Source organism: Oncorhynchus mykiss, chromosome 26 (genome assembly GCF_013265735.2).
Source record: "Oncorhynchus mykiss isolate Arlee chromosome 26, USDA_OmykA_1.1, whole genome shotgun sequence".
NCBI lineage: Eukaryota > Metazoa > Chordata > Actinopteri > Salmoniformes > Salmonidae > Oncorhynchus > Oncorhynchus mykiss.
The window spans coordinates 5040798-5100797 of record NC_048590.1 but is presented as its reverse complement, the minus strand read 5'-3'; the positions used below and the strand labels follow the sequence as shown (position 1 = coordinate 5100797).

Sequence of the window (60000 nt, the reverse complement as noted above, 5' to 3'; positions counted from 1 at the left end):
CCATTCAATTCAATTCAATTCAATTTGCTTGGCTTGACGTAACAATGTACATATTACCAAAGCTTACTTTGGATATTTACAATATTAAGATAATAAGAATCAAAATTGTCAACAGTAACAACAGTATCCAAGGGTCTAAATAACCGTACATTTAACTATAACAATAAACATACAGGAGAGGACATGTGCAGGTTGATTGGTTTGTCAGACACTGTCCCTCATCTTATGACAGGCAGCAATGTAGTGCGCTGCCAACCCACAGCTCTCTGCGTCCTCCCCCAACAGGACGAGTAGCCTATCCCTCCCCCAACAGGACGAGTAGCCTATCCCTCCCCCAACAGGACGAGTAGCCTGTCCCTCCCCCAACAGGACGAGTAGCCTGTCCCTCCCCCAACAGGACGAGTAGCCTATCCCTCCCCCAACAGGACAAGTAGCCTATCCCTCCCCCAACAGGAAAAGTAGCCTATCCCTCCCCCAACAGGACGAGTAGCCTATCCCTCCCCCAACAGGACGAGTAGCCTATCCCTCCCCCAACAGGACGAGTAGCCAATCCCTCCCCCAACAGGACGAGTAGCCTATCCCTCCCCCAACAGGACAGGTAGCCTATCCCTCCCCCAACAGGACGAGTAGCCTATCCCTCCCCCAACAGGACAAGTAGCCTATCCCTCCCCCAACAGGACAAGTAGCCTATCCCTCCCCCAACAGGACGAGTAGCCTATCCCTCCCCCAACAGGACGAGTAGCCTATCCCTCCCCCAACAGGACGAGTAGCCTATCCCTCCCCCAACAGGGCGAGTAGCCTATCCCTCCCCCAACAGGACGAGTAGCCTATCCCTCCCCCAACAGGACGAGTAGCCTATCCCTCCCCCAACAGGACGAGTAGCCTATCCCTGCCCCAACAGGACGAGTAGCCTATCCCTCCCCCAACAGGACAAGTAGCCTATCCCTCCCCCAACAGGACGAGTAGCCTATCCCTCCCCCAACAGGACGAGTAGCCTACTCTCATCAGAGAGGTCTTTGAAACCTTGAATAAGAGCCTGTACTTTTGTCAAGGTTTTTCTAAGGTTTTGATCAGTAACCATGGTCAAATATGTAGCCACAGTGTACTGTCGATTTAGGGCCAGATAGCACTGCATTTTGCTTTGTGTTTGTGCTTATGTTTCCCAATAAGCAATTCAGTTTTGTTTTGACTGTGTTGTAATTTGTTTTATTCTGATTGATTGGATGTTCTGGTCCTGAGGATTCAGTGTGTTAGTAGAACAGGTTAGTGAACTCAGGACCAGCTGGATGAGGGGACTGAGGCTTCAGTGTGTTAGTAGAACAGGTTAGGGAACTCAGCCCCAGGACCAGCTGGATGAGGGGACTGAGGCTTCAGTGTGTTAGTAGAACAGGTTTGTGAACTCAGCCCCAGGACCAGCTGGATGAGGGGACTGAGGCTTCAGTGTGTTAGTAGAACAGGTTAGGGAACTCAGCCCCAGGACCAGCTGGATGAGGGGACTGAGGCTTCAGTGTGTTAGTAGAACAGGTTAGTGAACTCAGCCCCAGTACCAGCTGGATGAGGGGACTGAGGCTTCATTCAGTGTGTTAGTAGAACAGGTTAGTGAACTCAGGACCAGCTGGATGAGGGGACTGAGGCTTCAGTGTGTTAGTAGAACAGGTTAGTGAACTGAGCCCCAGGACCAGCTGGATGAGGGGCCTGAGGCTTCAGTGTTTTAGTAGAACAGGTTAGTGAACTCAGCCCCAGGACCAGCTGGATGAGGGGACTGAGGCTTCAGTGTGTTAGTAGAACAGGTTTGTGAACTCAGCCCCAGGACCAGCTGGATGAGGGGACTGGGGCTTCAGTGTGTTAGTAGAACAGGTTAGTGAACTCAGCCCCAGGATCAGCTGGATGAGGGGACTGAGGCTTCAGTGTGTTAGTAGAACAGGTTTGTGAACTCAGCCCCAGGACCAGCTGGATGAGGGGACTGATGCTTCAGTGTGTTAGTAGAACAGGTTAGTGAACTCAGTCCCAGGACCAGCTAGATGAGGGGACTGAGGCTTCAGTGTGTTAGTAGAACAGGTTAGTGAACACAGGACCAGCTGGATGAGGGGACTGATGCTTCAGTGTGTTAGTAGAACAGGTTAGTGAACTCAGCCCCAGGACCAGCTGGATGAGGGGACTGAGGCTTCAGTGTGTTAGTAGAACAGGTTTGTGAACTCAGCCCCAGGACCAGCTGGATGAGGGGACTGAGGCTTCAGTGTGTTAGTAGAACAGGTTAGGGAACTCAGCCCCAGGACCAGCTGGATGAGGGGACTGAGGCTTCAGTGTGTTAGTAGAACAGGTTAGTGAACTCAGCCCCAGTACCAGCTGGATGAGGGGACTGAGGCTTCATTCAGTGTGTTAGTAGAACAGGTTAGTGAACTCAGGACCAGCTGGATGAGGGGACTGAGGCTTCAGTGTGTTAGTAGAACAGGTTAGTGAACTGAGCCCCAGGACCAGCTGGATGAGGGGCCTGAGGCTTCAGTGTTTTAGTAGAACAGGTTAGTGAACTCAGCCCCAGGACCAGCTGGATGAGGGGACTGAGGCTTCAGTGTGTTAGTAGAACAGGTTTGTGAACTCAGCCCCAGGACCAGCTGGATGAGGGGACTGGGGCTTCAGTGTGTTAGTAGAACAGGTTAGTGAACTCAGCCCCAGGATCAGCTGGATGAGGGGACTGAGGCTTCAGTGTGTTAGTAGAACAGGTTTGTGAACTCAGCCCCAGGACCAGCTGGATGAGGGGACTGATGCTTCAGTGTGTTAGTAGAACAGGTTAGTGAACTCAGTCCCAGGACCAGCTAGATGAGGGGACTGAGGCTTCAGTGTGTTAGTAGAACAGGTTAGTGAACTCAGGACCAGCTGGATGAGGGGACTGATGCTTCAGTGTGTTAGTAGAACAGGTTAGTGAACTCAGCCCCAGGACCAGCTGGATGAGGGGCCTGAGGCTTCAGTGTTTTAGTAGAACAGGTTTGTGAACTCAGCCCCAGGACCAGCTGGATGAGGGGACTGGGGCTTCAGTGTGTTAGTAGAACAGGTTAGTGAACTCAGTCCCAGGACCAGCTGGATGAGAGGACTGAGGCTTCAGTGTGTTAGTAGAACAGGTTTGTGAACTCAGCCCCAGGACCAGCTGGATGAGGGGACTGAGGCTTCAGTGTGTTAGTAGAACAGGTTTGTGAACTCAGCCCCAGGACCAGCTGGATGAGGGGACTGAGGCTTCAGTGTGTTAGTAGAACAGGTTAGTGAACTCAGCCCCAGGACCAGCTAGATGAGGGGACTGAGGCTTTAGTGTGTTAGTAGAACAGGTTAGTGAACTCAGCCTCAGGACCAGCTAGATGAGGGGACTGAGGCTTCAGTGTGTTAGTAGAACAGGTTAGTGAACTCAGCCCCAGGACCAGCTGGATGAGGGGACTGAGGCTTCAGTGTGTTAGTAGAACAGGTTAGTGAACTCAGCCCCAGGACCAGCTGGATGAGGGGACTGAGGCTTCAGTGTGTTAGTAGAACAGGTTAGTGAACTCAGCCCCAGGACCAGCTGGATGAGGGGACTGAGGCTTCAGTGTGTTAGTAGAACAGGTTTGTGAACTCAGCCCCAGGACCAGCTGGATGAGGGGACTGAGGCTTCAGTGTGTTAGTAGAACAGGTTAGTGAACTAAGCCCCAGGACCAGCTGGATGAGGGGACTGAGGCTTCAGTGTGTTAGTAGAACAGGTTTGTGAACTCAGCCCCAGGACCAGCTAGATGAGGGGACTGAGGCTTCAGTGTGTTAGTAGAACAGGTTTGTGAACTCAGCCCCAGGACCAGCTGGATGAGGGGACTATTTTCTTTGCTCAGCTCTTGGCATTGCTGGGCTTGGTAATGATATGAGAGGGGGTCACTGTATTTTAGATGTTTCCAAAACTGAATTGCTCTTTTTTGAGTTTTTATTATTCGTGGATATTGGCCTAATTCTGCCCTGCATCCATTGTTTGTAGTTTTCCTCTGTAGGATAATCTTACAGAACTCTGCATGCAGGGTTTCAATGGGGTGTTTGTCCCATTGGCTGAAATCTTGTTTTGCAAGTAGATCCCACACCTCGCTGCCATGAAGTGCAATTGTTTCAATGACATATTCAATTAGTTTTAGCCAAATTTTAATAGGTATTTCAATTTGAATGAGTTTTTTAATGGCGTAGAATGCCCTGTGTGCTTTCTCTCTCAGTTCATTCACTGCCTCATTAAGGTGTCCAATTGAGCTTATTTTTAAACCTCAGTAATTGTAGTGTGTGCAGTACTCTATATATTTTGTACCAATTGAGAACTTTGGTCTAATTCCCTGAGATCTGGATATTCTCTGGAAAATCATTATTTTAGTATTTTGGGGGTTTACTGCCAGGGCCCAGGTCTGGCAGTACTGCTCTAGCAGGTCCAGGCTCTGCTGTCGGCCAGGTGCTGTGGGGGTTTTACTGCCAGGGCCCAGGTCTGGCAGTACTGCTTTAGCAGGTCCAGGCTCTGCTGTCGGCCATGTGCTGTGGGTGACAGCAGGCATAGGTCGTAGGTCAGTCCTGTATGCCAAATAGAATCAAATGCTTTTTGGAAGTCGATAAAGCAAGCATATATTTGGGTATTATTTTGGTGGACATGTTTATCTATCAGTGTGTGTAGGGTGTAAATATGATCAGTCGTGTGATGTTTTGGTATAAATCCAATTTGGCTTTTACTCAAGACATTGTGCTTATTAATAAAGAAGTTTATAACTCTTACATCTATAATACTACAGAAAACCTTCCCCAGGTTACTGTTCACACAAATGCCTCTGGAATTGTTAGGGTCAAATTTGTGTCCGTTTTTAAAGATTGGGGTTATGAGTCCTTGATTCCAGATGTCAGGGAAATAACCTACACTCAGAATCAAATTAAACAGTTTTTATACAGCCAAATGACATTTTGCACTAGTGAGTTTGAGCATCTCATTTAGGATGCCATCAGGTCCGCATGCTTTTTTAAATTTGACAGCCTGAAGTTTCTTCTAGAGCTCCTGGTCAGTAATAGTTTAGTTTCTTATAGAGCTCCTGGTCATTAATAGTTTAGTTTCTTATAGAGCTCCTGGTCAGTAATAGTTTAGTTTCTTATAGAGCTCCTGGTCAGTAATAGTTTAGTTTCTTATAGAGCTCCTGGTCAGTAATAGTTTAGTTTCTTATAGAGCTCCTGGTCAGTAATAGTTTAGTTTCTGATAGAGCTCCTGGTCAGTAATAGTTTAGTTTCTTATAGAGCTCCTGGTCAGTAATAGTTTAGTGTCTTATAGAGCTCCTGGTCAGTAATAGTTTAGTTTCTTATAGAGCTCCTGGTCAGTAATAGTTTAGTTTCTTATAGAGCTCCTGGTCAGTAATAGTTTAGTTTCTTATAGACCTCCTGGTCAGTAATAGTTTAGTTTCTTATAGAGCTCCTGGTCAGTAATAGTTTAGTGTCTTATAGAGCTCCTGGTCAGTAATAGTTTAGTTTCTTATAGAGCTCCTGGTTAGTAATAGTTTAGTTTCTTATGGAGCTCCTGGTCAGTATTGAGAACCACTCTAGGCAACCATAGACTTACCTAGAGTACTACTCTAACCACAATCCCATAACTACAAACAACCCCAGACAAAACAAACCACATAAATCCCCATGTCACACCCTGGCCTCACCAAAATAATAACGAAAACACAGAATACTAAGGCCAGGGCGTGACAGAACCCCCCCCCCCCTCCCCAAAGGAGCGGACCCCCGGCCGCCACCTAAATCCATAGGGGAGGGTCTGGGTGGACGCCTGTCCACGGTGGCGGCTCTGGTGCTGGACGTGGACCCATTCCAACACAGTCTCTGTCCACCTCCTTCGCGTCCCTTGATTGGTGACCCTCGCCGCCGACCCAGGCCTACTAACCCCAACAAAGGGCCCACCTGGACTGAGGGGTGCCTCACGACTGAGGAAGTTCAGGACCGAGGGGGAGCTCGGGACTGAGAGGAAGCTCAGGCAGGTTGATGGATCTGGCAGATCCTGGCTGGCTGGTGGTTCCGGCAGATCCTGGCTGACTGGTGGTTCTGACAGATCCTGGCTGACTGGCAGATCCTGGCTGATTGGCGGATCCTGGATGACTGACGGCTCTGGCAGATCCTGGCTGACTGGCAGTTCTGGCAGATCCTGGCTGACTGGCAGTTCTGGCAGATCCTGGCTGACTGGCGGATCCTGGCTGAATGGCGGATCCTGGCTGACTGGCGGCGCTGGCGGCTCCTGGCAGACTGGCGGCGCTGGCGGCTCTTGGCAGACTGGCGGCGCTGGCGGCTCCTGGCAGACTGGCGGCTCAGGCGGCTCCGGGCAGACTGTTGGCTCAGGCGGCTCCGGGCAGACTGGCGGCTCAGGCAGCTCCGGGCAGACTGGCGGCTCAGGCGGCGCTGGGCAGACTGGCGGCACTGGCGGCGCTGGGCAGACTGGCGGCTCAGGCGGCGCTGGGCAGACGGGTGGCTCAGGCGGCGCTGGGCAGCCTGGCGACTCTGATGGCGCTTGGCAGATGGGAAGCTCCGGCAACGCTGGAGAGGAAGGCTCTGGCAGCGCTGGACTGAGGAGCTCTGGCGCCTCTGGACTGAGGGGCTCTGGCGCCTCTGGACTGAGGAGCTCTGGCGCCTCTGGACTGAGGAGCTCTGGCGCCTCTGGACTGAGGAGCTCTGGCGCCTCTGGACTGAGGAGCTCTGGCGCCTCTGGACTGAGGAGCTCTGGCGCCTCTGGACTGAGGAGCTCTGGCGCCTCTGGACTGAGGAGCTCTGGCGCCTCTGGACTGAGGAGCTCTGGCGCCTCTGGACTGAGGAGCTCTGGCGCCTCTGGACTGAGGGGCTCTGGCGCCTCTGGACTGAGGGGCTCTGGCGCCTCTGGACTGAGGGGCTCTGGCGCCTCTGGACTGAGGGGCGGAAACTCTGGTAGCGGGAGCACCTGTGTTGATGGGACGGAGAGACAGCCTGGTGCGGGGTGCCGGCACTGGTGGTACCGGGCTGGGGACACGCACCTCAGGGCGAATGCCTTGCATACTACGCCAAATCAACTGCTCTCTTTCTTCACACTCCCCCAATTCTATTAACACCTCCTCGAGTGTCTCCTCATCTCCCATCCGTTCACTCTCCTCCATTCTGTCCAATAACTCCCCGACCCTTTCAGACTCAGCCCTCAGCTTCGCCGATAGCTCCGATAACATCCATTGCTCCTTACGGTAAACAGGGGGAGTTGGCTCAGGTCTGGCTCCTGACTCTGCCACACTCTCCCTGTGCCTCCCCCCCAATAAATTTTTGGGGCTGCCTCTCGGGCTTCCAGCCACTCTGCCGTGCTAGCTCCTCATAATGCCGCCTCTCTGCTTTCGCTGCCTCCAGCTCGGCTTTGGGGCGGCAATATTCCCCTGGCTCTGCCCAGGGTCCTTTCCCGTCAAGGATCTCCTCCCAAGTCCATTTCTCCAAATAATGCAGCCTCTCCCACTGCTGCTGCTGCCTCTGTTGCGTCTCCTGTTGCTGCTTTTGCTGCTGCTGCTGTTGCTCCTGCTGCACCTGTCGCTTCTCCTGCTGCCTCTGTTTACCACGCCGCTTGGTCCTTGGTTGGTGGGTGATTCTGTAACAGTTTTCTTGTGTCGAAGGAGGAGCGGACCAAAATGCTTTTTATTCATGTTTCTTTAATAAAGACTCTACACATGAACAAACTAACAAAACAAGAACCGTGAAAACCCAAAACAGCCCTATCTGGTGCAAACACAGAGACAGGAACAATCACCCACAAGAGACCTAAATAATATGGCTGCCTAAATATGGTTCCCAATCAGAGACAACGATAAACACCTGCCTCTGATTGAGAACCACTCTAGGCAACCATAGACTTACCTAGAGTACTACTCTAACCACAATCCCATAACTACAAACAACCCCAGACAAAACAAGACACATAAATCCCCATGTCACACCCTGGCCTAACCAAAATAATAACGAAAACACAGAATACTAAGGCCAGGGCGTGACAGGTATCCAGAAAGTTATCTAAGAGTGTTTGGATATGTTGGTTCCAGGTTGCTTTCTGGTATTCTTCTGTGCTGTTTTGGGCCCATCTGTATGAATGTATGATGTTGTACAGCTCACTGGGCTGTGAATGTCTGGTTGTTTCCATGTCTGTTCTTTTGAGGAACAACGTAACTTGGCTGTGATCAGACAGAGGTGTTTGTGGCTTGACAGTGATTGAGCTGAGAGAGAAAGGGTCAATGTCTGTAATCATGTAGTCTACTGTGCTGTGGCCAAGAGGTGAGTAATAGGTGAATCTCCCCAAAGAGCCCCCCCCCCCCCCTCCCCCGTAACCTACCATTGACAAAGTACAGACCCAGGCCTCTACAGAGATGCAACAGATCCCTTCTGTTGTTGTTGACGGTGCTGTCACTGTTGTTTCTATGGGGGAGATGAAGACAGTGACACTATGACCTGTAATAAAGCTGTCCCCTCGTGTGGTCGTTAGATCAGGTAGTGTTCGTGTGTGCGCATTTGTGTCCCCACAAATGAGCACAAGACCCTGGGCCTGGAAATGGCACGTCTCTTCCTCAAGGGTGTGGGAGATCTCCTCTGGGTAATATGGGGATACTGAGGGGGGGGGGGGGGGGGGAGATCTCCTCTGAGTAATATGGGGATTCTGAGGGGGGGGGGGGAGATCTCCTCTGAGTAATATGGGGATTCTGAGGGGGGGGGGGGGGGGGGGGAGATCTCCTCTGAGTAATATGGGGATTCTGAGGGGGGGGATCTCCTCTGAGTAATATGGGGATTCTGAGGGGGGAGATCTCCTCTGAGTTATAATGGGGATTCTGGCGGGGGGGTGGGAGATCTCCTCTGAGTAATATGGGGATTCTGGGGGGGGGATCTCCTCTGAGTAATATGGGGATTCTGAGGGGGGGGGGAGATCTCCTCTGAGTAATATGGGGATTCTGAGGGGGGGGGAGATCTCCTCTGAGTAATATGGGGATTCTGAGGGGGGGGGGAGATCTCATCTGAGTAATATGGGGATTCTGAGGGGGAGATCTCCTCTGAGTAATATGGGGATTCTGTTGGGGGGGAGATCTCCTCTGAGTAATATGGGGATTCTGGGGGGGGGGAGATCTCCTCTGAGTAATATGGGGATTCTGAGGGGGGGGGGGGGGGGGGGATCTCCTCTGAGTAATATGGGGATTCTGAGGGGGGGGGGGGAGATCTCCTCTGAGTAATATGGGGATTCTGAGGTGGGGGGAGATCTCCTCTGAGTAATATGGGGATTCTGGGGGGGGGGGGGGGGGGGGGGGGGAGAGATCTCCTCTGAGTATTATGGGGATTCTGGGGGGGGGGGGGGGGAGATCTCCTCTGAGTAATATGTGGATTCTGAGGGGGGGGGGAGATCTCATCTGAGTAATATGGGGATTCTGAGGGGGAGATCTCCTCTGAGTAATATGGGGATTCTGTTGGGGGGGAGATCTCCTCTGAGTAATATGGGGATTCTGGGGGGGGGGAGATCTCCTCTGAGTAATATGGGGATTCTGAGGGGGGGGGGGGGGGGGATCTCCTCTGAGTAATATGGGGATTCTGAGGGGGGGGGGGGAGATCTCCTCTGAGTAATATGGGGATTCTGAGGTGGGGGGAGATCTCCTCTGAGTAATATGGGGATTCTGGGGGGGGGGGGGGGGGGGGGGGGAGAGATCTCCTCTGAGTATTATGGGGATTCTGAGGGGGGGGGGGGGAAGATCTCCTCTGAGTAATATGGGGATTCTGAGGGGGGGGAGATCTCCTCTGAGTAATACGGGGATTCTGAGGTGGGGGGAGATCTCCTCTGAGTAATATGGGGATTCTGGGGGGGGGGGGGGGGGGGGGGGGGAGAGATCTCCTCTGAGTATTATGGGGATTCTGGGGGGGGGGGGGAGATCTCCTCTGAGTAATATGTGGATTCTGAGGGGGGGGGGGGGGAAGATCTCCTCTGAGTAATATGGGGATTCTGAGGGGGGGGGGATCTCCTCTGAGTAATATGGGGATTCTGAGGTGGGGGGAGATCTCCTCTGAGTAATATGGGGATTCTGGGGGGGGGGGGGGGGGGGAGAGATCTCCTCTGAGTATTATGGGGATTCTGGGGGGGGGAGATCTCCTCTGAGTAATATGTGGATTCTGAGGGGGGGGGGGAGATCTCATCTGAGTAATATGGGGATTCTGAGGGGGGAGATCTCCTCTGAGTAATATGGGGATTCTGTTGGGGGGGAGATCTCCTCTGAGTAATATGGGGATTCTGGGGGGGGGAGGGGGGAGATCTCCTCTGAGTAATATGGGGATTCTCAGGGGGGGGGGGGGGGGGATCTCCTCTGAGTAATATGGGGATTCTGAGGGGGGGGGGAGATCTCCTCTGAGTAATATGGGGATTCTGAGGTGGGGGGAGATCTCCTCTGAGTAATATGGGGATTCTGGGGGGGGGGGGGGAGATCTCCTCTGAGTATTATGGGGATTCTGGGGGGGGGGAGATCTCCTCTGAGTAATATGTGGATTCTGAGGGGGGGGGGGGGGAGATCTCCTCTGAGTAATATGGGGATTCTGAGTACAAGTTATTTTTTTCAGTTTTAACCAAATGTGATATTTGCCAATTTTGAGGGGATCAATTAGATGTTGTAGTTGGGATTTGTACCAAATGATCAATCCTCCAGAGTCTCTTCCTCTGTTGACAGAGCTGTGTTTCTGTGACTGCACAGTGACCTCTCTGTAGCCTGTGGGACAGTGACCTCTCTGTAGCCTGTGGGACAATTACCTCTCTGTAGCCTGTGGGACAGTGACCTCTCTGTGGCCTGTGGGACAGTGACCTTTCTGTAGCCTGTGGTACAATTACCTCTCTGTAGCCTGTGGCACAGTGACCTCTCTGTAGCCTGTGGCACAGTGACCTCTCTGTAGCCTGTGGCACAGTGACCTCTCTGTAGCCTGTGGGACAGTGACCTCTCTGTAGCCTGTGGGACAGTGACCTCTCTGTAGCCTGTGGCACAGTGACCTCTATGTAGCCTGTGGCACAGTGACCTCTATGTAGCCTGTGGCACAGTGACCTCTATGTAGCCTGTGGCACAGTGACCTCTATGTAGCCTGTGGCACAGTGACCTCTATGTAGCCTGTGGGACAGTGACCTCTCTGTAGCCTGTGGCACAGTGACCTCTCTGTAGCCTGTGCGACAGTGACCTCTCTGTAGCCTGTGGGACAGTGACCTCTTTGTAGCCTGTGGGACAGTGACCTCTCTGTAGCCTGTGGGACAGTGACCTCTCTGTAGCCTGTGGCACAATTACCTCTCTGTAGCCTGTGGGACAGTGACCTCTCTGTAGCCTGTGGGACAGAAACCTTTCTGTAGCCTGTGGTACAATTACCTCTCTGTAGCCTGTGGGACAGTGAACTCTCTGTAGCCTGTGGGACATTGACCTCTCTGTAGCCTGTGGCACAGTGACCTCTCTGTAGCCTGTGGGACAGTGACCTCTCTGTAGCCTGTGGGACAGTGACCTCTTTGTAGCCTGTGGGACAGTGACCTCTTTGTAGCCTGTGGGACAGTGACCTCTCTGTAGCCTGTGGCACAATTACCTCTCTGTAGCAGTGGGACAGTGACCTCTCTGTAGCCTGTGGGACAGTGACCTCTCTGTAGCCTGTGGGACAGTGATCTCTCTGTAGCCTGTGGGACAGTGACCTCTCTGTAGCCTGTGGGACAGTGACCTCTCTGTAGCCTGTGGGACAGTGACCTCTCTGTAGCCTGTAGCACAGTGACCTCTCTGTAGCCTGTGGGACAGTGACCTCTCTGTAGCCTGTGGGACAGTGACCTCTCTGTAGCCTGTGGGACAGTGACCTCTCTGTAGCCTGTGGGACAGTGAGTGACAACGTCAGCCTTACACCATGTCTCCTGCAGAATTATGACGTCAACATCTTTAAGATGTGTGTTGAACTCCAATGTTAAACTCTTCAGTCTAGAGGTTGATGAGTTTAGGCCCTGAATGTTCCACATGCTGACTGATAGGTTGATGAGTTTAGGCCCTGAATGTTCCACATGCTGACTGATAGGTTGATGAGTTTAGGCCCTGAATGTTCCACATGCTGACTGATAGGTTGATGAGTTTAGGCCCTGAATGTTCCACATGCTGACTGATAGGTTGATGAGTTTAGGCCCTGAATGTTCCACATGCTGACTGATAGGTTGATGAGTTTAGGCCCTGAATGTTCCACATGCTGACTGACAGGTTGATGAGTTTAGGCCCTGAATGTTCCACATGCTGACTGATAGGTTGATGAGTTTAGGCCCTGAATGTTCCACATGCTGACTGATAGGTTGATGAGTTTAGGCCCTGAATGTTCCACATGCTGACTGATAGGTTGATGAGTTTAGGCCCTGAATGTTCCACATGCTGACTGATAGGTTGATGAGTTTAGGCCCTGAATGTTCCACATGCTGACTGATAGGTTGATGAGTTTAGGCCCTGAATGTTCCACATGCTGACTGATAGGTTGATGAGTTTAGGCCCTGAATGTTCCACATGCTGACTGATAGGTTGATGAGTTTAGAACCTGAATGTTCCACATGCTGACTGATAGGTTGATGAGTTTAGGCCCTGAATGTTCCACATGCTGACTGATAGGTTGATGAGTTTAGGCCCTGAATGTTCCACATGCTAACTGATAGGTTGATGAGTTTAGGCCCTGAATGTTCCACATGCTGACTGATAGGTTGATGAGTTTAGGCCCTGAATGTTCCACATGCTGACTGATAGGTTGATGAGTTTAGGCCCTGTACTAACTGATAGTGATTTAATGTTGCAGAAAGAGAGATTAGCAGTCAGAAATGCAGTAACTATAAACTATTACATTGTCTATATATATAAATATTCCTATTCACTGAACAAGTAAACTGTTAGTACAATAGGTCTCTCTCTCTCTCTCTCTCTCTCTCTCTCTCTCTGTCTCTGTGTGTGTGTGTGTGTATGTGTGTGTGTGTGTGTGTGTGTGTGTCACTATCTCTCTCTCTCTGTGTATCTGTCTGTCTCTATCTCTCATCTGTGTGTCTGTCTCTCTCTCTCAATTAAATTCAAGGGGCTTTATTGGCATGGGAAACATATGTTAACTTTGCCAAAGCAAGTGTGGTAGATAATTTGTTTCAACTTTAAGGAAGAGATTAATTATTGATTGATCCCCTAATTGAATCCTGCTGTGTAACGATATGCGCTGAGAGTCAGGAAGCAAGTTCAGGAAGTGAGTGTTTTAATTTACCTTTATTTAACCAGGTAGGCCAGTTGAGAACAAGTTCTCATTTACAACTGCCTCCTGGCCAAGATAAAGCAAAGCAGTGCGACACAAACAACAACACAGAGTTTCACATGAAATAAACAAACGTACAGTCAATAACACAATAGAAAAGTCTATATACAGTGAGTGCAAATGAGGTAAGATTAGGGAGGCAAGGCAATAAATAGGCCGTAGTAGCAAAGTAATTACAATTTAGCATTTAAACACTGATAATACAAAATAAGAACCAGGAACAGAAACAATAACGCCTGGGGAAGGAACCAAAGGGAGAGACATATATAGGGCAGGCAATCGGGGAGGTTATGGAGTCCAGGTGAGTGTCGTAATGCACTGACACGCGTAACGATGGTGACAGGTGTGCTCCATAACGAGCAGCCTGGTGATCTAGAGAGACCGGAGAGGGAGCACACGTGACATGCAGGGGTTCATATAGAAGACCAAAACTATCCTAGAGGCAGTGATTTGTTTTTAGGTTCGGATATCCAACCAAGTGATACTTTCGTCTTGCCACGTAGTATTTTATCCAAGGATTTCTCTCTGTCAAATATTCAAGATTCGAGTTAGAACAAATATTAATAACACTTTACACTCACTCTGGTGTAAATAGTTTGTTTTCTTTCCAGTCGTCACACCTCACAGTGTTTCACTCAAACCCTTTCAGCTCCATGGTATAATGATCTCCAGACGTACTCCACAGTAGACGTTGTCAACCTGTAGGTAACCTGTTTACAATAGCAATAAGGCACCTTCACGGGTTTATGGTATATGGCCAAGGGCTGTGTTCAGGCACCCCGCGTTGCGTAGTGCTTATGGACAGTCCATAGCCGTGGTATATTGGCCATATACCACACCCACTCGTTTCTTATTGCTTAATTATAACATTAAGGTTTTAGTACGTTTTTTTTTTACAGCAGAAGGAACCAGCGCTGAAGGGTCTCCGTGTTCATGTTACTATAAGGAGCTCCGAGAGGTTTTGGACAACACATGGGTTCATTTTACCGCTTCATGACCGCCTGGGTTCGCCGATACTGTATCTGTCATAGCCAGGCTATGGTTAGTGTGTACCGTCGAAGACGCGCATCGGGAGACCAAGTCTCCTTTCACTTGTTGTAAAGGCGGCTTTTCTCACAAGTGGATAAACGCATAACCATTTCCTCCAAACGATGCGTAAAAGTAGCCTAAACCCGACACATCTGGAACTTGACACAGCAGTGTTACTGGACTGAGTGTGATACACAGACCAGATTGTATACCATGCGAGGCACTGGACAAAATCACCACTTTCTCCGGAGATAGCAACGCTGTTATTTCTTAAACTCCTGGAACGTCTGGACGAGGACGTCGCGGCCGTGTGAGAGAGAGAACCATGCTGCTGCCGGGCAACGAAACGGGCTACGTCTGGACCGAGTTATTAAACACCGGCAACCTGACGGCGTGTGCCGGTGAAGAAGACCACGGTGGCCCGGAGGCGGTGATTGTTCCGGTCATTTTTGGATGTATATTTTTCCTGGGTGTCGTCGGGAACTCTCTAGTGATGATTGTAATAGGGAAAATCAAGGCCCGGCGCAACAGAAGTACGACAAACATTTTCATCCTCAATTTAAGTATAGCGGATCTATTGTTTTTGGTATTTTGTGTCCCGTTCCAGGCTACTATATACTCCCTACCTGAGTGGATATTTGGAGCCTTTTTATGTAAATGTGTTCACTATTTAGTGATGGTGTGTATGCTGGTGAGCATCTTCACGCTGGTTGCCATGTCAGTGGACAGGTACATAGCTGTTGTACACTCCAAAAAGTACCCCTGCATTCGCAACAGGAGGAATGCCCTCATAGGGGTCTGTGTGATTTGGGCACTATCGTTCATATTCTCTATACCAGTGGCGCAACACCAGATACTTACTGACCACCCGGAAGCGCCGAACAGTTCGTTCTGCTGGGAAGCGTGGTACGCAAGCGCTTCCAAACACACCTACAAAGTCACTATTTTAGTCATTGGCTATCTGTTGCCGTTGGGGTTGATCATATGCTGCTATGCGAAGGTAAGACAACTTTTCGTCTGTAGTAGAGAAACTGTCAAACGCTTACCTTTTTACGCACAGGTTTGGGTGTACATTAGTGAGGTTGGAAAATGACACAATGATGACATTTATTGGGCTATAATGCTAATGTTTTTCAGCCAAGCGCGGCAATAAATGCTGTGAGCGAGAACAAAGTGCGAACGTGCGGCACCACTGCGCTCCGGAAAACCTGCGCGTGTGTCAGTGCTCTTTGTACCCGGCTGCGTGACCGTTTTTTTTTACCCCGTGCGGTGTTGGGTTCAGAGGCCTAGAGTTTCTGACAGTCCTGTATAGTCCTTCAAATGGTTTACTACAGACTGGGTTACCTTGAGCAATTACCTATATAGTCCTTCTTATGGTTTACTACAGACTAGGTTACCTCGAGAAATTACCTATATAGTCCTTCTTATGAACTACTTCGACAAAACTACTTTGGTTGATATTTGTTACCATACACATACTGTCACTTAACCCAGAACTAAAATACTGTTGTTTAACCCAGAACTAAAATACTGTTGTTTTTAACCCAGAACTAAAATACTGTTGTTTAACCCAGAACTAAAATACTGTTGTTTAACCCAGAACTAAAATACTGTTGTTTATCCCAGAACTAAAATACTGTTTAACCGTGCTTCTTCACCTGCATTGCTTGCTGTTTGGGGTTTTAGGCTGGGTTTCTGTACAGCACTTTGAGATATCAGCTGATGTACGAAGGGCTATATAAAATAAATTTGATTTGATTTTGATTTTGATTTGAACTAAAATACTGTTGTTTAACCCAGAACTAAAATACTGTTGTTTAACCCAGAACTAAAATACTGTTGTTTAACCCAGAACTAAAATACTGTTGTTTAACCCAGAACTAAAATACTGTTGTTTAACCCAGAACTAAAATACTGTTTAACCCAGAACTAAAATCCTGTTTAACCCAGAACTAAAATACTGTTGTTTATCCCAGAACTAATATACTGTTGTTAAACCCAGAACTAAAATACTGTTGTTTATCCCAGAACTAAAATACTGTTGTTAAACCCAGAACTAAAATACTGTTGTTAAACCCAGAACTAAAATACTGTTGTTTATCCCAGAACTAATATACTGTTGTTAAACCCAGAACTAAAATACTGTTGTTTATCCCAGAACTAAAATACTGTTGTTTATCCCAGAACTAATATACTGTTGTTAAACCCAGAACTAAAATACTGTTGTTTATCCCAGAACTAAAATACTGTTGTTAAACCCAGAACTAAAATACTGTTGTTAAACCCAGAACTAAAATACTGTTGTTTATCCCAGAACTAATATACTGTTGTTAAACCCAGAACTAAAATACTGTTGTTTATCCCAGAACTAATATACTGTTGTTAAACCCAGAACTAAAATACTGTTGTTTATCCCAGAACTAAAATACTGTTGTTAAACCCAGAACTAAAATACTGTTGTTTATCCCAGAACTAAAATACTGTTGTTTAACCCAGAACTAAAATCCTGTTTAACCCAGAACTAAAATCCTGTTTAACCCAGAACTAAAATACTGTTGTTTTTAACCCAGAACTAAAATACTGTTGTTTTTAACCCAGAACTAAAATACTGTTGTTTTTAACCCAGAACTAAAATACTGTTTTTTTTAACCCAGAACTAAAATACTGTTGTTTAACCCAGAACTAAAATACTGTTGTTTTAACCCAGAACTAAAATACTGTAGTTTATCCCAGAACTAAAATACTGTTGTTTATCCCAGAACTAACATACTGTTGTTTTTAACCCAGAACTAACATACTGTTGTTTAACCCAGAACTAAAATACTGTTGTTTAACCCAGAACTAAAATACTGTTGTTTATCCCAGAACTAAAATACTGTTGTTTTTAACCCAGAACTAAAATACTGCATAATTTGGTCAGATTCTATGTCATCATTGTCCAGATAGATTACCATAGAAATGACAGCCATAGCTCCTTTATTAATAACATAAATAATTATAATAGTAGGCAGAATGACAGCAGCATACGGTACGTGGTGTGTGTGTGTGTGTGTGTGTGGGGGTGGGTGTGATGGTGGTGAGTGAGTCAGTGAGCGAGTGAGTGAGTGTTGGTGTGTGGGAGTTAGTAGGTGATTGAGTGTGTGTGTGTGAGTGAGTGTTGGTGTGTGGGAGTTAGTAGGTGTGTGTGTGTGTGTGTGTGTGTCTGTGTCTCTCTGTGTGTGTGTGTGTGTGTGGGTGTGTGGGAGTTAGTAGGTGTGTGTGTGTGTGTGTGTGTGTCTGTGTCTGTGTCTCTCTGTGTGTGTGTGTGTGTGTGTGTGTGTGTGTGTGTGTGTGTGGGTGAGTGAGAGAGTGTTGGTGTGTGGGAGTTAGTAGGTGTGTGTGGGTGGGTGAGTGAGAGCGTGTTGGTGTGTGGGAGTTAGTAGGTGTGTGTGTGTGTGTGTGTGTGTGTGTGTGTGTAGGCGTGATAGGAAGGCACACATATCCATAAAACACACGTTTTTCCAGCAGCAGACTGTGATCCATAATGTCAAAAGACGCACTGAAGTCCAACAAAAACAGCCCCCTTTTCCTCATCAATTTAACTCAGCCAATCGTCAGCCCCCTTTTCATCATCAATTTAACTCAGCCAATCGTCAGCCCCCTTTTCCTCATCAATTTAACTCAGCCAATCGTCAGCCCCCTTTTCATCATCAATTTAACTCAGCCAATCGTCAGCCCCCTTTTCATCTTCAATTTAACTCAGCCAATCGTCAGCCCCCTTTTCATCTTCAATTTAACTCAGCCAATCGTCAGCCCCCTTTTCATCATCAATTTAACTCAGCCAATCGTCAGCCCCCTTTTCCTCATCAATTTAATTCAGCCAATCGTCAGCCCCCTTTTCATCATCAATTTAACTCAGCCAATTGTCAGCCCCCTTTTCATCATCAATTTAACTCAGCCAATCGTCAGCCCGCTTTTCATCATCAATTTAACTCAGCCAATCGTCAGCCCCCTTTTCATCATCAATTTAACTCAGCCAATCGTCAGCCCCCTTTTCATCATCAATTTAACTCAGCCAATCGTCAGCCCCCTTTTCATCAATTTGACTCAGCCAATCGTCAGCCCCCTTTTCATCATCAATTTAACTCAGCCAATCGTCAGTCAAACAGGGCTGAAAAGTGACTGGTAGCAAGAATGTATAAACACTGATTACTCATGGTAATATATACATGTCAACAGGGCTGAAAAGTGACCGTAAGTAGGAATACATAAATACGGATGGTAATAAACTAATGGAAATATATACATGTAAACAGTGCTGAAAAGTGACTGTTAGCAGGAATATACGCCTGGCACCTACTACCATACTTGATTTATTTATTATGGATCCCCATCCATAAAAATAATTATAATTATTATAATTATTATTAATAATAATAATCTGGCAAAATTAAGGCAGTTATACAATTGTAAAAATATTACAATACGTTCATTACAGAATTCACAACACACTGAGTGTGTGCCCTCAGAGCCCATACTCCACGACCACATATGTACAACGCAATATCCATTTGTACGTCTGTGTGTGTGTGTTATCACGTGTTTGTAGGCATGTGTCTGTGCCTATGTGTTTAATTTAATTTGTTTTTTTATTTAATCTTTATTTAACCAGGTAGACCAGATCACCTTTATTTAACCAGGTAGACCAGATCACGTTTATTTAACCAGGTAGACCAGATCACATTTATTTAACCAGGTAGACCAGATCACCTTTATTTAACCAGGTAGGCCAGATCACCTTTATTTAACCAGGTAGACCAGATCACCTTTATTTAACCAGGTAGACCAGATCACCTTTATTTAACCAGGTAGACCAGATCACATTTATTTAACCAGGTAGACCAGATCACCTTTATTTAACCAGGTAGACCAGATCACCTTTATTTAACCAGGTAGGCCAGTTGAGAACAAGTTCTCATTTACAACTGTGACCTGGCCAAGATAAAGCAAAGCAGTTTGGCACAAACAACAACACAGAGTTACACATGGAATAAACAAACATACAGTAAATTACACAAACACACAATAGTGTGTGCAAATGAGGTAAGATTAAGGAGGTAAGGCAATAAATACGCCATAGTGGTGAAACAATTACAATTTAGCAATTAAACATTGGAGTGATAGATGTGCAGAAGATGAATGTGCAAGTAGAGATAACAACATGGGGATGAGGGAGCTGGGTGGGCTATTTACAGATGGGCTGTGTACAGGTGCAGTGATCGGTAAGCTGCTCTGACAGCTGATTCTTAAAGTTCATGAGGGAGATATAAGAGTCCAGCTTCAGTGACTTTTGCAATTCCAGAGAACTGGAAGGAAAGGCGGCCAAATGAGGAGTTGGCTTTGGGGGTGACCAGTGAAATATATCTGCTGGAGCGCATGCTACGGGTGGGTGCTGCTATGGTGACCAGTGAGCTGAGATAAGGTGGGGCTTTACTAGCAAAGACTAATAGATGACCTGGAGCCAGTGGGTTTGGCGACGAATATGAAGCGAGGGCCAGCCAACGAGAGCATACAGGTCGCAGTGGTGGGTAGTATATGGGGCTTTGGTGACAAAACGGATGGCACTGTGATATACTACATCCAATATGCTGAGTAGAGTGTTGGAGGCTATTTTGTAAACGACATCGCCGAAGTCAAGGATCGTTGGTTGGTCAGTTTAACGAGGGTATGTTTGGCAGCATGAGTGAAGGATGCTTCGTTGAGAAATAGGAAGCCGATTCTAAATTTAATTATGGATTGGAGATGCTTAATGTGAGTCTGGAAGGAGAGTTTACAGTCTAACCAGACACCCAGGTATTTGTGAGGCAGTGATCAATGAGGCAGTGATCGCTGAAATCCTGGTTGAATACAGCAGAGGTGTATTTAGAGGGCAGGTTGGTCAGGATGATATCTGTAATGGTGCCCATGTTAACTGATTTAGGGTTGTACCTGGTAGGTTCCTTGATAATTTGTGTGAGATTGAGGGCATCTACCTTAGATTGTAGGACGGCCGGGGTGTTAAGCATATCCCAGTTTAGGTCACCTAACAGTACAAACTCTGAAGATAAATGGGGGGCAATTAATTCACATATGGTGTCCAGGGCACAGCTGGGGGCTGAGGGGGGTCTGTAACAAGCGGCAACAGTGAGAGACTTGTCTCTGGGAAGGTGGATTTTTAAAAGTAGAAGCTCAAACTGTTTGGGTACAGAACAGGATAGCATGTCAGAACTCTGCAGACTATCTCTGCAGTAGATTGCAACTCCTCCCCCTCTGGCAGTTCTATAAGGTTACGGCTAAAGGCTATAAGAACTGGTCGTCTAGTGCGTTGGGGACAGAGAATAAAAAGAGCATATTTCTGGGCGTGGTAGAATAGATTCAGGGCATAATGTACAGACAAGGGTATGGTAGGATGTGAGTACAGTGGAGGTAACCCTAGGCGTTGAGTGGCGATGAGAGAGGTTTAGTCTCTGGAGGCACCAGTTTAGCCAGTTGATGACCTGAGTTCGAGACTGGGGCCAACAGGTAAACAAAATGAGGTACCGTGTTATTGAAACAGTCCAGGGGGCGTCAGCTGTGTAGCCAAGTGATCATAGGGTCAAAAGAGCAGCAATAGGTGAGTCAAGGTACCGTTTGGTAGTCACTAGCAGGGGAGCAGGGGACACAGCGTTCAGAAAAGCTAGCGGGCCGGGGCTAGTAGAGGGTTCTTCGGCGACATCGTAGCAGAATAGCCTGTTGAGACCACATTGGTCAGTCACGTCGGCAGTCCAGTCGTGATGGATCGGCGGGGCTCCGTGTCGACAATAAAAGAGTCCAGGCTAATTGGCAAAGGAGGTATTGTAGCCCTAGAATTTGCTGGTATATGGGCCTAGCTCAAGGCTAGCTGGTGCTTGCTGCGGGACAGAGGCGTTAGCTAACAGTAGCCTCTCGTTTGCAGCTAGCTAGCTGCGATTACCCGGTGTAATGATCCAGAGCGGCAGGAATCCGGTGATGTGGTAGAGAGAAGCAGGGTTGATATTGCGCTGTGCAGACTGGCAGGTATTGCCCGAGCTAAGGCTGCCTGGTGACCGAGAAAAAGGTGAAGACCTCTAGCCGTGGCTAACAAAGACTAGTAGCTGGCTAGCTGCTGATGGAAGTTCCCGTTATAAGGAATAAAAATAGCAGATCCGTACCACATTGGGTGAGGCGGATTGCAGGACAGTATATTTAGTTCGTAGATAGAAAGTGAGATTAAGATATATACGAAGAAGACTAGTCTATTTACACGGGATAAGACACTGGATAAGACAAAGACAACACACACGTCCTACTGCTATGCCATCTTGGATTTTTTTTTAAATGTTTGTGTTACTTCACAGTCCCCACTGTTCCATAAGGTGTATTTTTACCTGCTTTTTAAATATGATTCTACTGCTTACATCAGTTTCCTGATGTGGAATAGAGTTCCATGTAGTCATGGCTCTATGTAATACTGTGCGCCTCCCATAGTCTGTTCTGGACTTGGCATGTCTTGTGGGGTATTCATGGTTGTCCGAGCTGTGCGCCAGTATTTTAAACAGACAGCTCGGTACATTCATTTTCACCTCTTACAAAAACAAGTAATGAGGAAGTCAATCTCTCTTCCACTTTAAGCCATGAGAGATTGACATGCATGTCATTAATGTTAGCTCTCTGTGTACTTTTAAGGGCCAGCCGTGCTGCCCTGTTCTGAGCCAACTGCAATTTTCCCAATTCCCTCTTTGTGGCACCTGACCACACAACTGAGCAGGGTCTAGGTGAGACAAAACCAGGGCCTGTAGGACCTGCCTTGTTGATAGTGTTGTTAAGAAGGCAGAGCAGTGCTTTATTATGGACAGACTTCTCCCCATCTTAGCTACTGTTGTATCAATATGTTTTGACCATGACAGTTTATAATCCAGGGTTACTCCAAGCAGTTTAGTCACCTCAACTTGCTCAATTTCCACATTATTCATTACGATATGTTGTTGAGGTTTAGGGTTTAGTGAGTGTTTTGTTCCAAATACAATGCTTTTAGTTTTAGAAATATTTAGGGCTAACTTATTCCTTGCCACCCACTCTGAAACTAACTGCAGCTCTTTGTTTAGTGTTGCAGTCATTTCAGTCGCTGTAGTAGCTGACGTGTATAGTGTTGAGTCATCCACATACATACAAATACATAGAAACTCTGGCTTTACTCAAAGTCAGTGGCATCGTGTCGTTAGTAAAAATGGAAAATAATCAAGGGGCCTAAACAGCTATCCTGGGGAATTCCTGATTCTAACTTAATTATATTTGATGGGCTTCCATTAAAGAACAACCTCTGTGTTCTGTTAGACAAGTACATTTTCATCCACATTATAGCAGGGGGTGTAAAGCCATAACACATATGTTTTTCCAGCAGCAGACTATGATAGATCATGTCAAAATCTGCCCTGAAGTCTAACAAGACAGCCCCCCACAATCATTTTATCATTAATTTCTCTCAGCCAATCATCAGTCATTTGTGTAAGTGCCGTGCAATTTGTTTACTGTTTAATAGCATTGTATCTGGTCAAACACAATTTTTTTCCAGAAGTTTACTAAGGGTTGGTAACAGACTGATTGGTCGGCTATTTGAGCCAGTAAAGGGGGCTTTACTGTTCTTGGGTAGCGGAATGACTTTAGCTTCCCTCCAGGCCTGAGGGCTTAAATTATGCCTAGTAGGCTTAAATTGAAGATGTGGCAAATAGGAGTGGCAATACCATCCTCCATTATTCCTCAGTAATTTTCCATCCAGATTGTAAGACTCCGGTGGCTTGTCATTGTTGATAAACAACAATCTTTTTTTTCACACTGACTTTACGGAATTTCTTCCACACTGACTTTGCGGAATTCGAAAGTACAATGCTCATCTTTTACAATTTGGTCAGATATACTTGGATGTGTAGTGTCAGAGTTTGTTGCTGGCATGTCATCCCTAAGTTTGTTGATCTTGCCAATGAAAAAATGATTAATTGTGTTGGCAATATCAGTGGGTTTTGTGATAAATGAGCCATCTGACTCAATGAATGATGGAGCCAAGATGGCTTTTTCTCCCCAAAATGTTCATTTAAGGTGCTTTTTATTATCATTCTTAATATAATTTATCTTTGATGCATAGTATAGTTTATTTTGATTCAATTTAGTCACATGATTTCTTAATTTGCAGTACGTTTACCAATCGGTTGTGCTGCCAGACTCATTTGCCATACTTTTTGCCTCATCCATCTCAACCATACAATTTTTCACTTCCTCATCAATCCAAGGGGATTTAACCGTTTTTCACTTCCTCATCAATCCAAGGGGATTTAACCGTTTTTCACTTCCTCATCAATCCAAGGGGATTTAACCGTTTTTCCAGTAATTTTCTTAACGGATGCTTATCAGTAACTGGAATAAGCAATTTCATAAATGTGTCAAGTGTAGCGTCTGGTTGCTCCTCATTACACACCACAGACCAGCAGCGTCTGGTTGCTCCTCGTTACACACCACAGACCAGCAGCGTCTGGTTGCTCCTCGTTACACACCACAGACCAGCAGCGTCTGCTTGCTCCTCATTACACACCACAGACCAGGAGCATCTGGTTGCTCCTCATTACACACCACAGACCAGGAGCATCTGGTTGCTCCTCATTACACACCACAGACCAGCAGCGTCTGGTTGCTCCTCATTACACACCACAGACCAGCAGCGTCTGGTTGCTCCTCATTACACACCACAGACCAGAAACTATTCTTTACATCATCAACATAGGAATCACTACAGAACGTATTGTATGACCACTTATACACTATATTAGGCCCAGCCTGACCTCTTATACACTAAATTAGTCCCAGCCTTTGGAACTTTGGTTTTCCTAGACATGGCTACTATATTGTGATCACAACATCGGATGGATCTGGATACTGCTTTTAAAGCCAATTTCTGCAGCATTAGTAAAGATGTGATCAATACATGTTGATGATTTCATTCCTGTGCTGTTTGTAACTACCCTGGTAGGTTGACTGATGACCTGAACCAGGCTGTTTGTAACTACCCTGGTAGGTTGACTGATAACCTGAACCAGGTTGTGTGTAACTACCCTGGTAGGTTGACTGATAACCTGAACCAGGCTGTTTGTAACTACCCTGGTAGGTTGACTGATAACCTGAACCAGGTTGTGTGTAACTACCCTGGTAGGTTGACTGATAAGCTGAACCAGGTTGTGTGTAACTACCCTGGTAGGTTGACTGATAACCTGAACCAGGTTGCAGGCATTGGTTACAGTTTGAAGGTTTTTTCTTGAGTGGGCAGCTTGATTAGAGCCAGTCAGCAGCATATGAATGTCATCTGTTTACAAGCAAGTTCATGAATTCATGGACCTTGTTTCTCAGTGTGTTAATATTGGCTATTTTAGCACTTTTCTGTCTTGCTTGATTGTTTTTACTGCTTTACTGGGAAGCTTATCAGAAGTAGACTTGATAGTGCAGGGTGAGCTGCACAAAGTGGTCTTCCTACTAGGACACACCACCTCAGTGGTCTTCCTACTAGGACACACCACCTCAGTGTTAACAGTGGTCTTCCTACCAGGACACACCACCTCAGTGTTAACAGTGGTCTTCCTACTAGGACACACCACCTCAGTGGTCTTCCTACTAGGACACACCACCTCAGTGTTAACAGTGGTCTTCCTACTAGGACACACCACCTCAGTGGTCTTCCTACCAGGACACACCACCTCAGTGTTAACAGTGGTCTTCCTACTGGGACACACCACCTCAGTGTTAGCAGTGGTCTTCCTACCAGGACACACCACCTCAGTGTTAACAGTGGTCTTCCTACTGGGACACACCACCTCAGTGTTAGCAGTGGTCTTCCTACTAGGACACACCACCTCAGTGTTAACAGTGGTCTTCCTACCAGGACACACCACCTCAGTGTTAACAGTGGTCTTCCTACTAGGACACACCTCCTCAGTGTTAACAGTGGTCTTCCTACTAGGACACACCACCTCAGTGTTAACAGTGGTCTTCCTACTAGGACACACCACCTCAGTGTTAACAGTGGTCTTCCTACTAGGACACACCACCTCAGTGTTAACAGTGGTCTTCCTACTAGGACACACCACCTCAGTGTTAACAGTGGTCTTCCTACTAGGACACACCACCTCAGTGTTAACAGTGGTCTTCCTACTAGGACACACCACCTCAGTGTTAACAGTGGTCTTCCTACTAGGACACACCGCCTCAGTGTTAACAGTGGTCTTCCTACTAGGACACACCTCCTCAGTGTTAACAGTGGTCTTCCTACTAGGACACACCACCTCAGTGTTAACAGTGGTCTTCCTACTAGGACACACCACCTCAGTGTTAACAGTGGTCTTCCTACTAGGACACACCACCTCAGTGTTAACAGTGGTCTTCCTACTGGGACACACCCCCCCAGTGGTCTTCCTACTAGGACACACCACCTCAGTGTTAACAGTGGTCTTCCTACTGGGACACACCACCTCAGTGTTAACAGTGGTCTTCCTACTAGGACACACCTCCTCAGTGTTAACAGTGGTCTTCCTACTGGGACACACCTCCTCAGTGTTAACAGTGGTCTTCCTACTAGGACACACCACCTCAGTGTTAACAGTGGTCTTCCTACTAGGATACACCACCTCAGTGTTAACAGTGGTCTTCCTACTGGGACACACCACCTCAGTGTTAACAGTGGTCTTCCTACTAGGATACACCACCTCAGTGTTAACAGTGGTCTTCCTACCAGGACACACCTCCTCAGTGTTAACAGTGGTCTTCCTACTGGGACACACCTCCTCAGTGTTAACAGTGGTCTTCCTACTGGGACACACCACCTCAGTGTTAACAGTGGTCTTCCTACTAGGACACACCACCTCAGTGTTAGCAGTGGTCTTCCTACTGGGACACACCTCCTCAGTGTTAACAGTGGTCTTCCTACTAGGACACACCTCCTCAGTGTTAACAGTGGTCTTCCTACTAGGACACACCACCTCAGTGTTAGCAGTGGTCTTCCTACTAGGACACACCACCTCAGTGTTAACAGTGGTCTTCCTACTAGGACACACCTCCTCAGTGTTAACAGTGGTCTTCCTACTGGGACACACCTCCTCAGTGTTAACAGTGGTCTTCCTACTAGGACACACCACCTCAGTGTTAACAGTGGTCTTCCTACTAGGACACACCACCTCAGTGGTCTTCCTACTAGGACACACCACCTCAGTGTTAACAGTGGTCTTCCTACTAGGACACCACCTCAGTGTTAACTGTGGTCTTCCTACTAGGACACACCACCTCAGTGTTAACAGTGGTCTTCCTACTGGGACACACCACCTCAGTGTTAACAGTGGTCTTCCTACTAGGACACCACCTCAGTGTTAACTGTGGGTCTTCCTACTGGGACACACAACCTCAGTGTTAACAGTGGTCTTCCTACTGGGACACACCTCCTCAGTGTTAAAAGTGGTCTTCCTACTAGGACACCACCTCAGTGTTAACTGTGGTCTTCCTACTGGGACACACAACCTCAGTGTTAACAGTGGTCTTCCTACTGGGACACACCTCCTCAGTGTTAACAGTGGTCTTCCTACTGGGACACACCACCTCAGTGTTAACAGTGGTCTTCCTACTAGGACACACCACCTCAGTGTTAGCAGTGGTCTTCCTACTGGGACACACCTCCTCAGTGTTAACAGTGGTCTTCCTACTAGGACACACCTCCTCAGTGTTAACAGTGGTCTTCCTACTAGGACACACCACCTCAGTGTTAGCAGTGGTCTTCCTACTAGGACACACCACCTCAGTGTTAACAGTGGTCTTCCTACTAGGACACACCTCCTCAGTGTTAACAGTGGTCTTCCTACTGGGACACACCTCCTCAGTGTTAACAGTGGTCTTCCTACTAGGACACACCACCTCAGTGTTAACAGTGGTCTTCCTACTAGGACACACCACCTCAGTGGTCTTCCTACTAGGACACACCACCTCAGTGTTAACAGTGGTCTTCCTACTAGGACACACCACCTCAGTGTTAACAGTGGTCTTCCTACTAGGACACACCACCTCAGTGTTAACAGTGGTCTTCCTATAGGACACACCACCTCAGTGTTAACAGTGGTCTTCCTACTGGGACACACCACCTCAGTGTTAACAGCCAACGCTCTTAGTATAGCAATGTACATTAATGCAGCATTATGACGACTCATTGTCACAATGGTAGGGATTAGCTGAGCTGGTCTTGGGTCATTGATAAGTCATTGTTTCAACGTAGCCTTGAAATGCTTGGACAGGAGATAGAGGCTAGGAGATAGAGGTTCTCCAAGTCCTCTATTCTCCAAGACCTCTATACTCCAAGTCCTCTATTCTCCAAGACCTCTATCCTCCAAGACCTCTATTCTCCAAGACCTCTATTCTCCAAGTCCTCTATTCTCCAAGTCCTCTATTCTCCAAGTCCTCTATTCTCCAAGTCCTCTATTCTCCAAGTCCTCTATTCTCCAAGTCCTCTATTCTCCAAGTCCTCTATTCTCCAAGTCCTCTATTCTCCAAGTCCTCTATTCTCCAAGTCCTCTATTCTCCAAGTCCTCTATTCTCCAAGTCCTCTATTCTCCAAGTCCTCTATTCTCCAAGTCCTCTATTCTCCAAGTCCTCTATTCTCCAAGTCCTCTATTCTCCAAGTCCTCTATTCTCCAAGTCCTCTATTCTCCAAGTCCTCTATTCTCCAAGTCCTCTATTCTCCAAGTCCTCTATTCTCCAAGTCCTCTATACTCCAAGTCCTCTATACTCCAAGTCCTCTATTCTCCAAGACATCTTTACCAGTGGAATAGTTTGAGCCTGAATTTTTAAAATGTTTAAATGGAACATATTTATAGCTCAGGGGACTGTGGTCAAATATCAGTACAAGATGTTCTCTACTGACATGTCCTCATTAGTGTTGCTAAAGGTCCTCTTTCTGGTTTGTATCTGAAGTATTTTGATGGATTATTCCACTGTGTATATGTCACTTCCTGACCTTAGTTCCTTTTGTATGTCTCTATTTTAGGTTGGTCAGGGCGTAAGTTGGGGTGGGCATTCTATGTTTTGTTCTTGTGTTTATATTTCTATGTGTTTGGCCTGGTATGGTTCCCAATCAGAGGGGTGGGTAGTCTATGTTGTATTTCTATGTGTTTGGCCTGGTATGGTTCCCAATCAGAGGCAGCTGTCAATCGTTGTCTCTGATTGAGAACCATACTTAGGCAGCCTGTTTTCCCACTGTTAGTTGTGGGTAGTTGTTGTCTCTGATTGAGAACCATACTTAGGCAGCCTTTTCCCACTGTTAGTTGTGGGTAGTTGTTGTCTCTGATGGAGAACCATACTTAGGCAGCCTGTTTTCCCACTGTTAGTTGTGGGTAGTTGTTGTCTCTGATTGAGAACCATACTTAGGCAGCCTGTTTCCCCACTGTTAGTTGTGGGTAGTTGTTGTCTCTGATTGAGAACCATACTTAGGCAGCCTGTTTCCCCACTGTTAGTTGTGGGTGGTTATTGTCCGTTTCAGTGTTTTCACCATACGGGACTGTTTCAGGTTTCCTTTATTCACTTGTTCGTTTGTTTTCTGTGTTCAGTGGAATAAATATGACGAACACTTACCACGCTGCATAGTGGTCTGATATTTCCTCCTCCTCCTCAGAAGAGGAAGATGACAACCGTTACAGTATATATTCCACTGTGTATATATTCCACTGTGTATATATTCCACTGTGTATATATTCCACTGTGTATTCATTCCACTGTGTATTCATTCCACTGTGTATTTATTCCACTGTGTATTCATTCCACTGTGTATTCATTCCACTGTGTATTCATTCCACTGTGTATTCATTCCACTGTGTATTCATTCCACTGTGTATTCATTCCACTGTGTATTTATTCCACTGTGTATTTATTCCACTGTGTATTTATTCCACTGTGTATTCATTCCACTGTGTATTCATTCCACTGTGTATTCATTCCACTGTGTATTCATTCCACTGTGTATTCATTCCACTGTGTATTCATTCCACTGTGTATTCATTCCACTGTGTATTCATTCCACTGTGTATTCATTCCACTGTGTATTCATTCCACTGTGTATTCATTCCACTGTGTATTCATTCCACTGTGTATTCATTCCACTGTGTATTCATTCCACTGTGTATTCATTCCACTGTGTATTCATTCCACTGTGTATTCATTCCACTGTGTATTCATTCCACTGTGTATTCATTCCACTGTGTATTCATTCCACTGTGTATTCATTCCACTGTGTATTCATTCCACTGTGTATTCATTCCACTGTGTATTCATTCCACTGTGTATTCATTCCACTGTGTATTCATTCCACTGTGTATTCATTCCACTGTGTATTCATTCCACTGTGTATTCAATTCCACTGTGTATTCAATTCCACTGTGTATTCCATTCCACTGTGTATTCCATTCCACTGTGTATTCCATTCCACTGTGTATTCCATTCCACTGTGTATTTAATTCCACTGTGTATTCATTCCACTGTGTATATATATTCCACTGTGTATTTATTCCTCATGTTCCTGTTTCCATTTCTTTTTTCATCTTTAGCTCTGCGTTGTTGGAAAAGGACACGCCAGTCAGCATTTCACTGTTATTCTACACGTGTTGTTTACCAAGCAAGTGGCGAATAAAATCAGATTGGATTTGTCCTCTGTATATCCTCTCTCTACGGTCCCAAATGACACACTATTCCCTTTTATAGTGCACTACTATGAGAAAGGCCTTTTGGGCTCTGGTCAACAGTAGTGCACTATATAGGGAATAGAGTTCCATAGGGCTCTGGTCTAAAGTAGTGCACTATATAGGGAATAGAGTTCCATAGGGCTCTGGTCTAAAAGTAGTGCACTATATAGGGAATAGGGTGCCATTTGGAATGCAGTATTGGGTAAAACACTTAAAGTGCAGTCGGCGCACAAATTTATCCCAAGAGGTGTTCGATGGGGTTGAGGTCAGGGCTCTTTGCAGACCAGTCAACTTCTTCCACGCCAATTTTGACAAACTGTTTTTGTATGGATCTCGGCTTTGTGCACGGTGACATTGTCATGCCGAAAACAGAAAGGGGCCTTCCCCAAACTGTTGCCACAAAGTTAGAAGCACAGAATCGTCTAGAATGTCATTGTACGCTGTAGCGTTAAGATTTCCCTTCAATGGAACTAAGGGGCCCGAACCATGAAAAACAGCCCCAACACACTTCACAGTTGGTATGCATTGGTGCAGGTAGCATCTGCCAAACCCAGATTCGTTAGTCAGACTGGCAGATGGTGAAGCGTGATTCATCACTCCAGAGAACATTAGTCTCCCACTCTACAGTCTTAAGCATTATGCTTTCCTCCTCCAACCTAGAATACCTGTTTGATAAGATGTCATTTCAGACAAATCCACTCTGTATTTCATTTCTGACCCATTTCATGTTCCTCTGAGACGGGCTTTTACCCCCTATCGCCTGGTCCCAGATTGTGCTGTCTTGCCAAATGAAGAGGCTTCCTGGAGTGGTACTAAGCTGGCTGGTGCTTGTGTGTCAATACCCCATGTACACACAGAGTACTGATGGGACACAGAGTACTGATGGGACACAGAGTACTGATGGGACACAGAGTACTGATGGGACACAGAGTACTGATGGGACACAGAACACTGATGGGACACAGAGCACTGATAGGACACAGAGTACTGATGGGACACAGAGTACTGATGGAACACAGAACACTGATGGGACACAGAACACTGATGGGACACAGAACACTGATGGGACACAGAGTACTGATGGGACACAGAGTACTGATGGGACACAGAGCACTGATGGGACACAGAGTACTGATGGAACACAGAACACTGATGGGACACAGAGTACTGATGGAACACAGAACACTGATGGGACACAGAGTACTGATGGAACACAGAACACTGATGGGACACAGAGTACTGATGGAACACAGAACACTGATGGGACACAGAGTACTGATGGAACACAGAACACTGATGGGACACAGAACACTGATGGGACACAGAGCACTGATGGGACATGTGTACATGAGGAATGTTGACGATGTCAACCCGAGACCGTGTATGTCACGGTAGTTACTGTCTTCCATCCAGAGGAGAGGGATAAGGGCTTCCTTTCTCCCACAGATTAGACAGGGATGTATGTGCTGTTATTGTCCATGAGGAAGGACCTCTATCACATCTTCGCAATGTATCTGTTATGATGCTAAATGGCTAAATTGTCATTATTTTGCCACTATGGCCTATTTATTGCCTTTACCTCCCTTATCTAACACGGTACCTCATTTTGGGTCCCAACCGTGTTGAGCGTTGTTTACTCCATGTGAAACTCTGTGTTGTTGTTTATTCCATGTGAAACTCTGTGTTGTTGTTTATTCCATGTGTAACTCTGTGTTGTTGTTTATTCCATGTGTAACTCTGTGTTGTTGTTTATTCCATGTGAAACTCTGTGTTGTTGTTTATTCCATGTGTAACTCTGTGTTGTTGTTTATTCCATGTGTAACTCTGTGTTGTTGTTTATTCCATGTGAAACTCTGTGTTGTTTATTCCATGTGAAACTCTGTGTTGTTGTTTATTCCATGTGTAACTCTGTGTTGTTGTTTATTCCATGTGTAACTCTGTGTTGTTGTTTATTCCATGTGAAACTCTGTGTTGTTTATTCCATGTGAAACTCTGTGTTGTTGTTTATTCCATGTGAAACTCTGTGTTGTTGTTTATTCCATGTGAAACTCTGTGTTGTTGTTTATTCCATGTGAAACTCTGTGTTGTTGTTTATTCCATGTGTAACTCTGTGTTGTTGTTTATTCCATGTGTAACTCTGTGTTGTTGTTTATTCCATGTGAAACTCTGTGTTGTTTATTCCATGTGAAACTCTGTGTTGTTGTTTATTCCATGTGTAACTCTGTGTTGTTGTTTATTCCATGTGAAACTCTGTGTTGTTGTTTATTCCATGTGAAACTCTGTGTTGTTTATTCCATGTGTAACTCTGTGTTGTTTATTCCATGTGAAACTCTGTGTTGTTGTTTATTCCATGTGTAACTCTGTGTTGTTTACTCCATGTGTAACTCTGTGTTGTTGTTTACTCCATGTGTAACTCTGTGTTGTTGTTTATTCCATGTGTAACTCTGTGTTGTTGTTTATTCCATGTGAAACTCTGTGTTGTTTATTCCATGTGAAACTCTGTGTTGTTGTTTATTCCATGTGTAACTCTGTGTTGTTGTTTATTCCATGTGAAACTCTGTGTTGTTGTTTATTCCATGTGTAACTCTGTGTTGTTTATTCCATGTGAAACTCTGTGTTGTTGTTTATTCCATGTGAAACTCTGTGTTGTTTATTCCATGTGAAACTCTGTGTTGTTGTTTATTCCATGTGTAACTCTGTGTTGTTGTTTATTCCATGTGTAACTCTGTGTTGTTTATTCCATGTGAAACTCTGTGTTGTTGTTTATTCCATGTGTAACTCTGTGTTGTTGTTTATTCCATGTGTAACTCTGTGTTGTTGTTTATTCCATGTGTAACTCTGTGTTGTTGTTTATTCCATGTGTAACTCTGTGTTGTTGTTTATTCCATGTGTAACTCTGTGTTGTTGTTTGTGTCGCACTCCTTTGCTTTCTCTTGGCCAGGTCGCAGTTATAAATGTCTACGTGGTTAAATAAAAGTGAAATAAATAGATAAATAAATACAAATGAAACGTTTATGCATTCAACCGCTAACCGCTAACTGCTAACCGCTATCCGCTAACCGCTAACTGCTAACCGCTAACTGTTTATCACGATTGAATTCCAAGTATAGAGATAACTGAATGTGTTCAGACTGTTGTGTTGATGATGCGTTTCCTTTTCCTCTTCAGGTGTTATTCCATCTCCACAAGAAGATGAAGAATATGTCCAAGAAATCAGAACGCTCAAAAAGAAAGGTACACCTGTTTCTCTGTTGATACACCTGTTTCTCTGTTGATACACCTGTTTCTCTGTTGATACACCTGTTTCTCTGTTGATACACCTGTGACTCCAACATAACACCTGTTTCTCTGTTGATACACCTGTTTCTCTGTTGATATACCTGTTTCTCTGTTGATACACCTGTGACTCCAACATAACACCTGTTTCTCTGTTGATACACCTGTGACTCCAAAATAACACCTATTTCTCTGTTGATACACCTGTGACTCCAACGTAACACATACACACATCTTTGGACAAGGTCATGCTTTACCTCCAACCAACTGTTGGTAATACTGACTACTGACTGTTGGTAATACTGACTGTTGGTAATAGTGACTACTGACTGTTGGTAATACTGACTGTTGGTACACCTGTTTATCTGTTGATAACACCTGTTTCTCTGTTGATACACCTGTTTCTCTGTTGATACACCTGTTTCTCTGTCAATACACCTGTTTCTCTGTTAAATACACCTGTTTCTCTGTTGTTACACCTGTTTCTCTGTTGTTACACCTGTTTCTCTGTTGATACACCTGTTTCTCTGTTGATACACCTGTTTCTCTGTTGATACACCTGTTTCTCTGTTGATACACCTGTTTCTCTGTTGATACACCTGTGATCCAACATAACACCTGTTTTTCTGTTAATACACCTGTGACTCCAACATAACACCTGTTTCTCTGTTAATACACCTGTGACTCCAACATAACACCTGTTTCTCTGTTAATACACCTGTGACTCCAACATAACACCTGTTTCTCTGTTGATACACCTGTTTCTCTGTTGTTACACCTGTTTCTCTATTGATACACCTGTGACTCCAAAATAACACCTATTTCTCTGTTGATACACCTGTGACTCCAACGTAACACATACACACATCTTTGGACAAGGTCATGCTTTACCTCCAACCAACTGTTGGTAATACTGACTACTGACTGTTGGTAATACTGACTGTTGGTAATAGTGACTACTGACTGTTGGTAATACTGACTGTTGGTAATACTGACTGTTGGTAATAGTGACTACTGACTGTTGGTAATAGTGACTACTGACTGTTGGTAATACTGACTGTTGGTAATAGTGACTACTGACTGTTGGTAATACTGACTGTTGGTAATACTGACTACTGACTGTTGGTAATAGTGACTACTGACTGTTGGTAATACTGACTACTGACTGTTGGTAATACTGACTACTGACTGTTGGTAATACTGACTGTTGGTAATAGTGACTACTGACTGTTGATAATACTGACTGTTGGTAATACTGACTGTTGGTAATACTGACTACTGACTGTTGGTAATACTGACTACTGACTGTTGGTAATAGTGACTACTGACTGTTGATAATACTGACTGTTGGTAATACTGACTACTGACTGTTGGTAATACTGACTACTGACTGTTGGTAATACTGACTACTGACTGTTGGTAATACTGACTACTGACTGTTGGTAATAGTGACTACTGACTGTTGATAATACTGACTGTTGGTAATACTGACTACTGACTGTTGGTAATACTGACTACTGACTGTTGGTAATACTGACTACTGACTGTTGGTAATACTGACTACTGACTGTTGGTAATAGTGACTACTGACTGTTGATAATACTGACTGTTGGTAATACTGACTACTGACTGTTGGTAATACTGACTACTGACTGTTGGTAATACTGACTACTGACTGTTGGTAATACTGACTACTGACTGTTGGTAATACTGACTACTGACTGTTGGTAATAGTGACTACTGACTGTTGGTAATAGTGACTACTGACTGTTGGTAATACTGACTACTGACTGTTGGTAATAGTGACTACTGACTGTTGGTAATAGTGACTACTGACTGTTGGTAATAGTGACTACTGACTGTTGGTAATAGTGACTACTGACTGTTGGTAATACTGACTACTGACTGTTGGTAATACTGACTTCTGACTGTTGGTAATACTGACTGTTGGTAATAGTGACTACTGACTGTTTGTAATACTGACTGTTGGTAATAGTGACTACTGACTGTTGGTAATACTGACTACTGACTGTTGGTAATACTGACTGTCGGTAATAGTGACTACTGACTGTTGGTAATACTGACTACTGACTGTTGGTAATACTGACTACTGACTGTTGGTAATAGTGACTACTGACTGTTGGTAATAGTGACTACTGACTGTTGGTAATACTGACTACTGACTGTTGGTAATACTGACTTCTGACTGTTGGTAATACTGACTGTTGGTAATAGTGACTACTGACTGTTTGTAATACTGACTGTTGGTAATAGTGACTACTGACTGTTGGTAATACTGACTTCTGACTGTTGGTAATACTGACTGTCGGTAATAGTGACTACTGACTGTTGGTAATACTGACTACTGACTGTTGGTAATACTGACTACTGACTGTTGGTAATACTGACTTCTGACTGTTGGTAATACTGACTGTTGGTAATACTGACTACTGACTGTTGGTAATACTGACTGTTGGTAATAGTGACTACTGACTGTTGGTAATAGTGACTACTGACTGTTGGTAATACTGACTGTTGGTAATAGTGACTACTGACTGTTGGTAATAGTCACTACTGACTGTTGGTAATAGTGACTACTGACTGTTGGTAATACTGACTGTTGGTAATAGTGACTACTGACTGTTGATAATACTGACTGTTGGTAATAGTGACCGTTGGTAATACTGACTGTTGGTAATAGTGACTACTGACTGTTGGTAATACTGACTACTGACTGTTGGTAATACTGACTGTTGGTAATACTGACTGTTGGTAATAGTGACTACTGACTGTTGGTAATAGTGACTACTGACTCTTGGTAACACTGACTGTTGGTAATAGTGACTACTGACTGTTGGTAATAGTGACTACTGACTGTTGGTAATACTGACTGTTGGTAATAGTGACTACTGACTGTTTGCAATACTGACTATTGGTAATACTGACTGTTGGTAATACTGACTACTGACTGTTTGCAATACTGACTGTTGGTAATAGTGACTACTGACTGTTGGTAATACTGACTGTTGGTATTACTGACTGTTGGTAATACTGACTGTTGGTAATAGTGGCTACTGACTGTTGGTAATAGTGACTGTTAGTAATACTGACTACTGACTGTTGGTAATACTGACTACTGACTGTTGGTAATACTGACTGTTGGTAATACTGACTGTTGGTAATACTGACTGTTGGTAATACTGACTACTGACTGTTGGTAATAGTGACTAGAATAGTTCATGTTTTACCTCCAACCAACTGTTGGTAATAGTGTCTTCTTGCTCCCATCCATCTATCTATCTATCTGTTCCCCTGACACCACAGCTCTCCACTCCCATCCACCTATCTCTGTTCCCCTGACACCACAGCTCTCCACTCCCATCAATCTATCTATCTGTTCCCCTGACACCACAGCTCTCTGCTCCCATCCATCTATCTATCTATCTGTTCCCCTGACACCACAGCACTCAGCTCCCATCTATCTATCTGTTCCCCTGACACCACAGCTCTCTGCTCCCATCCATCCATCTATCTATCTGTTCCCCTGACACCACAGCACTCAGCTCCCATCTATCTATCTGTTCCCCTGACACCACAGCACTCAGCTCCCATCCATCCATCTATCTATCTGTTCCCCTGACACCACAGCTCTCCGCTCCCATCCATCCATCCATCTATCTATCTGTTCCCCTGACACCACAGCACTCAGCTCCCATCTATCTATCTATCTGTTCCCCTGACACCACAGCACTCAGCTCCCATCCATCTATCTATCTGTTCCCCTGACACCACAGCTCTCCGCTCCCATCCATCCATCTATCTATCTGTTCCCCTGACACCACAGCTCTCCACTCCCATCCATCTATCTATCTGTTCCCCTGACACCACAGCACTCAGCTCCCATCCATCTATCTATCTGTTCCCCTGACACCACAGCTCTCCGCTCCCATCCATCCATCTATCTATCTGTTCCCCTGACACCACAGCACTCAGCTCCCATCTATCTATCTATCTGTTCCCCTGACACCACAGCACTCAGCTCCCATCCATCTATCTATCTGTTCCCCTGACACCACAGCTCTCCGCTCCCATCCATCCATCTATCTATCTGTTCCCCTGACACCACAGCTCTCCCCTCCCATCCATCTATCTATCTATCTATCTATCTGTTCCCCTGACACCACAGCTCTCTGCTCCCCGTCCCACCACAGCTCTCTCCCCCCTCCCACCACAGCACTCAGCTCCTATCCATCTATCTATCTGTTCCCCTGACACCACAGCACTCAGCTCCCATCTATCTATCTGCTCCCCCTCCCACCACAGCTCTCCCCCCTCCCACCACAGCACTCAGCTCCCATCCATCTTTCTATCTGTTCCCCTGACACCACAGGACTCAGCTCCCATCTATCTATCTGTTCCCCTGACACCACAGCTCTCCGCTCCCATCCATCTATCTATCTATCTATCTGTTCCCCTGACACCACAGCTCTCTGCTCCCATCCATCTATCTATCTATCTGTTCCACAGACACCACAGCTCTCCTCTCCCATCCATCTATCTATCTATCTGTTCCACAGACACCACAGCTCTCTACTCCCATCCAGCCTAATGCGCCCTAATAGAGAGACAGCACCTTTACCAGTGGTTACAGAGTTACCTTGTTAACTGTTGAGGAGAAAAATAACAGACTGAAAAAAATAATGATGCTTATGATGTGAGAGAGTGGAACTCAGCTGCTCAGTACAGTAACCTGTTAGAAAGAGCCTGATATCCACCCCTCTCTCCCCTCCCCTCCCATCCCTCCCTCCCTCCCCCCCTTCTCCCTCCCTCCTGATATCAGAGTTAGTGAGGACAGTGATGTGAGAGAGTGGAACACCGCTGCTCAGTAGAGTAACCTGTTAGAAAGAGCCTGATATCCTCCCCTCCCCTCCCTCCCTCCCTCCCTCCCTCCCTCCCTCCCTCCCCACCTCCCTCCCTCCCTCCCCACCTCCCCTCCCTCCCTCCCCTCCCCCCCTTCCTCCCCTCCTCCCTCCCTCCCTCCCTCCCTCCCTCCCTCCCTCCCTCCCTCCCTCCCTCCTGGTATCAGAGTTAGTGAGGACAGTGATGTGAGAGAGTGGAACACAGCTACTCAGTAGAGTAACCTGTTAGAAAGAGCCTGATTCCCCCCTCCCCTCTCTCCTTATATCCCCCCCCCCCTCTCCCCCCCCTCCCTCCCTCCTGATATCCCCCCTCCCTCTCCCCTCCCTCCCTCCCTCCCTCCCTCCCTCCATCCTCCCTCGTCTCTCCTCTACACGTGGTGTAACGACAACCAGAGATAGACAGTAACTATAGCAACTCACGTACCTTCAACCTTGGGACTCTGCGTCTCAAACGGCCCCTATTCTCTAGGGTGCACTAACTTTTCACCACTGCCCTGTGCAACAGTAGTGCACTATGTAGGGGAATCGGGTGTCAATAGGGATGCAGGCTTTATCTTCAATCTAGCTACCTCTCAATTGCTCAGTAGCGAATCTGGAAGACGTCTATGAGAAGAGCTGCAGAGATCATTCAGGGTTGAACATCACAGATTCCAGGAAAAAGGGTGCAGAAATAAACCATATTGCTTAAGGGACAGTGGAGGGCTGTCAAACTGATTTAACAGGACAGGACAGGGGAGGGTTGTCAAACTGATTTAACAGAGGGGGGAGGGTTGTCAAACTGATTTAACAGGGGAGGGGAGGGGAGGGTTGTCAAACTGATTTAACAGAGGGGGGAGGGTTGTCAAACTGATTTAAAAGGGGAGGGGAGGGGAGGGTTGTCAAACTGATTTAACAGGGGAGGGGAGGGTTGTCCAACTGATTTAACAGGGGAGGGGAGGGTTGTCAAACTGATTTAACAGAGGGGGGAGGGTTGTCAAACTGATTTAACAGGGGAGGGGAGGGGAGGGTTGTCAAACTGATTTAACAGGACAGGGGAGGGTTGTCAAACTGATTTAACAGGACAGGGGAGGGTTGTCAAACTGATTTAACAGGGGAGGGGAGGGTTGTCAAACTGATTTAACAGGGGAGGGGAGGGTTGTCAAACTGATTTAACAGGACAGGGGAGGGTTGTCAAACTGATTTAACAGGACAGGGGAGGGGAGGGTTGTCAAACTGATTTAACAGGGGAGGGGAGGTTTGTCAAACTGATATAACAGGGGAGGGGAGGGTTGTCAAACTGATTTAACAGGACAGTGGAGGGTTGTCAAACTGATTTAACAGGGGAGGGGAGGGTTGTCAAACTGATTTAACAGGACAGGGGAGGGGAGGGTTGTCAAACTGATTTAACAGGGGAGGGGAGGGTTGTCAAACTGATTTAACAGGGGAGGGGGGGTTGTCAAACTGATTTAACAGGACAGGACAGGGTTGTCAAACTGATTTAACAAGGGAGGCGAGGGTTGTCAAACTGATTTAACAGGACAGGGGAGGGGAGGGTTGTCAAACTGATTTAACAGGGGAGGGGAGGGTTGTCAAACTGATTTAACAGGGGAGGGGGGGTTGTCAAACTGATTTAACAGGACAGGACAGGGTTGTCAAACTGATTTAACAGGGGAGGGGAGGGTTGTCAAACTGATTTAACAGGGGAGGGGAGGGTTGTCAAACTGATTTAACAGGACAGGGGAGGGTTGTCAAACTGATTTAACAGGACAGGGGAGGGTTGTCAAACTGATTTAACAGGGGAGGGGAGGGTTGTCAAACTGATTTAACAGGGGAGGGGAGGGTTGTCAAACTGATTTAACAGGGGAGGGTTGTCAAACTGATTTAACAGGACAGGGGAGGGTTGTCAAACTGATTTAACAGGGGAGGGGAGGGTTGTCAAACTGATTTAACAGGGGAGGGGAGGGTTGTCAAACTGATTTAACAGGACAGGACAGGGTTGTCAAACTGATTTAACAGGGGAGGGGAGGGTTGTCAAACTGATTTAACAGGACAGGGGAGGGTTGTCAAACTGATTTAACAGGACAGGACAGGGTTGTCAAACTGATTTAACAGGGGAGGGGAGGGTTGTCAAACTGATTTAACAGGACAGGGGAGGGTTGTCAAACTGATTTAACAGGACAGGACAGGGGAGGGTTGTCAAACTGATTTAACAGGACAGGGGAGGGTTGTCAAACTGATTTAACAGGGGAGGGGAGGGTTGTCAAACTGATTTAACAGGACAGTGGAGGGTTGTCAAACTGATTTAACAGGGGAGGGGAGGGTTGTCAAACTGATTTAACAGGGGAGGGGAGGGTTGTCAAACTGATTTAACAGGGGAGGCGAGGGTTGTCAAACTGATTTAACAGGACAGGGGAGGGGAGGGTTGTCAAACTGATTTAACAGGGGAGGGGAGGGTTGTCAAACTGATTTAACAGGGGAGGGTTGTCAAACTGATTTAACAGGGGAGGGTTGTCAAACTGATTTAACAGGGGAGGGGAGGGTTGTCAAACTGATTTAACAGGGGAGGGGAGGGTTGTCAAACTGATTTAACAGGACAGGGGAGGGTTGTCAAACTGATTTAACAGGGGAGGGGAGGGTTGTCAAACTGATTTAACAGGGGAGGGGAGGGTTGTCAAACTGATTTAACAGGGGAGGGGAGGGTTGTCAAACTGATTTAACAGGGGAGGGGAGGGTTGTCAAACTGATTTAACAGGGGAGGGTTGTCAAACTGATTTAACAGGGGAGGGGAGGGTTGTCAAACTGATTTAACAGGGGAGGGGAGGGTTGTCAAACTGATTTAACAGGACAGGACAGGGTTGTCAAACTGATTTAACAGGGGAGGGTTGTCAAACTGATTTAACAGGGGAGGGTTGTCAAACTGATTTAACAGGGGAGGGGAGGGTTGTCCAACTGATTTAACAGGGGAGGGGAGGGTTGTCAAACTGATTTAACAGGGGAGGGGAGGGTTGTCAAACTGATTTAACAGGGAAGGGGAGGGTTGTCAAACTGATTTAACAGGGGATGGGAGGGTTGTCAAACTGATTTAACAGGGGAGGGGAGGGTTGTCAAACTGATTTTGTTGCCTTGGGAGGGTAGTGTGTTTTGGGGGGGACAGGGGAGGGTTCGGTGTGTTTTGGGGGGGACAGGGGAGGGTTCGGTGTGTTTTGGGGGGGACAGGGGCGGGTAGTGTGTTTTGGGGGGGACAGGGGAAGGTAGTGTGTTTTGGGGGGGACAGGGGAAGGTAGTGTGTTTTGGGGGGGACAGGGGAGGGTAGTGTGTTTTGGAGGGGACAGGGGATGCTAGTGTGTTTTGGGGGGGACAGGGGAGGGTAGTGTGTTTTGGGGGGGACAGGGGAGTGTAGTTTGTTTTGGGGGGGACAGGGGAGGGTAGTGTGTTTTGGGGGGGACAGGGGAGGGTAGTGTGTTTTGGGGGGGACAGGGGAGGGTAGTGTGTTTTGGGGGGGACAGGGGGGGTAGTGTGTTTTGGGGGGGACAGGGGAGGGTAGTGTGTTTTGGGGGGGACAGGGGAGGGTAGTGTGTTTTGGGGGGGACAGGGGAGGGTAGTGTGTTTTGGGGGGGACAGGGGAGGGTAGTGTGTTTTGGGGGGGACAGGGGAGGGTAGTGTGTTTTGGGGGGACAGGGAAGGTAGTGTGTTTTGGGGGGGACAGGGGAGGGTAGTGTGTTTTGGGGGGGACAGGGGAGGGTAGTGTGTTTTGGGGGGGACAGGGGAGGGTAGTGTGTTTTGGAGGGGACAGGGGAGGGTAGTGTGTTTTGGGGGGGACAGGGGAGGGTAGTGTGTTTTGGGGGGACAGGGAAGGTAGTGTGTTTTGGGGGGGACAGGGGAGGGTAGTGTGTTTTGGGGGGGACAGGGGAGGGTAGTGTGTTTTGGGGGGGACAGGGGAGGGTAGTGTGTTTTGGGGGGGGACAGGGGAGGGTAGTGTGTTTTGGGGGGACAGGGAAGGTAGTGTGTTTTGGGGGGGACAGGGGAGGGTAGTGTGTTTTGGGGGGGACAGGGGAGGGTAGTGTGTTTTGGGGGGGACAGGGGAGGGTAGTGTGTTTTGGGGGGGACAGGGGAGGGTAGTGTGTTTTGGGGGGGACAGGGGAGGGTAGTGTGTTTTGGGGGGACAGGGAAGGTAGTGTGTTTTGGGGGGGACAGGGGAGGGTAGTGTGTTTTGGGGGGGACAGGGGAGGGTAGTGTGTTTTGGGGGGGACAGGGGAGGGTAGTGTGTTTTGTCTATATAAGGTCCCACAGTTGACAGTGCATGTCTGAGCAAAATCCAAGCCATGAGGACGAAGGAATTGTCTGTAGAGCTACGAGACAGTATTGTGTCGAGGCACAGATCTGGGAAAGGTAACCAAAACAAGGTCCCCAAGAACACAGTGGCCTCCATCATTCTTAAATGTTAGAAGTTTGGAACCACCAAGACTCTACCTAGAGCTGGCCGCCCGGACAAACTGAGCAATCAGGGAAGAAGGGCCTTGGTCCGGGAGGTGAACAAGAACCCGATGGTCACTCTGACTGAGCTCAAGTGTTCCACTGTGGAGATGGAATAACCTTCCAGAAGGACAACAATCTCTGCAGCACTCCACCAATCAGGCCTTTATGGTAGAGTGGGCAGACGGAATCTATTTCTCAGTAAAAGGCACATGGCAGCCCACTTGGAGTTTGTAAAAAGGCACTTAAAGACACTCAGACCATGAGAAACAAAATGATCTGGTCTGATGAAACCAAGATTGAACTCTTTGGCCTGAATAACAAGCCTCACGTCTGGCACCATCCCTACGGTGAAGCATGGTGGTGGCAGCATCATACTGTGGGGATGTTTTTCAGCTGCAGGGACTGGGAGACTAGTCAGGATCGAGGTAAAGATGAACGGAGCAAAGTACAGAGAGATCCTTGATGAAAACCTGCTCCAGATGGCTCAGGACAGACTGGGGCGAAGGTTCATCTTCCAACAGGACAACGACCCTAAGCACACAGCCAAGACAACGCAGTAGTGGCTTCGAGACAAGTCTCTGAATGTCCTTGAGTAGCCCAGTCAGAGCCCAGACTTGAACCCAATCGAACATCTTTGGAGAGACCTGAAAATCGCTGTGCAACAATGCTCCCCCATCCAACCTGACAGAGCTTGAGAGGATCTGCAGAGAACAATGGGAGAAACTCCCCAAATACAGGTGTGCCAAGCTCATACTCAAGAAGAGTCAAGGCTGTAATCGCTGCCAAAGGTGCTTCAAAGTACTGAGTAAAGGGTCTGAATACTTATGTACATTTGATATTTAAGTCTTTTATTTTACTTTTATAAATTAGCAAAAATGCCTAAAAAGTAGTTTTCCTTTGTCATTATGAGGTATGGTGATGTCATTATGGGGTATGGTGATGTCATTATGGGGTATGGTGATGTCATTATGGGGTATGGTGATGTCATTATGAGGTATGGTGATGTCATTATGGGGTATGGTGATGTCATTATGGGGTATGAAGATGTCATTATGGGGTATGGTGATGTCATTATGGGGTATGGTGATGTCATTATGGGGTATGGTGATGTCATTATGGGGTATGGTGATTTATGGTCTGGTATGGTGATGTCATTATGGGGTATGGTGATGTCATTATGGGGTATGGTGATGTCATTATGGGGTATGAAGATGTCATTATGGGGTTTGATGATGTCATTATGGGGTTTGGTGATGTCATTATGGGGTATTGTGATGTCATTATGGGGTATGATGATGTCATTATGGGGTTTGATGATGTCATTATGGGGTTTGGTGATGTCATTATGGGGTATGGTGATGTCATTATGGGGTATGGTGATGTCATTATGGGGTATGGTGATGTCATTGTGGGGTATGGTGATGTCATTGTGGGGTATGGTGATGTCATTGTGGGGTATGGTGATGTCATTGTGGGGTATGGTGATGTCATTTTGGGGTATGGTGATGTCATTTTGGGGTATGGTGATGTCATTATGGGGTATGGTGATTTATGGTCTGGTATGGTGATTTATGGTCTGGTATGGTGATGTCATTATGGGGTATGGTGATTTATGGTCTGGTATGGTGATGTCATTATGGGGTATGGTGATGTCATTATGGGGTATGAAGATGTCATTATGGGGTATGGTGATGTCATTATGGGGTATGGTGATGTCATTATGGGGTATGAAGATGTCATTATGGGGTATGGTGATGTCATTATGGGGTATGGTGATGTCATTATGGGGTATGGTGATGTCATTATGAGGTATGGTGATTTATGGTCTGGTATGGTGATGTCATTATGGGGTATGGTGATGTCATTATGGGGTATGGTGATGTCATTATGGGGTATGAAGATGTCATTATGGGGTATGGTGGTGTCATTATGGGGTATGATGATGTCATTACGGGGTATGGTGATGTCATTGTGGGGTATGGTGATGTCATTATGGGGTATGAAGATGTCATTATGGGGTATGGTGATGTCATTATGGGGTATGGTGATGTCATTGTGGGGTATGGTGATGTCATTATGGGGTATAGTGATGTCATTATGGGGTATGGTGATTTATGGTCTGGTATGGTGATGTCATTATGGGGTATGGTGATGTCATTATGGGGTATGGTGGTGTCATTATGGGGTATGGTGATGTCATTATGGGGTATGGTGATGTCATTATGGGGTATGGTGATTTATGGTCTGGTATGGTCTGCGTTGTCGTGACCTCTATTTCCGGTGGATTCCTGGGCATAACGCATCAAACTAACGGAGGTATTTGGATATAAAAAAAATATCTTTATGGAACAAAAGGAACATTTGCTGTCTAACTGGGAGTCTCGTGAGTGAAAACATCCGAAGATCATCAAAGGTAAATGATTAATTCGATTGCTTTTCTGATTTTCGTGACCAAGTTGCCTGCCGCTAGGTGTACATAATGTTTTGTTAGTATATCGATAAACTTACACAAACGCTTGTATTGTTTTCGCTGTAAAGCATAATTTCTAAATCTGAGACCACCGGGTGATTAACAAAAGGCTAAGCTGTGTTTCGCTATATTTCACTTGTGATTTCATGAATATAAATATTTTCTAGTAAGATTATTTGACCGTTGATGACAATTATCCCGGATCCGGGATGGGTGGTTCCAATTAACTGCCTTGTTCAGATGGCAGAACGACAGATTTTTACCTTGACAGCTACGGGGATTTGATACAGCAACCTTTTGGTTACTGGCCCAACACTCTAACCACTAGGCTACCTGCTGGTTACTAGTCCAACACTCTAACCACTAGGCTACCTGCTGGTTACTAGTCCAATGCTCTAACCACTAGGCTACCTGCTGGTTACTAGTCCAACACTCTAACCACTAGGCTACCTGCTGGTTACTGACCCAACACTCTAACCACTAGGCTACCTGCTGGTTACTAGTCCAACACTCTAACCACTAGGCTACCTGCTGGTTACTAGTCCAACACTCTAACCACTAGGCTACCTGCTGGTTACTAGTCCAACACTCTAACCACTAGGCTACCTGCTGGTTACTAGTCCAACACTCTAACCACTAGTCTACCTGCTGGTTACTGACCCAACGCTCTAACCACTAGGCTACCTGCTGGTTACTGACCCAACACTCTAACCACTAGTCTACCTGCTGGTTACTAGTCCAACACTCTAACCACTAGTCTACCTGCTGGTTACTAATCCAACACTCTAACCACTAGTCTACCTGCTGGTTACTAGTCCAACACTCTAACCACTAGGCTACCCTGCTGGTTACTAGTCCAACACTCTAACCACTAGACTACCTGCTGGTTACTAGTCCAACACTCTAACCACTAGATTAACTGCTGGTTACTAGTCCAACACTCTAACCACTAGGTTACCTGCTGGTTACTAGTCCAACACTCTAACCACTAGTCTACCTGCTGGTTACTAGTCCAATGCTCTAACCACTAGGCTACCTGCTGGTTACTAGTCCAACACTCTAACCACTAGACTACCTGCTGGTTACTAGTCCAACACTCTAACCACTAGTCTACCTGCTGGTTACTAGTCCAACACTCTAACCACTAGGCTACCTGCTGGTTACTAGTCCAACACTCTAACCATTAGGCTACCTGCTGGTTACTAGTCCAACACTCTAACCACTAGGCTACCTGCTGGTTACTGACCCAACGCTCTAACCACTAGGCTACCTGCTGGTTACTAGTCCAACACTCTAACCACTAGACTACCTGCTGGTTACTAGTCCAACACTCTAACCACTAGGCTACCTGCTGGTTACTGACCCAACGCTCTAACCACTAGGCTACCTGCTGGTTACTGACCCAACACTCTAACCACTAGTCTACCTGCTGGTTACTAGTCCAACACTCTAACCACTAGTCTACCTGCTGGTTACTAGTCCAACACTCTAACCACTAGTCTACCTGCTGGTTACTAATCCAACACTCTAACCACTAGACTACCTGCTGGTTACTAGTCCAACACTCTAACCACTAGATTAACTGCTGGTTACTAGTCCAACACTCTAACCACTAGTCTACCTGCTGGTTACTAGTCCAATGCTCTAACCACTAGTCTACCTGCTGGTTACTAGTCCAACACTCTAACCACTAGGCTACCTGCTGGTTACTAGTCCAACACTCTAACCACTAGGCTACCTGCTGGTTACTAGTCCAACACTCTAACCACTAGGCTACCTGCTGGTTACTGACCCAACACTCTAACCACTAGGCTACCTGCTGGTTACTAGTCCAACACTCTAACCACTAGGCTACCTGCTGGTTACTGACCCAACACTCTAACCACTAGGCTACCTGCTGGTTAGTAGTCCAACACTCTAACCACTAGGCTACCTGCTGGTTACTGACCCAACGCTCTAACCACTAGGCTACCTGCTGGTTACTGACCCAACACTCTAACCACTAGTCTACCTGCTGGTTACTAGTCCAACACTCTAACCACTAGTCTACCTGCTGGTTACTAGTCCAACACTCTAACCACTAGTCTACCTGCTGGTTACTAATCCAACACTCTAACCACTAGACTACCTGCTGGTTACTAGTCCAACACTCTAACCACTAGATTAACTGCTGGTTACTAGTCCAACACTCTAACCACTAGGTTACCTGCTGGTTACTAGTCCAACACTCTAACCACTAGTCTACCTGCTGGTTACTAGTCCAATGCTCTAACCACTAGTCTACCTGCTGGTTACTAGTCCAACACTCTAACCACTAGGCTACCTGCTGGTTACTAGTCCAACACTCTAACCACTAGGCTACCTGCTGGTTACTAGTCCAACACTCTAACCACTAGGCTACCTGCTGGTTACTGACCCAACACTCTAACCACTAGGCTACCTGCTGGTTACTAGTCCAACACTCTAACCACTAGGCTACCTGCTGGTTACTGACCCAACACTCTAACCACTAGGCTACGTGCTGGTTAGTAGTCCAACACTCTAACCACTAGGCTACCTGCTGGTTACTGACCCAACACTCTAACCACTAGGCTACCTGCTGGTTACTAGTCCAACACTCTAACCACTAAGCTACCTGCTGGTTACCGACCCAACACTCTAACCACTAGTCTACCTGCTGGTTACTGGCCCAACGCTCTAACCACTAGTCTACCTGCTGGTTACTAGTCCAACACTCTAACCACTAGGCTACCTGCCGCCCCTCCACTCTAACCACTAGGCTACCTGCCGCCCCTCCACTCTAACCACTAGTCTACCTGCCGCCCCTCCACTCTAACCACTAGTCTACCTGCCGCCCCTCCACTCTAACCACTAGGCTACCTGCCGCCCCTCCACTCTAACCACTAGTCTACCTGCCGCCCCTCCACTCTAACCACTAGTCTACCTGCCAGCCCCTCCACTCTAACCACTAGTCTACCTGCCGCCCCTCCACTCTAACCACTAGTCTACCTGCCGCCCCTCCACTCTAACCACTAGGCTACCTGCCGCCCCTCCACTCTAACCACTAGTCTACCTGCCGCCCCTCCACTCTAACCACTAGGCTACCTGCCGCCCCTCCACTCTAACCACTAGGCTACCAGCCACCCCTCCACTCTAACCACTAGACTACCAGCCACCCCTCCACTCTAACCACTAGTCTACCTGCCAGCCCTGTGCAGCAGCCAATCGATGACTGGAAAGAGACATGTTTTACTAAACTTTTTTTTTTTTTATGACATTCAGAGATTGTCAAGCCAAGCCTTCTATACTGGGTAAACCTATAAGGTGTTTTCTGTTTGTCGAGTTATTGTCGTCTTGAAAACTTAAAACATGATATTGAAGAGCCCGAAGTCAGTATGCTTTGTTTATTGGTTGTGTGGTGCATTGGCACAGAAACCTGTTGATTGGGAAATTGGTTTCATATATTTTATATCATTATAAATATGTCATCAAAATGTTGAAAATCTGATTTCCTTCTAGCTGATGATTGTCTGCAGCCGGCTCTGATCGTAGTGTAACGAAACAGGCAGGTAGAGCTCCTCTGTGGTCGTCAGTGAACCCTCAACCTTCTGGTCGGCTCTGATCGTAGTGTAATGAGACAGGCAGGTAGAGCTCCTCTGTGGTCGTCAGTGAACCCTCAACCTTCTGGCCGGCTCTGACCGTAGTGTAACGAAACAGGCAGGTAGAGCTCCTCTGTGGTCGTCAGTGAACCCTCAACCTTCTGGCCGGCTCTGATCGTAGTGTAACGAAACAGGCAGGTAGAGCTCCTCTGTGGTCGTCAGTGAACCCTCAACCTTCTCGTCGGCTCTGATTGTAGTGTAACGAAACAGGCAGGTAGAGCTCCTCTGTGGTCGTCAGTGAACCCTCAACCTTCTGGCCGGCTCTGATCGAAGTGTAACGAAACAGGCAGGTAGAGCTCCTCTGTGGTCGTCAGTGAACCCTCAACCTTCTAAACCCATAGCCCTGTGTGGGATCGATTGTGCCTCAAAAGCAAAGTCGATATCTACCTTTATAAACACAGGGTCGCTACAGTTATTGTTATTTGTGGTCGTAATCATTATTTTGAGGTCATTCTATGACAGGGTGTTCAATTGATTTAACAGGACAGGACAGGGTTGTCAAACTGATTTAACAGGACAGGACAGGGTTGTCAAACTGATTTATTGTTATTGTTACTTGTGGTCGTAATCATTATTTTGAGTTCATTCTATGACGGGGTGTTCAATTGATTTTACAGTAGACGTTTCCATCTGTCCCTTACAAATATTATTTCAATCATATTGCTTCTTACAGGCAGGCAGGCAGGCAGACAGACAGGCAGACAGGCAGGCAGGCAGGCAGGCAGACAGACAGACAGGCAGGCAGGCAAACAGACAGGCAGGCAGACAGACAGGCAGACAGACAGACAGGCAGGCAGGCAGACAGACAGACAGACAGACAGACAGACAGACAGGCAGGCAGGCAAACAGACAGGCAGGCAAACAGACAGGCAGACAGACAGACAGGCAGGCAGACAGACAGACAGACAGGCAGGCAGGCAAACAGACAGGCAGGCAAACAGACAGGCAGACAGACAGACAGGCAGGCAAACAGACAGGCAGGCAAACAGGCAGGCAAACAGACAGGCAGGCAAACAGACAGGCAGACAGACAGGCAGGCAGACAGGCAGACAGACAGACAGACAGACAGACAGGCACATTGCCTACAGGTCCGATATAGTAACAGGTCTGATATCTGACAAAGTAAACATCATATATTAAACAATGTAAACTTTGTCATGTTGTATAGAGATTCAGTTTAGCATTAACAGGACAGTGTCACATCAACTCAGTCAGTTATATGATGTGATCTGCAGAGTGAAAGATTTAGAGAAACTGTTTGGAGTGTCATTTGATCAACTCAGTCAGTTATATGATGTGATCAATAGGACAGTATCACATCAACTCAGTCAGTTATATGATGTGATCTGCAGAGTGAAAGATTTAGAGAAACTGTTTGGAGTGTCATTTGATCAACTCAGTCAGTTATATGATGTGATCAATAGGACAGTAACACATCAACTCAGTCAGTTATATGATGTGATCAATAGGACAGTAACACATCAACTCAGTCAGTTATATGATGTGATCAATATGACAGTATCACATCAACTCAGTCAGTTATATGATGTGATCAATATGACAGTATCACATCAACTCAGTCAGTTATATGATGTGATCAATATGACAGTAACACATCAACTCAGTCAGTTATATGATGTGATCAATATGACAGTATCACATCAACTCAGTCAGTTATATGATGTGATCAATATGACAGTAACACATCAACTCAGTCAGTTATATGATTTGATCAATAGGACAGTAACACATCAACTCAGTCAGTTATATGATGTGATCAATAGGACAGTAACACATCAACTCAGTCAGTTATATGATTTGATCTTCAGAGTAAAAGATTAAGAGAAACTGTTTGAAGTGTCGTGGTCTGTAGTCAGTGTTGTTTGAAGTGTCGTGATCTGTAGTCAGTGTTGGTCTGTAGTCAGTGTTGGTCTGTAGTCAGTGTTGGTCTGTAGTCAGTGTTGTTTGAAGTGCCGTGGTCTGTAGTCAGTGTTGTTTGAAGTGTTGTGGTCTGTAGTCAGTGTTGTTTGAAGTGTCGTGGTTTGTAGTCAGTGTTGGTCTGTAGTCAGTGTTGTTTGAAGTGTCGTGGTCTGTAGTCAGTGTTGGTCTGTAGTGTCGTGGTTTGTAGTCAGTGTTGTTTGCAGTGCCGTGGTCGGTAGTCAGTGTTGTTTGAAGTGTCGTGGTCTGTAGTCAGTGTTGTTTGCAGTGCCGTGGTCTGTAGTCAGTGTTGTTTGCAGTGCCGTGGTCTGTAGTCAGTGTTGGTCTGTAGTCAGTGTTGTTTGAAGTGTCGTGGTCTGTAGTCAGTGTTGTTTGCAGTGCCGTGGTCTGTAGTCAGTGTTGTTTGCAGTGCCGTGGTCTGTAGTCAGTGTTGTTTGAAGTGTCGTGGTCTGTAGTCAGTGGTTTGAAGTGCCGTGGTCTGTAGTCAGTGGTTTGCAGTGCCGTGGTCTGTAGTCAGTGTTGTTTGAAGTGCCGTGGTCTGTAGTCATTGTTGTTTGAAGTGTCGTGGTCTGTAGTCAGTGTTGTTTGCAGTGCCGTGGTCTGTACTCAGTGTTGTTTGCAGTGCCGTGGTCTGCACTCAGTGTTGTTTGCAGTGTTGTGGTCTGTAGTCAGTGTTGTTTGCAGTGCCGTGGTCTGTACTCAGTGTTGTTTGAAGTGCCTTGGTCTGTACTCAGTGTTTGTCTGTATTCAGTGTTGTTTGCAGTGTCGTGGTCTGTAGTCAGTGTTGTGTACAGTGTCGTGATCTGTAGTCAGTGTTGGTCTGTAGTCAGTGTTGGTCTGTAGTCAGTGTTGGTCTGTAGTCAGTGTTGTTTGAAGTGCCGTGGTCTGTAGTCAGTGTTGTTTGAAGTGTCGTGGTCTGTAGTCAGTGTTGTTTGAAGTGTCGTGATCTGTAGTCAGTGTTGGTCTGTATTCAGTGTTGGTCTGTAGTCAGTGTTGGTCTGTAGTCAGTGTTGTTTGAAGTGCCGTGGTCTGTAGTCAGTGTTGTTTGAAGTGTCGTGGTCTGTAGTCAGTGTTGTTTGAAGTGTCGTGGTTTGTAGTCAGTGTTGGTCTGTAGTCAGTGTTGTTTGAAGTGTCGTGGTCTGTAGTCAGTGTTGGTCTGTAGTGTCGTGGTTTGTAGTCAGTGTTGTTTGCAGCGCCGTGGTCTGTAGTCAGTGTTGGTCTGTAGTCAGTGTTGTTTGAAGTGTCGTGGTCTGTAGTCAGTGTTGTTTGAAGTGTCGTGGTCTGTAGTCAGTGTTGTTTGCAGTGCCGTGGTCTGTAGTCAGTGTTGTTTGCAGTGCCGTGGTCTGTAGTCAGTGTTGTTTGAAGTGTCGTGGTCTGTAGTCAGTGGTTTGAAGTGCCGTGGTCTGTAGTCAGTGGTTTGCAGTGTCGTGGTCTGTAGTCAGTGTTGTTTGAAGTGTCGTGGTCTGTAGTCAGTGTTGTTTGAAGTGCCGTGGTCTGTAGTCAGTGTTGTTTGAAGTGCCGTGGTCTGTAGTCATTGTTGTTTGAAGTGTCGTGGTCTGTAGTCAGTGTTGTTTGCAGTGCCGTGGTCTGTACTCAGTGTTGTTTGCAGTGCCGTGGTCTGCACTCAGTGTTGTTTTCAGTGTTGTGGTCTGTAGTCAGTGTTGTTTGCAGTGCCGTGGTCTGTACTCAGTGTTGTTTGAAGTGCCGTGGTCTGTACTCAGTGTTGGTCTGTATTCAGTGTTGTTTGCAGTGCCGTGGTCTGTAGTCAGTGTTGTTTGCAGTGTCGTGGTCTGTAGTCAGTGTTGTTTGAAGTGCCGTGGTCTGTAGTCAGTGTTGTTTGCAGTGCCGTGGTCTGTACTCAGTGTTGTTTGAAGTGCCGTGGTCTGTACTCAGTGTTGGTCTGTATTCAGTGTTGTTTGCAGTGCCGTGGTCTGTATTCAGTGTTGTTTGCAGTGCCGTGGTCTGTAGTCAGTGTTGTTTGCAGTGTCGTGGTCTGTAGTCAGTGTTGTTTGAAGTGCCGTGGTCTGTAGTCAGTGTTGTTTGAAGTGTCGTGGTCTGTAGTCAGTGTTGTTTGAAGTGCCGTGGTCTGTAGTCAGTGTTGTTTGCAGTGCCGTGGTCTGTAGTCAGTGTTGTTTTGATGGACCTGTAGCTGCTCCTACAATGCTGAGTGGCTGAATTACCTTTTGCTGAACCGCCCACCAACCCACATCAGCAGCCTTTAACAGACAGCCAGGAGAAACACAAAGGCCCAGACAGACACTTGACTGTTCAGACACACAAACACACACACACACACACACACACACACACATGAACATAAACACACACACACAGATTGTTTTCTACCAGGGAGTCTTTCAGGCAGGAAGCTGATGCCAGAACTCCATTGACGTCTTCCAGAGAGAGAGAGAGAGAGAGCTTCTCCTGTCTTTGTGTGGCATCATCAGAAAATTGTGTTTGCAAAAGCATCGCCCCTGAAATAGAATCTCATATAAACGTTATCATCAAAAATATGATTGACTGTTTGGGATCATCGTTCAGTGTTCTTCCTGAATCGTTCGGTTCTTTGTCAAGTGGGTCTTTGTGTAACACCGCAGACTGATCACGTTAATCAATGCCTTCAATTATTCAGTCTGCCATCTGATAGGACACCAGTTCAGACAACAAACGACGTGTGGCGTCTCTAACAATGTGAAGAGGGTTGACGTGTAGGGGTCTCTAATGACGTGGAGTTCTTTGTGTCAGCAGTGTTGTAGTTCTTTGTGTCAGCAGTGTTGTAGTTCTTTGTGTCAGCAGTGTTGTAGTTCTTTGTGTCAGCAGTGTTGTAGTTCTTTGTGTCAGCAGTGTTGTAGTTCTTTGTGTCAGCAGTGTTGTAGTTCTTTGTGTCAGCAGTGTTGTTGTAGTTCTTTGTGTCAGCAGTGTTGTAGTTCTTTGTGTCAGCAGTGTTGTAGTTCTTTGTGTCAGCAGTGTTGTAGTTCTTTGTGTCAGCAGTGTTGTAGTTGTTCTTTGTAGTTGTTCTCAGCAGTGTTAACTTAACACCTAACGACCTTGTAAAGAGGTTTGGACCTCTTGGCGTAATGGTTGAGGTGTTGGCTGGACCTGGTTCGTGTCCCGGTCAAGGCTACTCCTGGACCTGGGTTCACGTCCCGGTCAAGGCTAACCCTGGACCTGGGTTCATGTCCCGGTCATGGCTACCCCTGGACCTGGTTCGTGTCCCGGTCATGGCTACCCCTGGACCTGGGTTCGCGTCCCTGTCATGGCTACCCTGGACCTGGGTTTGTGTCCCGGTCAAAGCTACCCCTGGACCTGGTTCGTGTCCCGGTCAAAGCTACCCCTGGACCTGGTTCGTGTCCCGGTCAAGGCTACCCCTGGACCTGGGTTCGTGTCCCGGTCAAAGCTAACCCTGGACCTCGTTCGTGTCCCGGTCAAGGCTACCCCTGGACCTGGGTTCGTGTCCCGGTCATGGCTACCCCTGGACCTGGGTTCGCGTCCCGGTCAAGGCTACCCCTGGACCTGGGTTCGCGTCCTGGTCACCCCTGGAATACACTACAATATGCAAAGTACCAGTTCTAATACACTCTTAGTTAAAAAGGTGCTATCTAGAACCTGAAAGGGTTCTTTGGTTGTCCCCCATAGGAGAACCCTGTTTGGTTCTGCGTAGAACCCTTTTGGTGTCCAGGTAGAAGCATTTTAAGTTATATGAAGAACCCTTTCCACAGAGGGTGGAACCCAAAAGGGTTCTACCTGGGCGCCAAAAAGGGTTCTGCCTGGAACCCAAAAGGGTTCTACCTGGAACCCAAAAGGGTTCTACCTGGACACCCAAAAGGGTTCTGCCTGGAACCCAAAAGGATTCTCCTGGACACCAAAAAAGGTTCTCATATGTGGGACAGCTGAAGAACCCTTATCAAACTGAGTGTATTACTCATATCAGATGTGTAGGATTATGATTTGGTTTGAAAGCCTCTGGCCCCTAGGCATTACATACACACTGTTAATATTGAGGTGAATCTGAGTGGCTCTTTAGAAATTAAACAATTACATTTCACCAGCAAACTTCCCAGGCTGAGACATCGAGCCATTGAAGCAGACATATCCTTTACAGATACAGAGCTCTCATACGGTACCTTCTCAATGATGAATTGGGGAGCTTGTGAGGCAGCTTTTCTATTGTTTGATGAGGCACATTGTTGCCAGTTCTCTCTCCTGATCAGACTCTCTCGAATATCAGATACTGTGAGTCCCCTGGTGATGCGGGACTCTGTAATCAGTCACAGCTTGGAGTTAACCTCTCGTATTACTTCTAACGTCTGCCTAGGGAAAACAGGCTTCATCGGAGCACATTAATAAACATTCATCTCCTCCTCCTCCTCCACCTTCCCCTCCTCTCCCACCTCCCTCTCCCTCCCCCATTCCCCTCCTCCTCCCCCTCTCCCTCCCTCCTCCCCCTCTCCCTCCTCCCTCTCTCCCCTCTCCTCCCCCTCCCCCACTCCCCTCTACTCCCTCCTCTCTCCTCCTCCTCCCCCTCCCCACTCCCCCACTCCCCCCTCTCCTCCCCTCCCCCACTCCCCTCTACTCCCTCCTCCCCCTCCTCTCCCCCTCTCCTCTCCTCCCCCTCCCCGCTCCCCCCTCCCCTCTCCTCCCCCTCCCCCACTCCCCTCTCCTCCCCTCCCCCTCTCCTCCTCCTCCAGACAGCCCAGACGGTCCTCCTGGTGGTCGCAGCCTTCCTGACCTGTTGGATGCCTCATCACATCATCGCCATGTGGGTGGAGTTTGGAGTGTTCCCGCTCAACGACGCCTCCTTCGCGTTACGGATCATCTCCCACTGCCTGGCGTACGGGAACTCCTGCATCAACCCCATCCTGTACGCCTTTCTGTCAGAGAACTTCCGGAAGGCCTGTCGCCAGGTGTTCACCTGCCGGTTCCTCTATCCTCCACCCCCACAGGAGAAGGTGGTGCGAATCCGAATGGAGAACTTCTCAACTACACACTCTATTACCACTAATATCTGACACCACACACTATATTACCAGTAATATCTGACACCACGCACTTTATTACCACTAATATCTGACACCACACATTCTATTACCACTAATATCTGACACCACACATTCTATTACCACTAATATCTGACACCACACATTATATTACCACTAAATCTGACACCACACACTCTATTACCAGTAATATCTGACACCACGCACTTTATTACCACTAATATCTGACACCACACATTCTATTACCACTAATATCTGACACATCACACTCTATTACCACTAATATCTGACACCACATGTTCTATTACCACTAATATCTGACACCACACCACACACTCTATTACCACTAATATCTGACACCACACACTCTATTACCACTCATATCTGACACCACACACTCTATTACCACTAATATCTGACAGCATACATTCTATTACCACTAATATCTGACACCACACCACACACTCTATTACCACTAATATCTGACACCACACATTCTATTACCACTAACATCTGACACCACACACTCTATTACCACTATATCTGACACCACACACTCTATTACCACTAAAATCTGACACCACACCACACACTCTATTACCGCTAATTTCTGACACCACACATTCTATTACCACTAACATCTGACACCAAACATTCTATTACCACTAATATCTAACACTACGCATTCTATTACCACTAATATCTGACACCTAACATTCTATTACCACTAATATCTGCACTATATTACCACTAAATCTGACACCACACACTCTATTACCACTAAATCTGACACCACACACTATATTACCACTAATATCTGACACCACACACTCTATTACCACTAATATCTGACACCACACACTCTATTACCGCTAATATCTGACACCACACACTCTATTACCACTAATATCTGACACCACACATTCTATTACCACTAACATCTGACACCACACACTCTATTACCACTAATATCTGACACCACACCACACATCCTATTACCATTATATCTGACACCACACACTCTATTACCACTAATATCTGACACCACACACTCTATTACCACTAAATCTGACACCACACCACACATTCTATTACCACTAATATCTGAGACCACACATTATATTACCACTAACATCTGACACCACACCACAAAACTGGGACAAGACTGGGACTGGGACAAGACTAGGGCTGGGACAAGACTGGGACAAGACTGGGACAAGACTGGGGCTGGACCAAGACTGGGACAAGACTGGGACAAGACTGGGGCTGGACCAAGACTGGGACAAGACTGGGACTGGGACAAGACTGGGGCTGGGCCAAGACTGGGACTGGGCCAAGACTGGGACTGGGACAAGACTGGGACAAGACTGGGACTGGGACAAGACTGGGACTGGGGCAAGACTGGGACAAGACTGGGACTGGGACAAGACTGGGACTGGGACACGACTGGGACTGGAACAAGACTGGGACTGGGACAAGACTGGGACAAGACTGGGACTGGGACAAGACTGGGACTGGGACAAGAATGGGACTGGGACAAGACTGGGACTGGGACAAGACTGGGGCTGGGACAAGACTGGGACAAGACTGGGACAAGACTGGGGATGGACCAAGACTGCGACAAGACTGGGACTGGGACAAGACTGGGACTGGGGCAAGACTGGGACTGGGCCAAGACTGGGACTGGGACAAGACTGGGACAAGACTGGGACTGGGACAAGACTGGGACTGGGACAAGACTGGGACTGGAACAAGACTGGGACTGGGACAAGACTGGGACAAGACTGGGACTGGGACAAGACTGGGACAAGACTGGGACAAGACTGGGACTGGGACAAGACTGGCACAAGACTGGGACAAGACTGGGACAAGACTGGGACAAGACTGGGACTGGGACAAGACTGGGACTGGGACACGACTGGGACTGGGACAAGACTGGGACTGGGACAAGACTGGGACAAGACTGGGACTGGGACAAGACTGGGACGAGACTGGGACTGGGACAAGACTGGGACTGGGGCAAGACTGGCACAAGACTGGGACTGGGACAAAACTGGGACTGGGACAAGACTGGGACCAGACTGGGACTGGGACAAGACTGGGACAAGACTTGGACTGGGACAAGACTGGGACTGGGACAAGACTGGGACTGGGACAAGACTGGGACAAGACTGGGACTGGGACAAGACTGGGACTGGGACAAGACTTGGACAAGACTGGGACAAGACTTGGACAAGACTGGGACATGACTGGGACTGGGACAAGACTGGAACTGGGACAAGACTGGGACTGGGACAAGACTGGGACTGGGACAAGACTGGGACTGGGACAAAACTGGGACTGGGACAAGACTGGGACAAGACTGGGACTGGGACTAGACTGGGACTGGGAAAAGACTGGGACAAGACTGGGACTGGGACACGACTGGGACTGGGACAAGACTGGGACCAGACTGGGACTGGGACAAGACTGGGACAAGACTGGGACTGGGACCAGACTGGGACTGGGACAAGACTGGGATTGAGGGTGTGACTGGGACTGGGGCCTGGGGATGGGACCCATCAGATTGCGACCCCCCAACAGATGAAGCAGCCAAACTTACTCTTCAAATGCTGGATTTGTTTCATTTTTGAATTTGTGACGAGACTTTTAAACACACAAGACCTGAAACAGCCAATGCAGACACACTCTTCAACTGAGGCCTGTGATTGGCGATACTGTTAATCAGGGTGATTTTGGAGAACTGAGACATGGCACTGACTTAGATGGGGAGATTTGACTAATTGATTTGGATTCGGATTGGATTAGGCCTCACAATCAATTGACACTGATCAACTGTGAAAGCAGATGATCTGGAGAACATTTTTGAATTACAGCCAGTGGTCAGCAAGACGCTTATATATTCCAAACACACAGATCTGGCAACACAAGACCAACTCTTCAGCTTCTGAAACCTCTGATTGATGGAACTCTCCATCAGGCTTACCTGACCGCCACTGACTTACCTGACTGATGACTTTTTCATTGAATACATGTGGAAGGAGGGTGAGTTTGAAACATTACGGAAACTACCAGCAGTATTCCTGCGGGGCTTTTTATTAAAACGATATATTTTTTTAGGTTAGAGATAACAGAACAAAACATATATAATAACCGTAAGCTAGTGGAAAAGTAGAGGAGGAGCTGAAGGATCCACTTGACTTTACTCTTCGTTGAAAATTGAAACTCTGAACTGAAACTGTCTGACAGTACAAATGAATTTTAATTTTAAACTTGTCAACTCTTCGGGCGATTACTACTTTTAAGGTGGACGTCCCAAATGGCACCTTATTCACTATTTAGTGCACTACTTTGATTATAAGTCTAGTCAAAAGTAGTGCACTGTATATGGGAAGAGTGTGCCGTTTAGAACACGGGCCTACAGTGGAGTGATGCTCGCCTGCATTGATCAATGTGTTTGTGCATTTGCATGAAATAATACACATTTAAGTCTCTGTGGAATAGTTTAAGCGTCAGTATAGATGTTAAATGTTTGTAAGATTTTACCCCTGTGTAATTCATGTACTGTGTATAAGTACTTTTCTACATTCCCACCCAGCATGTCTTATATTCATCAGCTATGGTCACCAGTGGTCCTGTATTGGTAAAAACAAAATGGAGGACAACATGTCTTGGTCACCACTGGTCCTGTATTGGTAAAAACAAAATGGAGGACAACATGTCTTGGTCACCACTGGTCCTGTATTGGTAAAAACAAAATGGAGGACAACATGTCTTGGTCACCACTGGTCTTGTATTGGTAAAACAAAATGGAGGACAACATGTCTTGGTCACCACTGGTCCTGTATTGGTAAAAACAAAATGGAGGACAACATGTCTTGGTCACCACTGGTCTTGTATTGGTAAAACAAAATGGAGGACAACATGTCTTGGTCACCACTGGTCCTGTATTGGTAAAACAAAATTTAGGACAACATGTCTTGGTCACCACTGGTCCTGTATTGGTAAAACAAAATGGAGGACAACATGTCTTGGTCACCACTGGTCCTGTATTGGTAAAACAAAATGGAGGACAACATGTCTTGGTCACCACTGGTCTTGTATTGGTAAAACAAAATGGAGGACAACATGTCTTGGTCACCACTGGTCTTGTATTGGTAAAACAAAATGGAGGACAACATGTCTTGATCA

The 60000-nt window shown here is 46.7% G+C and overlaps 1 protein-coding gene across 1 annotated transcript; it reads left to right on the top strand.

Annotated features, from left to right (window-relative positions):
- The first annotated feature begins 14357 nt into the window (after nucleotides 1-14357).
- Nucleotides 14358-57018, top strand: LOC110515683 (galanin receptor type 1-like). Its single transcript, XM_036964493.1, has 3 exons — nucleotides 14358-15334; nucleotides 33264-33329; nucleotides 55501-57018. The coding sequence occupies exons 1-3, from the start codon at nucleotides 14660-14662 to the stop codon at nucleotides 55819-55821; spliced, it is 1062 nt and encodes a 353-aa protein (XP_036820388.1). The 5' UTR covers nucleotides 14358-14659; the 3' UTR covers nucleotides 55822-57018.
- Nucleotides 57019-60000: the final 2982 nt, after the last annotated feature.

What these genes read in the sequence shown, in the direction of transcription:
- LOC110515683 (XM_036964493.1), top strand. Translation starts at nt 14,660, where the DNA reads ATGCTGCTGCCGGGCAACGAAACGGGCTACGTCTGGACCGAGTTATTA. An exon ending in TCATATGCTGCTATGCGAAG is followed by an intron (nt 15,335 to 33,263) that starts GTAAGACAACTT and finishes TTTCCTCTTCAG; the next exon opens with GTGTTATTCCATCTCCACAA. An exon ending in CAGAACGCTCAAAAAGAAAG is followed by an intron (nt 33,330 to 55,500) that starts GTACACCTGTTT and finishes CTCCTCCTCCAG; the next exon opens with ACAGCCCAGACGGTCCTCCT.